We start from the raw sequence: 72089 nt of genomic DNA on the forward strand, positions 1-72089 counted from the left end.
CGTCGCTTCATAAAGCTTATTTGTTTGGGCACGAGGTGACCTGTTTCAACCCACTGCCCTTCAGCGATGACAAACACGCTTCCGAAGATGTCCCTTCGACATCGGACGCGCCTCGCCAGAAGCATCCTAAACTTTACGCCCGTCTCTTGTACAGTGTAATGGAACATTGAATTTAGCCGACTGACTTTCAATCGTAACAGCTAATTTAACCTCGTCAATTCCAATAACACCGTAATGGATTATCGGAGTTTAATTCACGAATCGCTGAACATCACATATTGTGAGCTTCGTGCTGTTTCGACCGCCGTTTTGGCTATTGTTGTTTTGACTCTTTACGTGTGCACTGAGATCCAAAATGAAAGTAGACTTTTACTCTCAATTGGCTCTCACCTGGTTGAAAAAAAAAACCGTTTATAAAAACAATCAACGTCTTCAGCCAAGGTCTACCAACTGCTGGATGAAGGCCTGCACATCACAGTCCTGCAGTAGCAAAATTAACCGAATTCCTGTGCATGAACTGATCTCATGACTCAATATTCAATGTACTCATCACCCTATGAGGTGTGTTCCCTTATTTTGTCTGCCATTCTGGAACTAGTCTTATCCATCGGCTATCATCCCATTTATAACTATCTTCTGCCCAAGGCCACTTTACTTTTATTAACAATCAATGTGATTTCTTTCTCATTTGCATTTGTCCCCTGCTTCATGGGCTAATTAGTTATACCAAGTATAAATTGCCACGTCAACTGTAATGTGCATAATAATGTGAATTGCACTGTAACACACGCTGATGTCAAATTCAACGTTTTTAAGAAATCAGATTCTCAATATTCAGTGGAAGTGGCTAAGGTTGAAATAGCCAAACTAAAGCACAACCCCCAACCCCATACGAGATCCACGCCACCGTAAAAATAGCCGCCGTAGAAGGAGAATGACACATTCTCGCAGGCGTAGAAACAACAACAACCGCCATTCGCCACTAAGTGGCGGTGACGTCACCACGACGCTTGTGCCAGGCGTAGAAACACACACATATACAAGTGTACGCTCGCTGCCAGTGTCTTCCAAACTCTGTAGTTCTTTATAAATTATAGCAGTTTGCTTCATTCAGCAAATGTCTCCAGAAAGGTCACACTGTCGACATGATCTAGTGCTAGAGATGTGCATTATGACCCTTCTCGTAATCTCTTGCATAAAACATGTGGCATTTTATAGATGAGCACAAGCTTACGAGACTCACATTGGTTTGTAGAAGAGACCCTTTGTATAGTTCTAAGGTTTACAAGGAGTCATGTTTGCATAGACCACAATACCTGCAGTCATAATGCAAACAAAAAACATATATGTTGCCAGATAGAAGGGTAAAAAACCAATTATCATATTTTTTACTGGCAAATGAGGTTCCAATGGTGTAAATGCTTAACCCGAGCTCTCATACTTTGATGGTGCATTGTCTTTAAGTTGTGCGCCTTTTGGCGTCATCTGGTCCAACCCATGTGAGACTAGGCTCTAAGGAAAGCTGTCTCGGGTGTGGACCAATCAACTTCAAGGACAGTGCATACAGAGTTATGTTTTTTGTTTGCATTTTGACTACAGGTGTTGTGGTCTATGCAAACATGACTCCTTGTTAAAAGGTGTCAGTTTTGGTTGCCAGATAGAGGGGTAAAAAAACAATTATCATAGTTCTAAGGTGTTCACCGGCAAATATGTTACAGTTCCGCAGAATGCAGACAGAATTTCCATATTGTAACGTCTGCAGTCTGTATAAAGGCTGCCGATTTGTTATGACCTTGACCTTCTATCAAAACTCAGTGCCAGAACTGTGCACAATGAGAAGTTTGTTGTTACTGCTTGGTTGCTGCCATCGATGTCTGCAATGTCTTACCCCTGGCCATACATGCTGCCAACTCCCTGCCCTTATATTTATGCAGGACAGCCTCACTTAGTCTCACAAAAAAAAATCAGGTGGGTCCTGCATTGGGATGTTTGGCCTACTTCTACGAACGAGTGGCATGTGGGAGGAAACCGAAGTATCCCAAATAAAACTCACAAATCGGACGGGTGACACTCAAAGCTATACACACAGGCAGATTCAAGAACCTGTTGCTGTGCAGGGCCTCCTGCCTGCTGCCTTGTGGTACAGCTGGATTGGGAGCTCCACACATCAACTATAAATTAAATTATTTTTAAACTAAACTATTTTCTATTTTACCATGTAAGGCCCACTGAGCTATATAGCTATTCTATTTTTTTAGAAGCGACCTGGCCACAAACGATAATTAAACGAAGTGGCTTATCACGTGTAAATATATGGATCGAAAAACCGGAGGACCCGAAGAAAAATACACGCGACCACGGGGAGAGCATACAAACTCGAAATATACAGCAGGCGTCAGGGTCGGGATCGAACCCATGACCTCCTGTATACCAGTCTGCCTCAGCAGCAGATCATGCTTTCACATCTGATGACGGACGCTTGTGTTGTGCCTGAAACATCGTGATTTATTTTATTTTATACCTACGTGACTTTACCAAAAGAACCAAAGAGTATGGATTCCTGTAGTCACGAAAGCTTCAAATCAGGATATACAAGGGAGTTAACATCTCTTAGCCACCATGGCGCCTGCCAGGTAACCTACACATAAAAGGGGTACCACTTAAAGCGCCACACAGATTAATTTAATAAGAAATGATCTGTACTACTGTGTGCTGGCCAGCTTGCAGCTCAAGCCAGTACCACCTAGTATTCCCAGGCAGTATCCCATCCAAGTATTAACCAGGTCCAAATCTGCTTAGCTTTTTTATATCAATGGTATCAGGTGCATCCAGGATGAATTTAATCGTAGAAATATAATTTACAGCAGTCCCTCGGTTAACGTTTTTTTCGGTGAACGTTTCACCTCCCGTAGGACCTCATGGCTTCGACTCACGTTGACATTCTGACGAGCGGAACGTTCACGTTACGCACGTGATGGCAATTTAGGCCAATCCGAGCGCTCGTAGGTGGAGCTGAGCGTGCCCTCAGCCAATCAACGACGCCCATAGACCTCGACTGGCTTCGATTACATTACGGATTAATTATGTTAACATGCAATTGCTACAGAGTATTCAATTAACGGTTATTTCCGTGAAGAGTAGTTTTCGCGGAACGGATTCAAAACGTTACCCGAGGGACTACTGAATCGCGATATTCCAGATATTGAGTTTTTTATACAACTCAACCCAGGAGTTTTAGTGATGAATTGTGGAGAATGATCTGGTGAGCATTTTTGATCCCCTATATTTGTTTATCCTTTGTTATGAGCTAATTCTGGCGAAGAGAATATTGCGTCGATTCAAATGCGATAGCACAGGAACTAATAGAATAAGCGATCGCAATTTGAGTAGAGAACAGCTTTTTGGCCTCGGCGAAGAAGGCTTGACACTTGTTCATCTCGCTCCAGTCCCTTGGTGTTTTGAGGATGATCTGAACGATCATCAGCTGTCTCCTCTGGGCCTTCAATGTGGCTTCCACACTTCGCCCGTTTGGACTGATTGAGATGAACGCCGTTTCTCAATCAGTGGCATCGCATCTCCGATCACGCAATTCTTTGCAACGTTTTAATGGCACGGTACCATGTGGTGGTCAGTCGACAGCTGCTTGTGTTTTTTTGAGTTTGTCGCCACAAAACGCGAGCCCGGTACAATATGCCGATCGATATTGGAGGGGAATAGAAACTCCGCGAAAACTCGAATTCGGCGTGGTAGGACTGTATGTATAAGAGGGGGGGAGGAGAGAGTTGGACTCACTGCACCAGCCAAGTGGGGACCCTGCGTAGAGGTGTGAAGATCTATATGGGGAGGGAGTCTACAGCTGCTTAAAGTTCGAGTGAGCATTGTTCACTTTGTGCATATTTTGTTTCAAGGCATCTTCGAGGCAAATTTAATCTGGCCCCCTCTCTTGCAGTTACCACATCTTACTTTGGACTCGAGGTCTGTGAGCGAACACATAACTGAAGGTAGATCGTTCATGACAGATACTCACATCCAATGAAGTGTTTAAAGTTCACGTGGCACGGAGTTGGAAGTTTTCCGAGCAGAAAACATCGCATGAGGCAATGCAAGGCCTCTCCACACATACTACTGTACCAATTAATCAGATATATTGCTGCTTACAAAAGCCAAATAAATATTTAGGTAATACATTGTGGCAGTTTTCAATGTAATCGATTTATTGGCCACAACATTCCATAGCGTTGTACTGCTAGCATGTACAATTTCTTGAGGAAAAGTGCAATCATCAGACTTCAGTATGGGAGAGATAAACTCTGCTTTTCAAGCCCAAAGGGATTGTACAAGTGTAATGACAGGGTGCCACCTGTCGGCCTGGAGGGGTAATCGCGGGTATGAGCAAGTTATATAATACTAACTAAAAAGAGGGGCATATCTGGGGAACCTGCTCGAAAGTTATGGAAGGGGGCGTGGCCGGAGGCGGGGCTTGGCCACGCCGGGAGGTATATAAGGGGAATGGAACCAGAGGTTTGCGGCTGTTGTGGGTCCTGGGTCACTGGCTGCATCGCTGCTCACCATCATCTCTCTTCGTCGTCCGGCCACGTGGCCGATCCTCTGCACGGCTCTCATTGTTGTCGTCGCTACGCTAGTCAGACAGCTGTGTAGTTAGACGCCGACAATGGGGTTGTGTAGAAGGGTCGGCTATGTGTAGCCATGTAGATATGTTCTGTATAACGCCCGGTGTTGTGCCCAGTGTGAGAATAAATAAGAAGCTCTCTACACGACGTGTCTCGGAAGTCGCTCACTACACTGGTTAGCATTGAAAGTATTTCTTATGAGATTTGTAAGTACCAGAGCAGCAAGCTTGAAAACGCTGGTAACAATCCCATTTACCTCTACAGTGCCACTGTGCTAGCGAGAAAATTAGAGAGGGTATCTCATTAACTTCAAAAGCAGAAAACTAAACGTTATATGTGAAAGTACAGGGTGGCTTAAAAGGGTATTCTATTGTTAGGAATATGACGCAAACCAATTTGTTAATGTTCCCTGGAACATTATAAATTGGAGATTTGAAATATATACCGAGAGGATATTTTTAAACACTGAAAATTTGAAACTATGGCGTTGTGCATTCTCTAATTATATTTCCTTTTTTTGTGGAGTAGTAGCAGTGGAGTGCACGAGCTGCACGATGAACCCCGCGACTTGAATTTTGGCCACAACTCGCATCAATGGTGAGTTCAACTGACCAGGGGCCCACCTCCTTTTACAAACCAATACCAATCAGTGGGGTGAAGTACGGTTGAATAACCTCCACATCTAAAAAGGCATCAGATGTCCTTCATCCAAGAGTGTATTGATAAAAGTCTGGGATTATTTATTTCACACTATGTCACACAAACCACAGATATTTATAAATGCAAGTGTGGAGCAGCAGTAGAACAGTGGTTATTGAACCGGACGATATCACTGGTGAAGTATGGTAAAACAACCTACATGATCGAAATAGCATGCTCAGACCATCATCCAGCAGTGGCTTAACAAAGGGTTGTAAATCATTATTAATGCTATTTTCGAAATTGTCACGTCAACGACACAAAGGCATAAATGCAAGTGGGGTGGAGCGGTGAGGCAGTGGTTATGGTCGCCCCCACCCTCCCTCCCACAAGCCCGAAAGGACTAAGAGGCCTTCATCCAGCAGTAGATTAACAAACGCCATTACATTATTATTTGTATCACCTTGATTATTAAAAGCAGTTTTACGCTTAAAAGATGCATGCTTCATTTTGAAATGCTCCTTTACACACAGTTTCAGTTTCATTTATTTTGTATAGCCCTGTGAGCCATTCGGCTCTTGATTCGGGTGCAACCACAACAAACAAAAAACAAAAACATGAACAAGAAAACATCTTAAAGTGACTATGCGCAAACAGAAAAAGCCAGAAAAAAAACTGCAAAGTCTTCCAGAAAAAAAAGCACCGTACACCAACGCTGTGCAAAAATCCCAGTGGGATGCAAGTCAAACAACAACAACAACAACCACAAGACAACTTAGATTAAAGCCATCATTCTAACTCCGTACTACAACAAACAAACATGGCCAAACCAAAAAACTTTTCGAAATCACCAAAATAAAGCCATAAGCAATGTAACAGTGATCATAGGAACTGTGACCGAAATTTCACAATAAACGACATAAATAACATGTACCACCAAACCCTGGTTGCATGAGTCACTCCACAACAGCAGGAGCATCAGTAGGAGTATCAACATTTTTCAAATGCACCTTTAAAGATCAGCACACTAAATCAAAACACAAGATCATATGTTGCAGCGGTCATCCGGAACGAAAACATTTGATTTTAGGCCACTGAATAGTAGTGGCAGCCAGGGGTGTACAACTCCTCTAGAGCAGTTTCTAGAGCACACACATATATATGCGTATATACTATAAATGCCTCGGTTTGAGGTCGTTGTTTCCACTTGTTTATTGGTTTATTGAATGTGTACCGATCGACTGGGCGAAAAAAAGAGAGAGGAACGCCACCGTGGAACGAGAGATTCGCCGAGCTTCTCGTGGCCCTAAAGGGGGTCATTGTGTGACGTAACAGAGCTATTCGACTGAGAGGCGATGAGGGCTGATTCCTGCTCCATAATTGATGAGACAGCTCCTCCAGGTTTTTTTTTCATGTTGGATCTTTGATGGATAGCGTCCAGCATCAGGGAATGTTTGCTCGCACAGACTCCACGAATTAAGCTCATGTGACTCTTCTTGCCATCGGACAGGCAAAGCCATTTTACTGCACACACGTTCCCAAGAGGAAAGCGATTACACAGAAAGCCACTTGGACACGAGGTGGAATTAGAATTTAGTAAAACGGAATACCATAAATAGCTCGAGTTGGGCTTATATTAGGGTTTGAGCCATTATGTTGTTCAACGCATGCCAAAGGTCGTCAACCTTTAAACCAAGGGTCACAAGGGAACCGTCTGCTCAAATTAGCAGTGCCGTGCCGCTTTAGATTTTTCAACTAATTTGAGCATTTTTAGAAGAAAGAAAAATCAGCGAGCAGACATCTCGGAGCATGGGCACCCACACGCTTACAATATTATTTGCTGCCGTGTTGTCCTGGGTCAGGAAAAGCAATGCTGGAAGAACAGGCACAAACAGTTCATGAGTCATTATGCCCAGGGATGTCATCTTTTAGGAACACATTAAGTGGAGGGAGTGAATCGTCTTACAATGTTTACTAGTAGAAAGCAAATTAATGCAAGGCATTTAGAGATGAATTATGTGACGCCTGCCATCCTGCTTCTATCTGTTCTAAATGTATAGTAACATAATAATAGATGGTAATTATGGTTTTCCTTTATCAAGCATCTCCCAATGAAAGCCTCCTCATGCCATGTCACTTATCAAGGTTGCTGCCCATACTTCGCCATGCCGGGAATTTAATTCAGGTTGTTTGTTTTTTTGAGCAGTGCACTACCCACTGTGCCACCATTCCACCCCTCCCGACTCATATAGTGACATTTATGACTAGTTTTAGTTTTTATATATTTTTTTGTTATTTTGAACCCGGACCAAAATAACTGTTGTATTTACTGAATTCTGTCCCTGCCTGTCCTACACCAATTTCTCATAGCAGCTGACATGCAGCAAAATCAATCATCTTGCATTGGCCAAAAGTGAAGGCTACTGGCCCACATTCTCGGCTTGAAGTCCTGATTCAATACAACACGATTACGTGCGTGCGCTTGTGTCTCCTGAGACTAAATATTACATCTGTTGTTTATATATATGTAAAGTCAAGCATGCAAAAGGATTTATGGTTTACACGTGATATGAAGTGGTGTCCCATAAAATCACTGTTTTGGACATTTCCATACATTTGTGAAAATGTGCTTGAAATTCCACATGTTTACAAAACATAGTGTGGCGGATACTAATTGGGTTTCACCCCTAATGTACGCTTTATTTACTGAATTCAGAGAGATGAAACAGTGAACCAAATGTATAGCGAACCTTACAAAACTCAAAAAAGCCACAGAGCAAAATTACAATCTTTTTTCGAATACAGCACTAATATTCTTTCTCTTTAGTTGCACAATACAAATATGACTGTAAGAAAGTTCCCATAATCTGAAGCAACAACAAAAGTGTGGATGCCACGTGGAAAAGCTGTGATCCGCTGACCTTACACAAGAACTGCACTGTGCTGTGTGCAACAGCGCATAGACTAAAGCACATTTATGTAAAGGAATGAATGTGGTGTGATTCCGAGTCTCATGAGTGATGGTCAGATGACCAGCAACCCCGTGCCAAGCCGAGGGGAGACTTTTTGCCGGCCCTCGGGTTTAATCTCTTCGTGACGCAACGTGCCTCCGAGCGCGCTTAACAAACTCATTCGGCCTCACAAAGAGACTTCACCGGAACGTGTTGTGGACGAGACGCGCGCGCGTGTACAAGCATGGAAAACTCCGAAGGTAATAACGTCCTCGTCGAGGAGCAACGAGCGAGGCACCCCACGAGCAGGCTGCTCATGCACAGCGTCATCATGTTTGGCCGGGAGTTCTGCTATGCGGTGGAAGCTGCGTTTGTGATGCCGGTGCTGCTCAGCGTAGGTCTCCCGCGGAGCCTGTACAGCGTCGTATGGTTCATCAGCCCCTTGCTAGGCTTCGTGCTGCAGCCGATCATCGGCTCAGCGAGCGATCACTGCCACTCAAGGTTCGGGCGCCGCAGGCCGTACATCGTGGCCTTGGCGGTGCTCATGCTAACGGGGATGACGCTGTTTCTCAACGGCGACTCCATCGTTTCGGGTCAGTTTCACTGCGATGGTGGCGGCATTTGTTTGTGAGCACACATGTTTACCCAGGATAGCCTCACTGAGTCTCACCACTATTTTGAAGGAGGTGTCCTGTTAAGTTTTCACAGTAGGGGGACATTATTGCTGTGAATATTTTAACGGGGTAATTTGACGTCACATTATATTTTCGTATCTATGTTGAGCTTCTTTCACACCTTACGTCGCCAACCTTGTAAATCGGAGGTGCGAGGAAAGGACAACAAACTAAACACAAAGCAGTTCTAAAAAATTGAGTAGATTTAAAAGTGCATAGCTCCAGTGGCTTCCTTATATCGGAAGGAAGAGCATTCCAGACGGCTGCAGAAGCGCATCTGAAAGCTTGTGATGTAGTAATCGACTTTGTTCAATGGCTCGCCAAAAGCCACTGCGAAGATGACCAGGATTTGCCTGATGGTTGATGTTTCTTGACGAGACTAGCAAGGTACTTAAGGGGGACCCCATGACGAAAGCGTGGTCGTTGTGGGGAGCCAGGGCAAGGATCGGCTGCAAGGTGTCTCTCCCTCCTCGTCGCGGAGCGGTGTTGGATGGACCCCCGCTCCGGGCAGACCAATGGGAGAGCCAAAGGGATAGCCGAGGGTAGGGTCCCGAGTATTCAGTAAGGGTCGGTAAGGAGAGGGTTCCTCTCTCCTCGTCGCCGAAGTGGTGTTGGCTGAACCTTTGATCCGGGCAGAAGAGTGAGAGAGTCCCAAAGGATAGCGGAGGGCAGGACCCAGATAGCATTCAGTGTCCGGGGTAAAGGACCAAGATAGAGAGCACTTATCCCTGGTGTGAACATATAGTGCTGAGTCTAACAGTGTTTAATAAACAGCAACAGCCCTTATAGTATTCCTCGTCTCCGCGTGGTTTTACTGCACAACATATGGTTAATACACCAATAGTATTAATCAGGATGACTGATGGATTCCAACCGTGCATCTCTGGAATAAGCCGCATGTGCGCTCATGCGAGGCCCATGTCACCACCATAATGTCAGAATGAACAACCAGAGTGAAAACTGGAAATTGTATTTTTAGCAGACATGTTAACATGGCACAATAAAATAAATAAATACTCGGTGATAATATGAAAGATATTGATATTTGAAATTTCAAGCTCAGAATTGCTATCCTGGTTAATATTAATCTTATTGCACATGAGTTGCGTTCGATGCACAACATGATATATATGTTGTGAATATGACTGGAGAAGATGTATTGAAGCGGATTATGCTAGATTGATAAGCAGGTTTGTGTCGGTGCTGTATTACATTTCATTGATTATGCATGCTGTAAAAGGAAAGGCAATATACAAAGATAATCAGAATGGGCTACATTATTCACACCTGGCAAAAGGAAATTGCAATAAAAAAACATAATTTTGATCCAAGGCCTGGACTGGGCCACTGGACAATGGGGAATTTGGCAAAGCCAGTTCTGGAGCTGGGCCACAAACATAGCCCACCGTATATGTAAACTGCAACCAGCTGGTGACTTATTTAAATTGGCAGAATGTGCAGTGGATAAACTACAAAGCTGAGTAAGCATCCGGGTTGCCTGGTGGCTCAGTGGAACCCCGTTTGACTCCCTGACCCGCTTCTTCTCTGGAGTGGCTGACGGTTTTTTGAACGCATTGGGGCAGTGAGCTAATATTGACCCATGCATTCATACTAAGGCACCGTTGTCCAATCGCTCTTGTCTTCTCGCGGCAGAAATTTCCGAGAACAATAGCCCAACTTGGGCCATCGTGATCTGCATGTTTGGAGTGGTGCTGTTTGACTTCTCCGCTGACTTTATTGATGGCCCCATTAAAGCCTATCTATTTGATGTTTGCGCTCACGCTGACAAGGAGCGTGGATTGCAGATGCAGGCTCTGCTGACAGGTACTCACGTGGAATACAAACACTGTGTCACAAGATCCAATCGCAAATGGATTTTAATCTTTCCAAATTGACTAACCCTGTGAGGCGATGAAGTGTATATTTTTTATCGAAAGATGTGGTAAAGTATTTTTTTCAATTATGTTTCAGTACAAGCAATGCACTCACTGCATGTTGTATAAATGTTTAACACGTAGGCTTTCGCGACCAGTATTATTCATAGTACGTGATTTCTCCATAAGGAATTGTAATATGTATTGTGTATCTTACCTATAAATGTTATTTTTGTCTGTCTGTGTGTATGTGTTCGCACTCTTGCGAAGGATTTGGCTCTCAAACGGTGGGGTTTTACATAAAAAAATAATAGCAAACCGTAAGCCCAGTGGTGAGCAAGCGCTATTCCTTTTTTCCGTCCGTCAACTTTAAAGTAGCTAAATGAACGAGTTAGTGCGATTTCTATTTATTTATTCATTGATACTTAGTCACGCTCGACCATACCAACTCACACGCCTTGGGTGGGGGGGGGGGCTACCAAGTCACACGCGTTCGGCGGGGGTGAGGGGGACATTTTCTTTCGCGTTAAAAATGCAATAAAAATACCCAAAACGCTGAGCTAAATTCTTCACAGTTTGATGTCCCCCCCCCACCCCGATGCGTGCAGTTACTACTGTTCAGTCGGTAGATGCTACCACTATGGGCCGTAGATATTACTGCAGAGCGGGCGGGGGGATCGTGTTTGTGTGTGTGTGTACGTCGATGTGTGTGTGTGTAAGTCCAAGTGTGTGTGTCAGTCCATGTGTGTGTGTCTGTGTGTGAGTCGCTGTGTGTGTAAGTCAATATGTCTGCATGTCAGTCGATGTGTGCGTGTGGCTCTATGTGCGTGTGTGAGTCAATGTGTGTTTGTGTGTCTATGTGTCAGTCGATGTGTGTGTGTACGTCGATGTGTGTGTGTGGGTCCATGTGTGTGTGTAAGTCGATGTGTGTGTGTGTACGTCGATGTGCGTGTGTAAATCCATTTGTGTGTGTCAGTCCATGTGGGTGTGTCAGTCTATGTGTGCGTCGCTGTGTATGTGTAATAAACCTCTTGGAGACGGCTTGTGGAATCGGTCCTTTTATTTCACTTCTTCAGTTCACAAACACTCCCCGTTGCTGGCAGGCAACGGGAAGCGGGCAGACAGCCCACAAGAGACGCACCGCCACGTGGCACGTGGAGCCCCGCTCGTGCGTGGCCCCCCTCTCTCTTCGTTCCGTGTCTGACCACGTGTCTCTGATCTCTCCCCTTATTTAACGCCTGGGTCACGTGGTACACTCCAGCCAATCCTTAATAGCCTGCGCCGAATGTTCCAGATTCCCCATCAACTCCCGGGACCACGCCCCTTACTTGTCTTCCCATTGGCTGAGGCCAGGACCAGCAGAACCAATCACCCTAGCTGACATCCCGTGATCACGCCGAGGCCATGCTCCCAGGCTCTCCCCCCATTGGCTGTAAAGCGGGACCGGCAGAGCCGATCACCACGTGAGCCGGACATAGGCTCTTATTACATATGTGTAAGTCGATATGTCTGCATGTCAGTCGATTTGTGTGTGTGGCTCTATGTTCGTGTGTGAGTTGATGTGTGTTTATGTGTCTATGTGTGTCAGTCGATGTGTGTATGTGTGAGTCCATATGTGTGTGTGAGTCAATGTGTGTGTGTGAGTCGATGTGTGTGTGTGTGTGTGTAAGTCTATGTGTGTGTGTAACTCCATGTGTGTGTATCTACAGTCGGTGTGTGCGTGAGTCGCTGTGTGTGTGTGTGCAAGTCAATGTGTGTGTGTGAGTCGATGTGTGTATGTGTCGCTGTGTGTGTGTAAGTCGATATGTCTGCATGTCAGTCGATGTGTGTGTGTAGCTCTATGTTCGTGTGTGAGTCGATGTGTGTTTGTGTGTCTATGTGTGTCAGTCGTTGTGTGTGTGTACGTCGATGTGTGTATGTGTGAGTCCATGTATGTGTGTGTTAGTCCATATGTGTGTGTAAGTCCATATGTGTGTGTGTGTGTAGGGCGTTGTGTGTGAGTCTATGTGTGTGTGTAAGTCCATGTTTGTGTGTGTCTTAGTCGATATGTGTATGTGTAAGTACATATGTGTGTGTATGTCGATGTAAGTGTGAGTCTATGTATGTCTTTGTGCGAGTCGATGTGTGTGTGTGAGTTGCTGTATGTGTGTACGTCGAATAATGTGTGTACCTCCATGTGTGTGTATCTAAAGTCGATGTCTGTGAGTCCATATGTGTGTGTGTGTAAGTCTATGTGTTTGTGTGTGTGGGTCAATGTCTGTAAGTGTGTGTAAGTCGATGTGTGTGTCCATCTTTTTCGCCCGGGCAACGCCGGGTACTTCCCGCTAGTTACTTAATAATACGCTTCCAGTCTGCGCTAAGCCTGGAGCTATCAAAGCGTATTATTAAGTAATACACAATACATATTACAATTCCTTATAGAGAAATCACATACTACTTAACTGATTACTAACCTCTTATATAATTACAGTAACTCCCCACCTCCGACTCTGATCTCGAATCCTGATGGTGTTCAACAATGATGACGTCGTCCTGCACTATTTAAGACTGGAAGCAGGTGGATGGCTTCACTATTCTGGCAAATCGCCCGAAGATGCTGGATATAATTACCAGCGAAACGTCGTACTCATATTGTAAATGTTGTGGATCCACTCTTCAACACACCAGTGGGTTGAAGAAGTAACTAATTGTCGTTTTGTTAACGTGACACATATCTTACTGATTGGCGGTGTCGGGTGGTGGAGGGTTGCGACACATTTATACTTACGCGATCTAACCCAAAAACCTCTATTATGAATCTATTAATGTTGTTTGTAAATTCAATTTTTAAAATCATCATGAAATTTGACAAGCAGTACACAGAGTTTTTATGGCTTAGATGCCTTTAACTGATAAACACTATACATTTTACTTTTTTGTTTTTCAGAACATAGTTCATACATAAGGTAAAGATGCACAGCATGTGAAGGATGCGGGAGTCAGATGCTTGCTCACCCCACTGCTGGTGTAAGGGCCTCCACTATAGGGAGCTCTAGAGAGACCCTCTAGAGTCTAGAGGGTATTTAGCAGAGGTGTGGACTCGAGTCATGTGACTTGGACTCGAGTCAGACTCGAGTCATGAATTTGATGACTTGCGACTCGACTTGGACTTGCATAACAATGACTTTGTCCCACCTATGAGATGTGGACTCGAGTCATGTGACTTGGACTCGAGTCAGACTCGAGTCATGAATTTGATGACTTGCGACTCGACTTGGACTTGCATAACAATGACTTTGTCCCACCTCTGGTATTTAGCCTACTCTTCCACGCTGGACAGACATCATGAAACAGTTGGGATCCCCGACACTTTATGGACAAACCAAAGTGGCTCCATGTTTCAACCGTAATTGTTGGACAGCGGAAGGGAATTGATGTTAGTCATTTGCCCCCCCTCCCCAAAAAAAATGCTGCTGCAAATTCCCAAACATTTGTAAATTGTGTTTCATCGTGCACTTTACAGATTGCGCGGAACGACCGTGCAATCCGAGTGCTTTTCAGCGGGCAGCATTTAGTGTTCATTGTCCGAAGCTTTCAATGCTCCATTTGAAATCACTGCCTCACTTCACCCTCCAGGACTTGGCGGAGCACTCGGGTACCTGACGGGCGCCATTGACTGGAAGAGCACTTTCCTGGGCCCTGCCTTTGGCTCGGAGTACCACATCATCTACCTGTTTGTGGCCATCGTCTTGTCTTCGGTGGTGATCATGCACCTTGTCAGCATCCCCGAGATGCCCCTCTCCAGGGAGCAAAGGCGGCACGAAGAGCCGGCAAAAACTAACGGGGTCTATGAGCGAGTAGCCACACAGTCGGCAGGCTATGTTGGTTTGTACGGAAGCACAGACGATGTGGCCAACGGAGTGCCGTATCATGCCGACACGAGGTCCCTGACTCAGGACCCGCTGAGTAATGGTGTACTATCTAAGCCTCCTGTCGGAAACTTTAAACAGGTGAGTTGTTCCTCTGGTGGTAAATCCCAAAATTGTGCTTGTTTTGTATGTATGTTGAACTTCTTTCGCACCGTACATAGCCAACCGTGCTAAAGGGAGGTGTGGGGGAAGGGCAACAAACTAAACACAGCAGTTCTAAGGAAATGAGTTTTAAATCTAGATTTAAAAGTGCATAGCTCTAGTGGCTTCCTAATATAGGAAGGAAGAGCGTTCCAGACAGCCACAGAAGCGCATATTAAAGCGCGCGATGTGATGACCGTCTTTCTTTGATGGTTACGCAAAAGCCGCTACGAGGATGACCGGAGTTTGCATTATGGTCATTGACGAGATGAGCAAAATATTGTGGTTCATTTCTGGCAAGCACTTTTTGTATAATGAGTGTGACCTTAAATAAAGAAATATGAATTGCTTCATAGAGATCAGTTATTTTTGAATAAGAAGTATGAGGGGCTTTCTTTCACGTAAATGTGATGACAAAATTACACTTAAGATACTGATTTATATGCAATTTATATAATAGCATATACGTAAACTATTTTGGCAACTAAGGGACTAAACCTGACTGAGACGACATCTACTGAGAGGTGGCGGCGGCTTGGGAAGGCCGTCATCCAGCAGTGGATTGAGCATGGCTGATGATCTCTATAATTTGTAGATTCTTTCATCTGCACGGTATAGATTAACTGCACACACGTGACACGGTTCGGAGTGGAATTAACTGCCATGTGAGGATCATTCTCCTAAAACATCAGCTGATTAACGTGGATGATTTTTCAAATGTCAAAATAAATAAGCAGCCAATGTGTCTCCTTCCGATATTCGTCTGTTCATGTAAAAAAAACAATTCTCACACAACCCATCAGTCGCACAGCCCTGTGGTAGTGCGTAAATTCAGCAGCATTGTTTCAAGACGAGCAAACTGTGGACCGATGTCGACGTGTCCGTTTTCTCATCAGCAGAGGCAGGCTTGCTGTAATTCCAGTTTGACGCAAAATTATGGAACACAGCTCAAAAAAGTCATCGGGCAGAATATAAAATGTCACCTAATTGTATTTAACTACATCTACTTTATTATTAATTGTGCTTGTGACCCCAGAAAGGCCTCACTGAGCCTCCTGGCTGTTTTTTTTAGGAAGCTCCTGCCAATTTTGGCGTGTAAATTGCAATGTGAACCATTACAAGGGGCACACAATGGCCTGCTCCAGTGAATGATGTCATGGGATGTTTAATGTCCACTGTGAAGAAGATGGCGCGTATTTTTACGGTTATTTAGTATGGCTATACACCCACAGTATAAATCAAGGCAGCTGCTGGATTCGAACCGTGAGCCTGCGAATGAATTACCTTTAGGCCGTGTTATCGTCGGATGACATGAAATGCCTTTTAATGAGATGCTAAATAGTGTTCTATAACTGGATTCAGTTTTGGTGCTGCTTAAACTGAGACTGTATAATAGCAGGATCGTATCCTGTCGGCACTATGCAATGTAAATGGATGCTTTTTTGAATGAGGGCTGTATGGTACAAAAGGAATCTATTGTTTTCCGTTTTACTGAATACAGCGTTAAAATAAATCCATGGGGGAGAAATAGGCAGGATGGGGAAGTCATGCAGAAAAAAATGTGTATTACATGTACCACAATGTTTGGTACATATTTTAATCATATGTGGCAGGATAAAAACAGTCCACAAACCTACACAATGGTATTTGGCATATGGCAGGAATTGCAGAAACTTTCAGCGCATTAAAACGAATTCAAAACTTTAACGACATCGTTATCACCAGCAGCAGCAACAGTAGCAGCCATGGCCTATCTATCCACTGCTGGATGAAGGCCTTCACACACCATTGCTGCCATGATCCTGTGATACCAATGAATAATCGCACCTTTGTACATTAATCTATCTTTGCTCCATGTAGGTTGTTTATACGACGCTTTAAATATTTATGAGAATTTTTATACACTTTTTTATATGCTTGTAATATATAAAGCGCAGAGTCAGCTGATGCAGCCCACTCGATTTCCGAGTTCAATACTTGAAGAAACTCGAAGCTGTTTGAGCAAAAAAACGTCACCGAATGTCGATTTTAAAAACAGTCACGAAAGTATTAAGCCACTGGTGAGGATACATTTTTTGTTCAGAATTTGACCAAGACATTGCCGCGTGTAAATACTATCTTTGTAAATACGACAATCTTGTCGGCTGATGGAGGGGTTAATGACTAATTCTGGCATGATAGAACTACGTGGCCCAACCCAAGGATAGTTAAGGATCAACCAATTGTGTGTTCGCAACTGTGCACCCGGTGAGCTATATCACAATAAAAATCGCTGAGCAAGTTGATTGAAAGTAGAGTCTGCCTTTAATGTGAGCAACAGGTTGTGCAACCAACCGCTCACAACTGGCAACAGAGGCATCCGCGTAGAAGCGTTGCAGTTGTATGCAACCAAGTTGTGCCACAAGTCGCTGAATATGGATGTGCCTTGAGAGATAACACCACTTTTTAAAAAACTCAGAACAAATGCAGATGGCATGCTGTGAATTTAGTGAATATCTTTGTGATTTACCTTATTTCAATGACAACGTTCCCTACAGTCGTATACATCTGTAGTGGCGTAACACGTGCAGGGTTTGCAAATAGTTGCATTATGTACGGGGTTGCAGACAGTAAGTTCAGCTAAGGATAAGCAGGTGCAGGCGGGTGGCCTGTGTGACAGCAGACAGAGAGACGCCAGCAATTAGGGAAAGAGGCAGTGATTGGCTGGCTGCAAATGCAAACGCGGAGTAGGCGCCACAGAGTCGAGAGATCAGGGGAAGAACACGTGCGAGAGGCGTCGGGAAGATGCCGGCTTAATGAGGGCCATCTGAGGGCACTTAATGAGGAGATGGATAAAAGGGGAACGTGTGAGGCAGAGGAGTTGAGTTGGTTGGAGTGAAGACACGAGTGAATTCAAGAGAAGTCCGGGACCCCGCTCGCCACACCTCGTCCTCTCCAGCGGTGTTGGCTGATCCCCCACTGGAGGCACGGGCGAGTTTGGAGGGGGTGAGGGTAGACAGGCTAGCAGTAGAGAGGCTATCGGAATCTTAAGTGGGAGTGTGATAAGGCTAGCAGCAGAGAAGCTAGAGGAGTGTAAAGTGAGAGGCTAGCAGTGGAGAAGCTGGCAGAGTGCAACATAGCAGGCTAGCGGAGCGAAAGAGAGTTGATTGGAGCGTAGCAGACGAGCAGTTCAAGAGGAACAGTTGAGACGGAGATGTGTGGGTGTTGAACGCGAGGAGTTCTGTACAAAAAAGTGACAGGAGAAAAAGAAGTTGTCCGTGTGAAATAATACCACTACACATCCAAATAAGGAGAGCTCATTACAGGATAATTCTTCCCTTACAGGATGTACTACTGTGGGCTTCATTTCACTCTCAATATGCCATTAGACAGGGCATAACTCATGTGTCTTTGTTCTCATGCCATTGAGATAGTGGGAGCTCTGTCTTTCACTACACTCTTTCACGGTCATTATCCGTGCATATTTGAGTAAAGAATGAGATGCAGTATTTTCAAACGCAGTTCAGGACCTTCATGGTAAATGCGATATCAATGCAATGCTTTTGTGCCGCATGCATTGGAATTGCCATACATATATTACGTGCCTTGTTTAAATGTTTGTCTGAACACACGCATGCACACACACAAACACGTGAATGTCACGCGCATACGCTCACACATGCACGCCCGTGTGCACACGTGCGCGCATGCACACAAACACAAGCAGCTGCCACAACGCCGGATGAGCCTCCGGAGACTCCTGAGTGCCCTTGCCAGCATGCCGTGGACACTGCGGCGCCTGTGCATCAGTCACCTCCTGGGATGGATGGCCTTTCTCTCCATCATGCTTTTCTTCACTGACTACATGGGCCAGGTACTACTCGGCCATAAAAACAACATGCCTTCTTGTCTCGTCCGCCATTTGTCTGTCTGCCTATTCACCCATCTGTCTGGTACGCCGTGGTGGCAAGATGTTAACTCCCTCACCAGGTATGCAGGAGGTTCGACCCCGACCCTGACACCTGTATATTTGGAGTTTGCACATTCTCCCCTTGGTTGTGTGGATTTTTCTCCAGGTCCTCCGGTTTTTCCCTCCATATTTAGAATCGTGTGTGTTTAAGAGTATTTGGCTGCGATAAATTTCCACATGATAAGCCCACTTCGTTGAGCTTTCATTTGTGGCCAGATCGCTTCTGAAAAAGAGCTACGTAGCTCAGTTGGCCTTACCTGGTAAAATTAAAAAAAATAGTTTAGGTAGTTTTAGTTTACATTCATTAACAAGGTAGCCAGATCGAATGACCTCAGTACTGTATTTTCTCCCACAACATACAGTGAGGGAAAAAAGTATTTGATCCCCTGCTGATTTTGTACGTTTGCCCACTGACATGCAAATCAATTCATAACATTTTTGACATGCGTTTTTCTAGATTTTGTTGTTATTCTGTCTCTCGCTGTTCAAATAAACCTACCGTTAAAATTATAGACTGATCATTTCTTTGTCAGTGGGAAAACGTACAAAATCAGCAGGGGATCAAATACTTTTTCCCCTCACTGTACGCTTAGGCTCTATGATAAGTTGCTTCAGTTTGGTAGTTGGACCCTTCGGCATTTACATCTGAATTGTAAGCATCTTAAACACTGTCTGATGGGGCTTAGGCAACTTATAATGACCCAAAGTTTTGAAATACACGAGCTTTTTAGTTATTTATTTAAATTTTTAAATTCTAATCTTTAGGAGTATTAGGATTTACTTGCGTGTATTTTAGCGTGTGCACACACGGACTTTCTGTTTGACACATCTCGCACTAATCATTTGTCACAAGCCACCGCTGTGTTATGCTGTCGCACGCCAGAATCTCCCCCTTTTTGTGATATACTTCCAGTAAACATGGATCATTGTTAGCTGTAGCATAAATTTAGAACACTTTGTTCAGACTCTCTTTATTCTCTATGCTTATGACTAACTGCCTTTGTCCGCAGGATAAATACGTGCACGTTTTCTCTGCATCATCTTTAGATACTGGTCGCATTTAGATGCGGTGTAAATCCACTGTTGCATTGTATTGTAGCTGTACATCAACAGAGTGCGTAGACAAATGATTTGGCCAGCCGTGTTGTGGCGTTTGCAGAGCCATGAATACCCAATGTAGCACATTAGCGAGATATCAGCTACCCAGAGACGAACAGTGATGAATGTAAGAATATTTGAATAAATCTATGAATAGACACTCGTATTTGTCAACCCCTTAATACATATAATCTGAGCAGCTATATGCTTGAAAGAAAACGAAATTAGCAAATCTGAATGCAGTCTAAGCTGGTTAAATAAATATCATTGATCATTTTCATATATTTACAGTAAGCTCTTGGTCAAATATAGTTGCTCAATGTACAATTCAACAATTTAATGTTGGCCTAGAGACAGCTAAAATATTGACAATGTTTTACATTAAAGTGATTTATTAGTCAAATGAACATTAAGGTAGTGCTTATCTCCTGTCTAGAGCCCTGAGCCAGCAGTGCAAAGTCCTCTTTTCTTTGTGGAGTTTCTCCATATGATAACCACTGTTGACCTCCCCACAAAGTGGTACTAATTTTATCTACCGCAGGAGGGATGATGGGCTGAGTCAACCCTCGATCAGGATTTTAATTTGCGATATTTCGATTGCGAGCCGCTCACTCTTATGGGTGCCACCGTGGCGAGATGTTAAATAACTCGCCTGGTATACGGGAGGTTGTGGGTTGGATCCCAACCATCATGCCTGTATATTTGGAGTTTGCATGTTCTCTCTGTGGTCGCGTGGATTTTTCTCAGGGTCGTCTGGCTTTCCCCTCCACATTTCGAAATGTGCGTTTAGAGTATTTGTCTGCTATACATTTCCAAATGATAAGCCACTTCGTTGAGCTATCATTTGTGGCCAGGTCGCTTCTGAAAAAGAGCTACATAGCTCAGTGGGCCTTACCTGGCAAAATAAAAAAGTATTTTATAGTTCAGTTTCACTTATTTGTTTAGTGCCAAAGTGAGCAGTGATGGAGAGCAGCAGAAGTACATGTGGGCATACTAATCACCTCCTTGAGACATAAGCTCATCTGAACAGAAAATAATAATGGGAAAAGAGATCATAATTCATGTGCTCACAAAGCCAGTGGAACCTGATAAAAATGAACGTGAAATGAGGATTAATTAAGATTATAATTAATGAGGGCTTTCATTAGGCGGGCATTTAAGTAATACTGTATATCACAAAGGCTCACACATCTGTTGCCGCGCTTGAATCACAGTCATATAAAATACATCCTTTAAAGTTTGTGGTTATTCTATTTATCTAATAAGCATTAAATACATTTCTCTTTTCTACTAAAGTGTAAGCAAGATTACATAACATTACATGTGGCTCATTGTGTAATTGAACAGTTTTAATACTAAATTTAAAAAAAGGTTTGCTGGCTGGATTTCTGGCTGCCTAGCTCGATTCCTGGTTGGCTGACATGCAGGTGCGCACGTGGTGATGTCACCGCACATGTTTGGGTAAAGACGTCACCCACATCCCACGGCGTTGAGTCTGGTTCATGCGTCGCGGCAATATCACACCTCTCCTCCTCACCCCCTATTCCGGATGTGTATCACACTCGAAGTGCGATAGAGGAGAGAGAAACAGGGGAGACGAGAGGAACGGAGTGGTGAGGGCGTGAAGAGAGTGAAATGGGGCGTGAAATGGAGAGGAAAGAAAGCGAGCAAAATGGAAAGAGGACAGCGGAGGACAGCGACAACCAATGGCAGGCAGGATTAGGAAGAGTCAAGATAGATTGAGATGGGAAAGGGGGAGATGGGAAGAAGGGGATCAATGGTGAGAGGTGAGAGAGAAACAGGTGGGAGATACTGTATAGGGAGGAGGGAATTGGGTGAGGTAGAATAGAGCAAGGGGAGGAATGTAGAGGGGGGTGAGTCGTCGAAGAGGGAACAGAGGAATTGATAAACAGAAAAATACATTTCGATTTAAAGCTTTCGTGACTGCAGGGATTCATCTTCTTGGTTCTTTCGGTAAAGTCACGTAGAAGGTGACTTTACCGAAAGAACCAAGAAGAGAAAAATACATAATGAGAAATCACGATAAATCAGAATATACATTACAGAGAAGGAAAGAGAAGAGTAGAGCCAGGACTCTGCAAGATTAAAGTTGTGTTGGATGGCTAGCTGGGACAGATGGATCGTCACATTCAAAGGATGCTAGTCTATCACAAAATTAATTCAAGACAGTAGCAATGCCAGAAATGCTAAATTCATTTAAAAATACACACATTCATTCTGTATGAGATCTGGATTAACTGCAAATCAACCATTGCTTCATTTGTTGTTGGTGTATATTTTTCTTCCCACCCCCCGCCGCCCCCCTAATGATCAACGTCATTGGGATTTTGTGCCACAGATTGTCTATAAAGGAGATCCATATGCCAAGCATACCTCCTCCGAGTACAGGCTGTACGAGGACGGGGTTGAGATTGGGTGCTGGGGGATGTGCATCAACGCTCTGTCATCTGCCATCTACTCGTGTGAGCGCCAGCTACGCACGCTTATCACCATTATTATTGCCGCATAAAATAACGATCGCTGCTGAAGTTGACCACGCAAATATTCCAACATGTTTGTTGGAGCAATTGCTGTTTGTTAATGACTGTAAACATTAAGTGTGAATCACTACAACTGTGTTGGATACCTTTCTAAAAAAAGAAAACAACTTAAAAGTAAAACAATGTGTACAGTGATTTTTTTTTACAAAGCTTGGTTATCTAAAAAACATAAAGATGTAATTGCAACAATTATGAAACATTCTTTGGATCTTTCGGTAAAGCCACGTAGATATAAAAAATAATAAAAACTAAAATAATAACAATATCACGACGTTTCGATCGCAACACAAGCAATCGTCACCAGGTGGCTTTACCGAAAGACCCAAAGATTATGTTCCTGTGGTCACGAAATCTTTAAGTCAAGATTTAATTATGACACAATTATAACCTTCAATCGCTGTCAACATTGTGCTCATAATTCTTCGGATTCTATCGCAATGATGAGTTATGGTTCCATCATTCTTGTGAAGGGTAACCAATTGTGAATTGCCAATCATCAACCGTAGTTTTTATGATTTCGTGCCTCCAATGTTTGCTGTGACATCTTCCTTCATTTTTGTCGCATGTTTTCAGACGTCTCCTCTCATGCTTTCCACCATGGCTGTTACTTAGTTCTGTGGATGAATATCATGCAAAAACAACAACAAAGTATCCCACAATTTTTCACATGCAGAGGAGAGAAATCCCCAGTGTCACACTTGGAAGAAGTAACGCACTTGCCAGTATGGAAAAGGGGAAAGGTTTAGTAAAAGATGGGATAACCGTAGGCTACAATGAAAGAAGTGATATCAGTTGTTGGAACTTAAGCAGCAGACTTGTTTTTGTGACTTAATGTTGACGGAAATTAAACGCGTAGAAAGGTACTTAGATCGTTCGTGATGAAACCGACTCAAAAAACCATGCATCCACGAATATGAATACCGTAGATTGTATGAACATTTTGAAAGAGCAACAACAAAATAATAATGCAGAGGTTAGCAATCCCCATGAACAGGCCAACCACATGTCAGCTGACCTACACTAGATTCTGGAAAGGAAGAATTTTCACAAATGACCAACATGTATAGCCTTTGTAGACTGTGAAAAAGGCAATTGGCTTGTGGTGCAAATCGATGCAGTGATCCAAGGGCTTCAAAAGCCAAGGCCTAACTGACAATGTAGAAGTTATAAAACCCATTTACAAAAAATGGAACAGCTACACGGAGATTGCATCAAGAAAGTATCACAATACATGAACCACAATACCTTGTGGATCTTGTCAAGGAGCATAAACCATCACGCAAACTCCGGTTATCCTCAGAACGACTTATAGCGAGACATCGTACAAAGATGGTCACTGCATCGTGTACTTTCAGATGGGTTTCTGCAGCAGTCTGGAACGCTCCACCTTCCAATATTAGGAAACCACTGAAGCTATGCACTTTTGAATCTATATTTAAAACTACTTTCTTTAGAACTGCTTTTTATGATAAGTGTATTGTCCTTCCCCCGCACCTCTGATAAGCGCGGTTGACTACGTATGGTGCGAAAGAGGTTCAAAATACAGGCAAATATAGACATTCTCTCTCTGTAGTTATTCACCCTGAAGTTAGAAATGTTTACAAATAAATACTTGGTAAAATAAAGGTATACACAAAAATGGGAAAAATATTCACCATTTAGGATTGAAGGTAGCCAGGGATAAAAAAATGATGAGAGGAACAGGAGGTTTTAGTGCTTTTGAAAAAGAGGAATTTAAACATGAAAAGCAGCACGCCAATGTTCTAACGAGAGCATAGTACCTGCGATGACGTATGGATTGAAATCATGGACACCGACAAAGAAAATGGAACAAAATAGAAAATTGCACATGGAAGTAGTAGAGATGCATGCTTGGCATTCCACTGTGAGACAGGCAAAAGGAATGCATGGATCAGGGAGAAGAAATCGAATTGTGGAGAAATATTTTCTAGGTTTGGGCAGGACAAATCACTCAAAGGAACGATGGTTAACGGATGAGACTGGCGACATAAAGGCAACAAAGGATCGAAAACTCACCAAGAAAACAACTTCTGTTGAGATTAAGTGATGATATCAGCTCATGTGGAGAAGTGAGATGAACTGTGGAATCATAAGATCGTGTGGGATGGCGACGGCATTAGGATACCTTCATCCAACAGTGGATGAAGATGATGACGAATGTTCGTAATGATGAGTTTGTAAAAAAAAAAATTCTAAATTAGCGAGTGAATCGCACTTAAGGTTCACTATATTCTGTATACAAATGCCACAATGTGGCATTATTCACTTGATTGCTTTCATTTAAATAGTTTTAATTCATTTAAAAGTTTGATTTTATGTAAAATGGCAATTAATAGAATAATTGCAGTTCTTTTTATGTTATTTACAAAGCAATTTTCCTCTATCACCTTGAGATACGGGTCGCATTTTGATGCTGTGCAGATCCACTCCTGTTGCTTTTCTTTAATTGGCCAATTTCGAAAATTATTCATATGGTGATAAGCTGTAAATATTTAAGCTCAGGAAAGTTTTAACTGACAATTCCAAAATTGCAAATCACAAACTTTCTAAAAAGAGCCTTATTTTTTATGTTACATGTGATTTTATTGCACATAACCACTACAATGCATGCATTGCTTAACTGTTAGTGGCTGAATACAAAATCAACTGCAGGACCCCTCGTAAATGCCAGTAACGTTCGTGCATATCATCATAATAAATCCAAAAATCCATGTATAATGATATGTCCTTGGTAGCATGACACAACAGAAGTGAAGGTTTCCTGACAAAAGAACATGAATGACTTCCAATGTTTATATATAGACATTATTGGATGCATGCGGTCCGTAGGCAGTAATTGGCTTTCAGGGTGTCGGTGGAATGAAACAGCTTTGGGTATGAGCAGTAGGGGCCTTTCACTGAGGGCAGTGGAGCAGAACACACAGTGATGACACCGCAGAGTGTCAGGTCGCTGTGTTCCCTTGAGCGGGCGAGCTCACAGCGTGACGCCGGGGAGAGTGGTTGTAGTGTAGTGGTGGTGTTGACGCGCACCGACAGTGAGAGATCACGGGGCGGCGCGGGGTGCGTGGTTGTGCGCGCTGACACAAGGTGGGAAATAGGATCGTGGGCAGCGCGCAGTGATTGGTCAACTGGGGTGGGTGCTCTCAGCGACGTCCGCATGAAGGACTATAAAGGGGGACGCGCGGGAGCACTCGGGGAGTTGTTAACCAGTTGAAGATCGAAGACGGAGTTGAAGAGGTAGGGCCCTGAGACCCCTAGTCCCGCTGTCCTTGTAAGGGCCGGGACCCTGTGTGGCTCGGAGGCGAGACTGTGGGACCCGTGGTCTGACGTCCATGTGGGACGAGGCTGTGGGACCCAGAGTCGAGACGGACACCCCAGCCGGGTGGGTTCCGAGAAGCTACGGGGCGTAAGAGCCCGTGTGGGTGTAGCCAGGGGAATCCCGTGGGTTAGGCTGCAGTTAGCCACCCGTGTAATATAAGTTGGTGTTAATAAAGAGTGTGCTACCCGTAAGGTCGTCTCCCGCCAAGTTACTACATTACAACTGGCGTCAGAAGTAAACCTGTCTTCAAAAGGATGGATACTAGGAAGACTACCCGTACCCACAAGCGAGATCGGGAAGATGACGGCGTACCGGAGCCACAAGCCTCGGAAGGCGAGGACGAAGAGTTGCCGCCGATGCAGCACTTCGCGGTGATGGCCGACGCTCCGCTCGCCTCCGACACCGGCCTACAGGATGCACACTCCTGCCTGGCGGAGTTGCTGTTCGCCGCCGCTTCAATTTTGGCAGAAATCACCGTTTCAGCAGGCGGGAGGACGACTACGAGGTTGGAGGAGGGAGCGCGGCCGGAGGGATCCCGCCAGAACGCGCTCCGCGCCGAAAGTTTTGAAATTGGCGCCATCTTTGAGGGTCCACCATCGATTGGCGGGAAGCGTGGACACCACGTGGTCGGGGACCTCCACTCTACACAGCCCGCGTCATCGGCGCGCGCCAAAACTCTCCACCATGCGCCTGTCGACGGAGCCGACATTTTCGTCAACCACAGCGGCGCGCGGGAAAAGCATTCATCGGAGGACGACGACCAGGTCTTCCAACAAAGACTGCCCGCGCTGACGGCGTTCAAGGCAGACGGGGGCGACTGGGGGGCCTTCCAACGAAGGTTCCTCGCACATCAAGAGATGTCGGGGTGGTCCGACACCACTGCCCTACGCGCGCTGCCGGCGACGCTCGACGACGACGCACTTGCGGCCTTCACATCCGCACCAAGGTCGTCCCGTTCAACGCTCCAGGCCGCGCTACATCTCATGGCTAAGGTGTTCGGACCGCCCTCGACCTGTCGCCACCAGTTCTACGAACGGCGTAAGATGGTTGGAGAAACTACGCTCGCCTATCGCACGGCGCTGCTCGCCCTGGTGGACGCCGCTTTTCCCCGCATGGACAAGGAGGGGAAGGACGCCATGGTGACAGAGCAGCTGCTGGCGTTGGCTCACGACCTGGAAGTCCCCATCAATACGGCGGATGAAATGGACATCTGCTCCTTGGGGGTTGCTACAGGTATCCACGCACACGAGGTCCTCAAGCGCAAGCGGGCGGTCGTCTGTGCATCGGCGGGGATCGCGACACCTGCCCCGACGGTCGCCGAGCCTCAGACTGCTACGGCTCGGGAGGAGGCCTTCACCGTGTCGAGACCGGGGGAGTGGAGATCGGGAGGTCGTTCGCCCATACGATCGTCCCGCAAGCTGGAGCAACCGAAACCTACGACGTCCCTCGTCATGTGTTACAACTGCAGCCTTTGGGGTCGCGTCCGGGTGCCGGGCCCCGCGTCAGCGCGCCACGGGACCACGTCCGGACGACGACCAAGGCCCCAAGTCGTCCCAGCTAACCCCGGCAAGTCGCGGCACCCCACACGCTCGGTCCACATACACGGCACACTCGGGTCGCCGCTTCGCGGTGGGGGGACCGCGTATGGGTACCGGGGATTTGGTTCGGCGAGGGGGGTTCGTACACGGCCCGGGAGCAGTTAAATGGTCCGAGTTGGCCCACAGGATAGTGGCTGCGTCGGCCGGGTCGTCCGTAGTAACGGGTTTTATTGACGGGGTTGAGGTCCGGGTGCTGGTGGACACGGGTGCGTCGGCCACTATCATTTCGGACCTTATTTATAACATCCTCCCCGTCCAATGTCGACCCCTTTTTCCGGTGGACGTACCGTTTTACGCGGCGAACGGGGGTTCTTTGGGAATCATCGGACAGATTCGGGCGACTATTTGTATTGGCGATATCAAATTGGCGGGTCCTATTTTTGTGTCATCATCTCTGGCAGTTCCTTGTTTACTGGGTACGGACTTTCTGGCTAAAATGTCCATTAAAATTCTCATCGATCAGGCCTGCATTGAGCTTCCATCGGGTCGGCGGGTTGCATTTTTAACGAGTCCTACCAAAATACGCACGGTTTGTGCTACGGTTCAGGCGCTGGCAACTCAGACTGTGCGGGTGCCCCCGGGATCGCAAATGTTGGTACCCCTTCGATTGTGAAAACCCCTCGGGGTGGATGCGGCGGAACAAGGTGTTCTGTTGGGGCCGTCAAACAGAGCTGTTGGGGGCCTCGACTTTGCGGTAGCTCAGACCATGGTGCGGGCGGACAGGGATCCGTTCGTTATGGTTCTGAATACGGGGTCGCGGCCAGCTGTAATTACACAGGGCACAGTGCTGGCTCACGCGGCGCCGCTACCCGTCGATGAACAGCTCGTTGCACATGCGGATTCTAGCCTCGATACGCATCCTCCATTGGAGGAGGGGACAGAATGGTTGGACTCGTTGTGTGCTGGGTCTAGTAACTTGTCTTGTGTGCAGTTGGGAGCGTTGAGGGGCCTGCTACTCGAATTCGCTGACGTGTTTAGCAGACACAAGTACGATATTGGCTGCACGGACCTGTTGCGCCACCACATAGCGACGGGTGACGCGGCCCCTATTCGGCAGAATCCCTTCCGGCTCAGCCCAGCCGAGAAGGAGCATGTGCAGTCGGCTGTTAATGACATGTTGGCTGCCGACATCATTTCGCCCTCTTCCAGTCCGTGGGGTGCTCCCATCGTCCTTGTTAAAAAAACAGGACGGGTCCTTGCGGTTTTGTGTGGATTTCCGCCACCTAAATAAAATCTCGATGGCCAACGCGTATCCACTCCCCAGGATGGATGAGTCGCTGGATGCCTTGGCGGGAGCACAGTTTTTTTCGACGCTTGACCTGCTTTCGGGATTTTGGCAATTGCCCCTCGATGAGGAATTGAAACCAAAGACCGCTTTCCGGACACCAGGAGGCCTATTTGAATTCAATCGATTGCCCATGGGCTTACATTCCGCTCCCGCCACGTTCCAGAGGCTCATGGAATTGGTTTTGTCAGGACTCCAGTGGGACACCTGTTTGATTTACCTCTGATATCGTTTTCAGCCGGGCTTTCGAGGAGCACCTCCAGCGATTGAGAGGGGTGTTCCTCAGGATGCGTTCCGCTAAATTAAAATTTAAACTGGCTAAATGTAACCTGCTTCGGGAATCGGTCAGGTACTTGGGGCATATCGTTGGCCGTTCAGGGATCTCTACAGACCCTGCTAAGACGCACTGCGTCAGCTCATGGCCAACGCCAACCTCAGTCACTGAAGTCCGCAGCTTCATAGGATTCGCCTCCTACTACCGCCGTTTTGTCGAACATTTTGCCACCATGGCCAGGCCCCTACACGCTCTGACGGCTAAAGGGGTAAGGTTTCACTGGGGGCCGGAAGAGGAGGCTGCGTTTTGCTCCCTTCGGGATGCCTTGGTGCGGGCTCCTCCCTTGTGTTACCCCGATTTCACGCAACCGTTCCTGCTTGACACGGATGCCAGTAACACGGGTATCGGGGGAGTGCTCTCACAGGTGGTCGGGGGGGTCGAACGGGTGGTCGCCTACGGTAGCAGAGTTTTGTCACCTGCGGAACAACGCTACTGTGTGACACGTCGTGAATTGCTAGCAATCGTTTTTTTTATACAGCAATTCAGGCCGTATCTCTACGGCCGTCATTTTACTGTTCGTACGGACCACGCGGCTCTCCAATACGCAATGCGGGTGGCGCAACCCTCCAGCCAATTGTCCCGATGGCTGGAGGTCCTCCAAGACTACCAATTCACGACGATTTACCGTAAGGGATTGCGGCACTCGAATGCGGATGCCTTGTCGCGGTTGTCGCCTCGCTCGGAATGCGCATGTCTTCTGGGATCGGCGCGGTGTAAACCCCCTGTCACCGTCCCCGCGGAAGTTTTGCTCGCCGCCACTGACGCGCCCGCCGCTCCCACGGGCGGGGACTCGTTACTCGCGTTGCCTCTTATCGAGTGGGGCCGTCTCCAAATGGCCGACAGCTCCCTACTCACGTTGCGTCGGAAGGCAGAGGCTCCCGGGGGGGGGAAGACGCGGGTCGGTTCCTGGGTGGTCAGACAGGGCCTCCTGATGAAGTGGGACAATATGTCCCGGCGTCATACGCTCGTTGTGCCATCTGCTATGCGGGGTAGGGTCGTTCTGGCTGCTCACGAACGACTCATGCATTTGGGATTTCATAAAACGCTCGCCCTACTCCAACGGGACTATTATTGGCCGGGTATGGGGAGCGACGTGGCAAACATCCTCAAGGGATGTGTGGGGTGCGCTCAAAGAAAACCGCCACCAATAGCGGCTAATCCACCGCTACAATCCATTCAGGTTTCGCGCACGAACGAACTGGTTGCGCTCAACATCTTGGGGCCCTTTCCCGCTACACCTAGGGGTAACAAGTACCTACTGGTTGGCGTAGAATACTTCACCCGATGGCCCATGGCGTGGCCACTCGCCAACCAGTCGGCTGCGGCAGTGGCGGACGCCTTTGTCCAGGGCTATGTTTTGGACAAAGGCGCCCCCGAACGCTTGCTGATGGACCAAGGAAAGAATTTTTCGAGCGTTTTGTTGCGCGAGGTGTGCGACCTGTTGGGTACGAAGAAAGTGCGTACCTCCCCGTACCACCCGCAGACTGATGGAATGGTTGAACGTCTAAACAGGACGATTACTTCTATTCTGTGCCAACAGGTCTGCAACGATCAGGTTGATTGGGACTTACAGGTACCTGGGGTACTCGCGGCCTATCGAATGGCCCCCCATGCGGCGACGGGGTTTTCCCCATTTTTTATCATGTATGGGCGGGAGGCCGATCCGGCCATGGATGTCCAACTGGGGATTTCCCAGCCACGTGCGAAATCTAAATTGGCCGACCACATCAAATTTAATATCGCCAAACTGGCTGAAGCGCGAGAGGCTGCGAGGTTGAATTTAAGGTCTCGCCAGATCGCTAACGAAAGATTGCATGCACGAAAGGTGTATACGCACGATTGGAAACCAGGCGATAAGGCCTGGCTGCACTGCCCACATGCACCGTTGGCTACGTCCCATAAATTGTTGAGACCATGGAGGGGACCTGTGGAAATCGTGCGTATTGCACGACCCCAGAGTATCCAGATTAAATGGGAAAAACGCCGTTGGTACGTACACCCCTCCCGGCTGAAACCCTTCGCGGCACCGCATGACCTCCCTTTGTGCCGTAACGACCGAGCGTGTGATGTGGCCGTCGACTTGGGGAGGGATGTGTCGCAGTCTGATCCTCACGTGTCTCCACCTGACCCACTCCCAGGTGTCTCGGACCTGACGGCTGTTGACCGTCGTGAACCGGAACCCCGAGGCACGCGCGGATCTCCGATGCCTGCCCCGTGCCTTCCTGGACTGCCGGCACCACCGGACGGTCAACCGCGTCTGGTGCCGTACGACGGACCGGCCAGGCGGACTCGTGCTAAGACACGACACTTTTCATGAAAAAAAAAAAAGAGGGGAGGGGCCGAGATTGCAGCTCGCCGCCGCGTTCCCCTTCTGCCCGGTATAATGTCCCGTTCAAGGGGCGCTCGGAAATGAAGGGACGCTGCACGAGTCATTTTTTTGCATACACATTTATTGTTGTCGCTCGCCGGGTTGTACATATTGTTCTTGTTGTTGCGGTGGCATGTTCTGATTCTTGCGGATGGCGGAGTTCTTGTTGTGTTGTGTTGTTGTGATTGTTGCTTGTGTTACGGAGCACACACGGGGGGGGGGGGGGGGGTAATAAAATTTTTTTTTATAGCAGCCGGGCCGGCTGCGAGCTATGTGGTAGGGGGTGATGTAGTGGTGGTGTTGACGCGCACCGACAGTGAGAGATCACGGGGCGGCGCGGGGTGCGTGGTTGTGCGCGCTGACACAAGGTGGGAAATAGGATCGTGGGCAGCGCGCAGTGATTGGTCAACTGGGGTGGGTGCTCTCAGCGACGTCCGCATGAAGGACTATAAAGGGGGACGTGCGGGAGCACTCGGGGAGTTGTTAACCAGTTGAAGATCGAAGACGGAGTTGAAGAGGTAGGGCCCTGAGACCCCTAGTCCCGCTGTCCTTGTAAGGGCCGGGACCCTGTGTGGCTCGGAGGCGAGACTGTGGGACCCGTGGTCTGACGTCCATGTGGGACGAGGCTGTGGGACCCAGAGTCGAGACGGACACCCCAGCCGGGTGGGTTCCGAGAAGCTACGGGGCGTAAGAGCCCGTGTGGGTGTAGCCAGGGGAATCCCGTGGGTTAGGCTGCAGTTAGCCACCCGTGTAATATAAGTTGGTGTTAATAAAGAGTGTGCTACCCGTAAGGTCGTCTCCCGCCAAGTTACTACATTACAGTAGCATAACAGCAAGTTTCTGAAACCAGCACAGCTTCTTAAAAGCTCTACAATTGTGGAGTGGAAGATATTTTCAGCGAATTAGTTTTTTAAATATATAAAACCAAACTCAATGTACAGAGTGTAATGCCAAAACTTAGATTTTTTTTAAAATGCTACGATGTCACTTTGAAATAAAGAATTCCATTTTAAAAAATAACGACTTGCTTGTTATTATGGAAGGTTTTTTTGCAAGTGATGCGACGAAGACGGAAGGCATTTACTTTATTTAGAGAAGGCATCAAAATTTCAAACATTTAACCAGCGCACACAGCAAGAACTCGATCAAAACTCAGCACTTACAATAAAACAGAGGGCTTCATGAAAATAACGTGACTCTGCACACAACTGACAGTAAACAATGGAGCGAGGAATACCGTACAACTGTGAAACAATGCTTAAATGTTGTTGGGGGTATTTGGCATTTAATGCTAACACTCATGAATTAATATCCTTGTGCCACAGATTGCCAGAAGTGGTTAACCCCGGTGCTGGGTCTGCGAGCCATGTACTTTTTGGGATATTTTACTTTCGGTGTTGGCACTGGTCTGATAGCCATCATTCCCAACATCTACTCCACGCTGGCACTGTGCACGGTGTTCGGGATCATGTCCAGCACGTTATACACCGTGCCCTACAGCCTCGTTGCAGAATATCATCTGGAGGAAGAGGTAAGTAGCTACAACCTCATCTCCCAGTAGCACGATTGCATGCAGATATGAATTTTTTTTTCTAAAAAATATATATTTAATTTTATACTTATATTCTTGGGGTCTTTCGGTATATATATTTATGTTCCTTTGAATCACAAAGAATGTACAGGATAGAGTAAAACACAAACATGCAGTGCTTACCTGGACCTTTAACACAATTAGGATATAGATTGATTGAATGCTATAATCGACATAAATGTTTGCAAGTATCCGGGAGCGGACTTTTTCCCACTTTATTTTGGCTGCAGCATCATACTGTAGAGGCAAATTATTTGGTTTACCAATAATGACAACCATATTTGAAGTGTTTAGCATGAACATTTAAACCATTTTTCACTTAATAATGATCTATGCGTATAACCAACTATATACTAGTCCATCATAAAAAATAAAATCTGAATCAGTATAAGCTTTCCAGCCCTTCTAGAACATTAGAATTTGGTTCAATCGGTCAGTCAGTAACGATAATCTATGAATTTAAGTAGTCCATATAAAGAACAAACAGCTGTAGCTCGGAATATCCCCGTGCCCCCCCCTCCACCCACCAATAATGTGAGCAACCTGCAGTAACTGCTGGGGTGGCGCCTCCCTTGCTACGGCGCTGGGAACTGATGGAGACTTCAGTTCAATATTTCCCATTAAATGCGACATGGAAAACATATACAAAGGCTGCTCATAACATTTTCAGAGATGCCCAATTATGTATATGAATATGGGCAAGCAGCGTGAATTGAAGGCAGACAAATTAAATATTCTGACATGTCCAACGGCGAAAGAGCCTATGTTACAGCATCGGATGCATGACTAAATTCATTAGCAATGCATTTGGTAGTATTGCTTCATTACAGGGTTTGGAAATATACATACCATCAGGCCCGCACATTCCATTATTAAAAATCTGAAAACGTGGTATGAGGATTGATAAACACGGCCCCACTGCAACGGTTCAGGGATGTTCAAGATTTGGAAGAAATTACAGATCGGTATCACAACTGCCTGCATGTGAGAGATAGCGCCATGGTGCCGAGATGTTAACTACCTCGCCTGGTACGCAGGACGTCGTGGGTTCGATCCTGACCCTGACGGCCTGCTGTATATTTGGAGTTTGCGTGTCTCTCTCTCCCCGTAGTCGCGTGGATTTTTCTCTGGGTCCTCCGGGTTTCCCCTCCACATTTAGAAACATGCGTTTGGTGTATTTGGCTGCTATAAAAATGTCCACACAATAAGACGACACTCCGTTGAGCTATCATTTGCGGTCAGGTTGCTTCTGAAAACTAGCTTTATAGTAGCTCAGTGGACCTTGCCTGGTAAAATAAAACGTAGTTATCAGCTTGGATACGACAGGAGACCGATTCTTAAGAGGGGAGACTTGAAGATGTAGCACCATTATTATTACTTATATTATTACGAAGATAGAAATACTAGAAGCACGTTGTTTGTGAGCAGATGGTTAGTGTGCGTAATTATGTTATTGCGTTTTTGCAAAGACCACATCAACCTAAATGCATCTCTTAGCGGACATTGGAGTCGTACGTATGTTGAACTTCTTTTGCACCGTATCTAACCAACTGTGCAAATTAGAGGTGTGTTGTGCTAATCAGAGCTGCGGTGCTCATCGAAAGGTGGAGTTGATCACCGTGGCTTTGCCAGGCCTTGGGGCTTTGAGATGGCCAGGAGATGGCAGTGCAGATTGTTTCCCCCTCTTGTTGGTTTACTTCCACATGGCAAAATTCATTAGCAATCCACAAGAAGCCAAGGTGCGCATTCATGGTATTAGGCCAACCATCGCAATACAGGTCCCTCCGAAAAAAAATAGACACTCAGTGAGGCTTCCCTGGGTACATATTTGGAATTATTATGACGAAGATGCTACAATTAATAAAAAAAACTGAATGATTTTACTGAAGCGTTCATGAATTGCAGTTAAAGTGTGAGTTTTTACTCTTGGAGATCAGTTGGTTCTGCCAGTGTTTTCAACAGCGGCCTGGCTCGATGTTGGAATAGTGTCCCAATAGCTATAAAATGTTATAACACATTCCTATTTTTCTGCAAATAATAATTACATGCTTTTGTCCATTCTAAAAGGCATACTCTTTTACAATTGAAAACATATTTAATAAAATTAGAAATCAATATATATGTGGTGAATGTAGTTGCCTCTAATGGCTGCAGGAGTCACACATTTTTAAAATCCTGAACTTGTACAATTTGTTGGCCAAGCACCCAAAGCAAAACAACTCTTTAAAAGAGTCTGGGTAAATAATACATTTTTCAACTTGGAATGCATACTCACTCGAAGAGAGAGAGGAAGAGAAAACGACTCACAAGTGTGAGGAACCACAGACAAGCAGCTAAGGCAGCCATGCGGTGCACCGGTGCCAAATTCCACCCTCCTCCGAAGCTCTGCGGTCCTCTATATATTAAGGTGTTATCAGCCAATAAATGAGTGTTTACATGAGGGAAGAAACTGGATCACTCAGAGAAAACCCATGAGTGTGAGTGGCAACACTCTATCCCCGTACAGATGGAACACCTGGAGTCCACATTTGCTGTACTGCATTATCCTGATAAGCTAGGGTATGGTACATTGACGCCCATGGGAAGGAAGATCCACAAAATGTGTCACGATCCGCTAACACTGACCTCCACAATGCTGGATTATAGACTTGTGCCAACACGGTGGCTCGGCACAGTCAATGTCAAACTTTAACCATATTTTATTACTGAATAGATGAGTAACAATACGATCTGCTTTCGCATTCCGTGCATTCTACTTTAGCTCTGACTCACTGTGTATATGGGGAAAGGCTTTGACGCCCATTGCTTTTCATAAGAAACTACTTTGACTTGACGATAGGGTTTTAGTAGTGGAGCCAATTATTCAGCAGGTGTGGCAGTTGGATAGTCTCAGGCCTCTCCAGTGTCTCCTGACGCTATGAGGCTTATGAAATAAGGTTCCAAACCCATCATGTCATAAGCTGTTGTTTTCAGTGGATCCAATATGCACTCCTGAGATTGTCTGTCCTTCCATTTGTCCAAGGACTCTTCAAATATCATCACAAATATTCCAGAATGTCTGGACCAATTTCAGTGACAGTTAAAGCTAAGCTTACCAATACCATTGCCAGTTCTTCTGTACAGTTTTTAGATAAGGCAACAAAACACGGGAAAGAAAGTATTTTAAGAGGCGCACCAGTGTGATAAAGTGCATGTGTATTACAATGTGTGACATGCTGTGGGTATACACTAGGGCTGAACGATTAATCGATTTCAAATCGAAATCGCAATTGGAAACAATGCGCTTCGCAAATCGCAAAGGCTGCGATTTTTTGCAATTTGAAAAGTCCTATTACTTATTGGAATTGTTTTATTTTGTATTATTATAAATTTATTTATTTAACTTAACAATTCTATGTTTGATTATTCTATTTCAATAAAAAAATCATAATAAATACATGTTGGAAGCAATTAATATCTTTTAAATTCTCATCCTTGCATTAGAATATATCAAGCAGTTCATATTTTGATGGTGTCATGTGGTAATGCTCCATCACATGTTTTAAATCCGTTACACAGTGAATATTGAACTGAAGCTTGACTTTAAAAAATGTAATTGTAAATCAAATCGCAATATCTGTCAGAAAAGTCGCAATTAGATATTTTCAGCAAATCGTTCAGCCCTAGTACACACACAAACAATGTGTGAGGGTCCATTCCGCATGCCACATAATAATTATCTATTTTTATACAGCGCCTCATTGAAAGATCACAAAGCGTACATGTGTAACATGTCAACACCCCGTAAAAAAACATTTCAAAATTCTAAATATCTTTACAAAATAATGCAATGAATGTGAACGTATTGCACACGTACAACCCTCTCCTCCATGCCCTCCCCCATATCCCTCCATCGGCCACTCCACGTTCGACATCGGCAAACCGGTCACGATCGTACGACGAAACAACAGCAACCGCCATTCGCCGCTTGTGCGAGGCCATGTGCACCTTGAGGCCACGTGAAGTGTCGAACGCCCGCTGGCAGGAGGTCACGGGGCAGACCCAGCAGGTGCCACGGGTCAACTGTCTGAGATGACCGAGATGACGACGAAACACACACGCACACGACTAAAAAAGCGTTCACCTGTGCCCACCCCCCGCCCGTTCCGTACTGCGTTGCGCTTTACAGATGGCGCAGCTCGACATCGTGCGCGAGTCTGACAGTGCAGTCCAAGTTGCGCACCGGGGCGCCGGCTTGGACTGCGCGGCGCTCACGTGCATGGTGCAGTTGGCGCAAATCCTGGTCGGCGCCGGCCTGGGCGCGATCGTCAACGCCGTTGGCAGCGTGGTGGTCGTAGCGATCTCGGGGTCGGCCGTCGCGCTCTTGGGCTGCGTCTTCATTGCTGTGTTCATCCGAAGCTGAGCCGTGATTTAAGATGATTCGTTTGGAATCTGTGTTCACACCAAACTCGACCACCTAACCTTTGAATGTATCCGGACAGCGAGCGGGGAAACTTTAGCCGCTTTGCTCGGCACAAACAGCACGCGTGTCAAATATTACTGAAGCGAAACGTGCCGTGACAATTATAGCAAAGTTCAGAGGCTTTGCATATTTTACACGGTTTATTCCTTGTTTCGTCAAATGGAAATGTTACTATTTTCGATTTTTTTTAATACTCCAGGTGTTATTTCATCTTTTTAATATACATACACACAAGGAATGTGTGTGAGTAAATGATTAATCCTGTAGTTTCCAAACTAGACGTGTAACATTTTAAGGGACTAGAGATACACATACTTTCAGTTGGTTGAAACAGTTTAATATTTCTAATAATATTGTAATGAAGTCCTTTGTTAATACACTGCTGGATGGAGGTACTGCCTCACCATTATCATCATGTGGGTTGTTTGTGCATACTTCACCAAACTGGGCAGCGTGAGTCAGTGAGGGGGTGGAGAAGGAGCCCAACTGGTTCAGATATCACTCTCCACTTTTGTGAAATGTAGATGGTGATCAAACTCAGGTGACGGGGTTCGTACAGTGATGCGTCAACCACTGCGCCACCACTCCACTCCAGTTGATTATATTTACACTACAATACAGATAGTGCATTGTCTTTGGGCTGTACGCCTTTTGGCGTCCTCTGGTCTAACACCGTTTGAGACGAGGCTCAAAAGAAAGCTGTCTCTGGTGTGGACCAATCGGTTTCAAGGACAATGCATATATTATCAGAGTATGTTTTTTGTTTGCATTCTGACCACAAGCATTGTGGTTAAGGCAGACATGATTCCTTGTAAAAGGTTTCAGTTTGGTGTTTTAACATCTTAACAACTGTTTTGCCAGAAAAAAGGGGAAAACCCTATGATCATATTTTGGTACTGACAAAGGAGGTCCCATGATGATAAAATACAGAATTATAGCTACATTGAAATATCACTAACTCAAAAGCGTACAAAAGGCAAAAAAATGGTTGCCACATAGTTAAAAAACGAGATGCAAACCCCACGAAAACATTTGAAATACGCTCATTATTAATTTAGAGTGTACATAAATCGTTTGTACCCAATGATGTCGTGAGAGTTCCTCTTGTCTCACATGATAAAAAATATACTAATGCAGGGCATCCTTTTAAACCCGCGTTCCCAGCGAATGAGGTGAGGGGCAAACCATTGCGCGCATATCACCGATGACTGCCCAATACAACACGTGGAACGTGCGGCCTCCCCTCAGCTACTCTAGATGTATATGAGCCAATTGCTTTGTTCAAACGCCGTACGAGAGAAGGAAGACTCGATGGCGGGTGTCTAATGTCATGTAAACCTGCTTTTTGTCCTGGTCCTGCAAGTGTCACGTGATGATTACATTTCTTTTGGATGAAGCAATCCCGATGTGATTTTTGTTGTTGTTGTAGTAAAAGTTAATTGTGTTCAACACTCACACACATGCGATGAGTGCAATGGATGAACTTCATACACTTCACTCTGTTTCCGCCAGGCAAACGTGGCTCGGCATATTCATTAACATTCGTACGCGATTGCATTACACTGAGCAAATACAAATAAAATGTTGCCCACATTATTCCCTGATAGTTTCACCATCCATTCCAAAATGTGATACGAAATGCTTTGTACGAAATACACGTCAAACAATCTTCTTTTCTTACCTATAAAAGGCATTTTGTCTGTCCGTCTGTCTGTCCGTCTGTCTGTGGACGCACACTTGTGAAGGATTTGGCTCGCAAACCGTGGGGTTTACGATTAAGAGAAGCAGCCAGGTACCATGCGTGTAAGCCCCGTGGCGAGCCAGCGCTATTCCGTTGTCCCATCTGTCAATTTTAAAGTAGTTAAATGAACAATTTAGTGCTATTATTGATGTTAAGCTTTCGTGACTGCAGGAATCCATACTCTTTGGTTCTTTCGGTAAAGTCATGTAGTTAGAAATAAATTAAAATAATAATGGTACAGATACAATGGGATGCTGATCGATGTCCGGGTGCGGTCAAGGGATGGCTCCCTATTGCTCAACCATGTTATGTATGCCGATGATCTGGTAATTGCTGCTTACTCAGAGGAGGTGTGGCCTTATCATCAGCCCCACCAAAACTAAGTACCTGCCTGGGTATTTTGTACCATCGGACACTCCACCCCCACAACTCCCAATTGGTGATAGGGCAGTTGTGGAGAGAGTGGAGAGTTTCCCATACCTTGGCAGTGTGCTCATGACCGGCTCCAGTTGAACAGCAGAGGTCTGACTCCGAATCAGTCGACCGGCATTATCATTTCAACGGTTGCATAATGCTGTGTGGAAGCTACCTGGTCTATCGCTCCACACAAAGCTTCAGTTCTACTCGGCCCCAATCATTCCCTCCCTTCTCTACGCTTGTGAAACATGGACCCCTCCTAATGGAACATCTTCGTCGGTTAGAAACATTTAGGCTGGCCTGCCTACGATCCATCCTGGGTTTAGCCAGGCTGGATTGTGAGGAGCTCAAAAATCCTTGAAAGTCGTGGACAAATCCCATCGGTGAGCTCCTCCGGCAGGCAAGGCTGCGTTGGCTGGGTCATGTAGCCTGCATACCCAGCCACCGCATGCCTAAACAACTTTTGTTCGATTTCGATTTAAAGCTTTCGTGACTGCAGGGATTCATCTTCTTGGTTCTTGTGAGAATTATTTTATTGTTTTATTTTTATTATTTTATTACTTCCCTTCTACGTGACTTTACCGAAAGAACCAAGAAGATGAAGCTTTTGTTCGGCCAGATCGAGGGGGCTAAACGGGTGTGACACGAGCTAGAGTAGATATGGAGTGGTGTGGTACAGGAGGATGTGGAGCTGAGTGGACTTGCCGATGACTGGTACCAGCGGTGTCAAGATCGGCCTCTGTGGAGGAGGAGGCTAGTGAAGGACGCTGCTACTGGGCAGTTGGAGGCAGTTGCCCTCCAACAACAACGGAAGGCGGAGGAGCGACGTTCACAACAACGAGCCGAGCGCCGGGTGGCTAAAGCACAGCAAGTTGGCACAGTAGGAGGCACAGGTGGTGCATCAGCCAGTCGTCCCAGTCATTCAACCTGTGGCATCTGGGTCTGCCCCGTGCCCTCCTGCCAGAGGGTGGTTGACACGTCACGTGGCCTCAAGGTGCACATCACCTGGCACAAGCGTCGTGGTGACGTCACCGCCACTTAATGGCGAATGGCGGTTGTTGATGTGTTAGTCCATATGTGTGTGTAAGGCCATATGTGTGTGTGTGAGTCGATGTGTGTGTGTGTGTAAGTCCATATGTGTGTGTAGGTCCATGGGTGCATGACTCTATGTATGTGTGTGTGTGATTCTATGTGTGTGTGAGTCGCTGTATGTGTGTACATCAATGTGTAACTCCACGTGTGTGTATCTAAAGTCGATGTCTGTGTGTGTGAGTCCATATGTGTGTGTGTGTAAGTCCATGTGTTTGTGTGTGTGAGTCAATATCTGTAAGTGTGTAAGTCGATGTGTGTGTCTGTCTTTTTCGCCCGGTCAACGCCGGGTGCTTCCCGCTAGTCTTTCTTACTTATAAAAGGCATTTTTTGTCTGTCTGTCTGTGGCCGAAACTTGCGAACGATTTGGCTCGCAAACCTTGGGGTTTTCATTAAAAAAAAAGTAGTCAGGTACCATGCCATAAGCTCCGTGCTGAGCCAGCGCTATTCCAATTTCGCGTCCGTCACCTTTAAAGTAGTTTCATTAGCGATATAGTGCTGTTTTTGGTTATTTCTTTATTAGCTCGCGCCTCGCAGCGCGTGCCAAAACACGCGTCTGCGAATGCTCGCCCCTACCAAGTCACACACATTCTATGGGGGGGAATTCTCATTCGTGTGAACACCGTACAAGGTAAGACACAGCTTCCTTGAAACATTTATTAACATACTCTTTGGTTCTTTCGGTAAAGTCACGTAGATAGAGAAAATAATAGATCACGCCGTTTCGATCGCAAGAACAAGCGACCGTCTTCAGGTGAGGGAATCGGACTGCTGTAGACGAGGCATTATATTGACCCGAGAGGGGGAGGGAGGGGGGGTTGCCGCATCGGGCAAGACGGTGGGACCAGCGATTGTGAGATATGGACTGCAGGGCATGTGAGCATGAGAGTGCAATCCAAAGGACATGTGAGTATGAGAGTGCAATCCAAAGGACATGTGAGAATGAGAGTGCAAATGATTGCACTCTCGTGTGTGTGTTAGTCGATGTGTGAGTGAGTCGATGTATGTGTGTGTCAGTTTATGTGTGTGTCTCACTCCATGTATGTATGTGTGAGATGATGTGTGTAAGTCGATGTGTGTATCAGTCGATGTCTGTGTGTGCGTCGATCTGTGTGTGTGGCTGAGTCGATGTGTGTAAGTCGATATGTGTGTGTGTAAGTCGATGCGTGTATGTCAGTCGATGTGTGTGTGTGAGTCGATATGTGTGTGAGTCCACATGTGTGTGTGGGTCCATCTGTGTGTACGTCGATGTGTGTGTAAGTCCATGTGTGTTAGTCCATGTGTGAGTGAGTCGATGTATGTTTGTGTGTGTGAGTTGATGTGTGTGTTTGTGAGTCCGTGTGTGTGTGTGTGAGTCGATGTAAGTCCATGTGTGTGTGCAAGTCGATGTGTGTGTAAGTCGATGTGTGTGTGTACGTCCATATGTGTGTGCGAGTCGCTGTATGTGTGTGTGCAAGACGATGTGTCTGTGTGTAGGTCGATGTATGTGTGTGTGGCGATGTGTATGTGTGACAGTCGCTGTGTTTGTGTAAGTCCATATGTGTGTGTGAGTCAATGTGCGTGTGTGTAAGTCCATGTATGTGTGTGTAAGTGCATGTGTATGTGTGTGTAACTCCATGTGTATGTGTGTGTAAGTCGCTGTGTGTGTGTAAGTCCACGTGTGTGCATTAGTGAATGTGTGTATATAAGTCAATGTGTGTGTAAGTCGATATATGTGTGTCTAAGTCGATGTGTGTGCGTAAGTCGATGTGTGTGTATCAGTCGATGTGTGTATGTGAGTCGATATATGTGTGAGTCCATGTGTGTGTGTGTGGGTCCATCTGTGTGTAAGTCGGTGTGTGTGTGTGTGTAAGTCCATGTGTGTTAGTCCATGTGTGAGTGAGTCGATGTATGTGTGTGAGTCGATGTGTGTGTTTGTGAGTCCATGTATGTATGTGTGTGAGTCAATGTGTGTGTGTCTAAGTCCGTGTGTGTGTGAGTCGATGTGTGTGTGAGTTGATGTGTGTGTGAGTCACTGTGTGTGTGTGTGCAAGTCGATGTGTGTGTGTCGATGTTTTTTGTGTGTGTAAATCGATGTGTGTGTGTGAGTCGATGTGTGTGTGTGCAAGTCGATATGTCTGTGTGTGGGTCGATGTGTATGTGTGTGTGTTAGTCGAAGTGTGTGTGTAAGTCCATGTATGTGTGCGTCAATGTGTGTGTGTCAGAGTCAATGTGTTTGTGTGTGTAAGTCCATGTGTTTGTGTGTTTAAGTCCATGTGTGCGTGTAAGTCGATGTGTATGTGTTTGTAAGTCGATGTGTGTGTGTGAATCGATGTGTGTGTATGTGAGTTAATTTGTGTGTGTAAGTCTATATGTGTGTGCAAGTCGATGTGTGTGTGTAAGTCCATGTGTGTGTGTCTGAGTCGATGGGTGTGAGTCGATGTGTGTGTATACGTCGATGTATGTGTGAGTGAGTCTGTGTGTGTGAGTCGATGTGTGTGTGTGAATCGATGTGTGTGTGTGAGTCGATGTGTGTGAGTGAGTCGATGTGTGTGTACGTCCATATGTGTGTGTGTAAGTCCATGTGTGTGAGTCGATGTGTGTGTGTGAGTCGATGTGTGTGTGTACGTCCATATGTGTGTGTGTAAGTCCATGTGTGTGTGAGTCGATGTGTGTGTGTGAGTCGATGTGTGTGTGTGTGTTTTTTTTTTCGCCTAGGCAACGCCGGATACTTCCCGCTAGAATTTTTTTATACGCGGCTGCTCCTGCATATGTAAACAAAATCATCTGAGGAAACGTATTCTTTGATTTATAATGGAAATGTTCCATGCGTATAAATAGTAACTGTTCAAAGCATGTCTCGAGGCTTTGAACAATAGCGTTAACATCATTTCTCCAAACCTATACAAACTAGTGGTCACCTGCAAAGTAAGAAAAGTAAAAAGCCATTATTATTATCATCGTCATAATTTTCTTCCGTAGTGATCTTTAGTGTAAACATTACTGCATTGTATCACAAACTAGACTCAAAGCAACCCTTTATAGATTAATGGGACAATTGTTGATTGCAGAGTCCTCCAGCAAATTCGCCTGTGTGTGTCTGCCCGTACCGCAAACATGAAACTGAATGCAATATTTAACATGTCATGATGAAAGCGATGGAGCCCTACTACTCAAGTCTATCACACATTGATTTTTCTGAGTCAACAGCTCAGAAATAAAGTGATCGATCCACACCCCTAATTTACAATTGTAAAACTGGAACTACAGGATGATTGGTTTTTGTGTGTTTCAGATATAACTGCCAGTATTTGTCAATTGTGGATGTCTTATAAAATATGTATACATTTCAAAGAGTAGCATGAAAATATGTTTCCTGGAACATAAAGAATAATCAATTGACAAGTTGCAAACCACTGGCCAATATAATGTGTTACCTTTGCAAAAACAAAGGGCATAATGGCATACAGACATGTCTGCATTTACAAATCAAAAAATGTTCAGTAGAAACTTATCCACACGATAATAAAGTACATTTGTTTCTACTGTGACATGCTGGGCCATGCCTGAACCAGCCTGGCAGAGCTCTACAAGGATCCCAGTTTTGTCGCTGCGGAAGCTAAGCCGTGCCACAGACATCATATGCAGTAATACGCGTGGCCCTAACATCACACGTTCAAGTGTACTGACGAAAAATAGGATGCAAATTATGAACCCCACTCTGGTCCTGGCTTGGCCCCAAGTCAGATTCACATGTCCTGTGAGGCCAGAGCTGCGTGGTTTGGTCCTGGCTCAACTCAGAAAATGACCAGTGGAAAACCACTCGTACCGCATGGGCCTCGCATGTGCCAATAGAAAAAGGGTATCCGACTACAGAGATAATTAGCCATGAAAACTTTCAAAAGAGATTACAATTTTATTTCATTTATATTTCAATTCTACTCGTGTATTGAACTAATTTTGGTGAATTTGAATACACGAGTGATTTTAACATTAGTAATGAAACAAACATCTCTCGTCTGTTTAACAATCCATTATCTATATTCTTGGTTCTTTCGGTAAAATCACGTAGATAGAAAATAAAAATAAACTAAAAATAATAAAATAAAATACAATAATTTTTTTTAATAATAACTTTCAATCGTCATCTTCCTAGCCGATAAGGACAATGCCACGGTCATCATGGACAAGAACGTGTACAATAACAACATTCAGGACCTACTTAATAATGGTAGCAACACAAAATTTTAAAGAGATCCCACCATACTCTTTGGTTCTTTCGGTAAAGTCACGTAGGTAGAAATGATTCATAGATCACGACGTTTCGATCGCACACAAGCAACTGTCTTCAGGTGTGAGAGAGAAAGCTATTGAAACAAGGTCTTATGTAGGCTTGAGATCCCACCAACTGCCTCGTTACAAAAACGAACAGTATAATCACTGATTCAGTTTCATTAATTGAACAGACCAAACGGTTTTCCTTAAAACCTTCTGCTGCTAGACCACCCAGACTATATGGCTTACCAAAAATCCATAAAGAAGGTACAGCGCTTCGTCCCATCGTCTCCACCATTGGCTCACCCACATACAAACTGGCCCGAGATCTGTCTGAGACCTTGCACCCATTCACTGGTAAGACCATCTCTTCTGTACTTTACTCAGCTCACCTGGTATCGTCAATTAAAGACATCTCACTGTCCCCAGGTGATTTGCTCGTTAGTTTCGATGTCGCTTCTTTGTTCCCCAAAGTTCATGTGCCTGATACCATTGCAATAATTGAAGATTTGGTCCAACAAGGACTGAATGCTGATGTACCAGCCCTGGCGAGACACTGCCTCACCAATACAGACTTCACCTGGAATGGAACATTCTACAAAAAACTGAAGGCACCCCAATGGGTTATCCTTTATCTCTGGTTGGGGCCAACAGTTTCATGGAAAATTTGAGATGGATGCCATCCAGGCATCCACTCTACGCCCGTCCTTGTGGAAGAAATACGTGGATGACACGTTGGTCATCTGGCCACATGGCCGGCTCTGAAACGATTCCTCAATCACATCAATTCCATACACCCAACAATCAAATTCACCATGGAGGTAGAAAGGGATGGCATGCTACCTTTCTTGGATGTCTTAATCAAAAAGAGGCCAGATGGCTCATGGAGTTACTCTGTCTACAGGAAAGTAACCCATACTGACGCCTACCTAAAACCTGATTGCCACCACCATCCATCCCAAGGAATTCCCTCATCAAAACGCTACATCATAGAGCTCAATGTATATCTGACCACGAACACCTAATCAGTGAACTCAAATACGTACACCAGGCTCTCAAGGTGAATGGATATTCTGACTACACAATCCGCAAAGCCATCACCACAACCGTGAGGAAGTTGCCATCTGAAGATCCAATCAAAACCATCACCTTACCTTACATAGCAGGGATAAGCAAAAATATTTCCAAAATCTTGAACAAACACAAGATCCAGGTCCGATTTAACACAGTGCATAAAATTCGTGCTCTGATCCCATCTTTGAAGGACAAGATTCCTGACATGCAATATCCCGGCGTCTACAAACTAAGCTGTACGTGCGGCAGCAGTTACATTGGGGAAACTAAACGATATCTCGGACCGTGTTCGTGAACACAAGATCTGAAACACGACAAGACCAATACTTCTGCCGTGGCTGATCATTACTTGAATGCGGCTGGCTCACGTGAAATTAATTAATTTAAGACGATGGTACTTTGCAAGCCGACTGGCTATCAACAAAGATTCGTTCACGAAGCCATCCATTTATACAGACACAGACACAATTTCAACCGAGACGACGGTTTTAACCTCATCAATAATTGGAAAGATGTCGTCAACCACTTTGGGTCATCAATAATTGGAAAGATGTCATCAACCACTTTGGGTCATGATTTGATTTGTGTTTTCTTGTCATCCTCTACTGTCAACAGTGTGGATGTGTGTAGCGAGGTGCAATGCCCCCCCCCCCCCATCTCTACCCCCCCCTCTCTCCCCCTATCTCTAACCCCCCCCTCTCTCCCCCTATCTCTAACTGGCTGCCCGGCCCATGCTGTTTGTGCCGTGCAGCTCTCCTGCTCCCAGCTCTCGTCCTCCGCCCATTCACTTTGGAAACCCTTACAGTATAAGCAGTTGCATTTGGAGGCTTGCCCCCTCTTTTCTCTCTGACTGATGAAGACCGCTTGTGTTGCGATCGAAACGTCGTGGGTTTTTTGCTTTTATTATTTTCAATTTATTATTTTTAATTGAAATGTATTTTATTATATTATTTTTATTTTCTATCTACGTGACTATACCGAAAGAACTAAGAATATGAATTCCTGCAGTCACAAAGTTTTAAGTCAAAATTTAATCCATTATTTATATCCCTCCAATCACTAATAACAACCTCAACTGCAGCTCACACCAAAATAATTATTTCATCTCAAAAACTAATTTTGACACGAAAGTCACAGCCTGCCAAAGCGTGTACCAGGCCTCTCAGCTTTTGCTCGGCAGGTAAACTTCCAGCAGAGCATGAAGTCCCAAGCATCGCATAAACCTTTAAGTACGGTGAGATTTACAAAGGCTCACAGACCCCAGGCATTGACTCACATTGTCAAAACGTGAAAAGGGCACAGTTTGACATACCATATGAGTCAATTGAGAAGTAACAACAACAAAAGATGGAGGGTTATTTTCGCTCCTCCAACTGTGATCAGTTTGTCTCAATTCTCTTTTTAGTGTCGCTCAAAAATAGCATCAATGAGAAGCAAAGTGGTGTGCGTAGATCTTTGACCTATGGATCTGCTCTTCGTCTTGAAGGGTCTGCCCAAGGCCTGAGCAGTCTGCCGTAAATCATGATGACCCATGCAACTGCAGTTTGAAAACCACTAATATAATAAATCAGGGTTGGCAAGAGCCTTTGTAGAGACTTCGTAGAGTTATTGCACAGGAAAATATGTCCCTTAAACAGTTTTGTTCATTACTTTCAACGGAGCATGTGATCAACAGAAACGCAATAAAGGAATAACTCTGGTTCTTTCGGTAAAGTCACGTATAAAGATAAAATAATAAATTAAATACTAGCATACGACGTTTCGATTGCAACACAAGCAATCATCATCAGGTATAAATGAAATAGAAACACAAATCTAGTATACTTAGAAATGTAATGTAATACAACAGAGAGTCGGATAACATAACAGTCAAAACCCTAACTGGTTGATTACGTTCTTCCTGAGAATGCTAAATTTGAGAGATACAACACAGAAACAGAGACATATAGACAGACATATAAGTGGAGACAGATATCACAGAGATACATAGGCACACAGAGAAACCACGCCTCTGTGTCAAGGCCTTAAATAGAGAGAGGGGGCGGGGGCAGAGAGAGAGGGAGGGGTTAGAGAAATTAGCATGTCAATGAGTGGCACGCTGAAAATGTTGTACAAATGAGGAGACAGGGAGAGAGGCACACTGAATTAAATAACCTAGCAAAATTTCGAAATGTAATGTAATGCAACACAGAAAGTCGGTCAACACACAATTAACGCATAGACTGGTTGATTACGTTTTTCAAAGATTGCTAAGTTAGAAGTTTACACTATGAGATCTCTTTTACCAGTGGCAAAATATAATGGTAGGTTTTTACCCTTTTAACTGGTACAAAACTGACACCTTTATTCAAGGCATCATGTTTGCAATGACCACAACACAAGTAGTCAATAAAGCAAACAAAAAGAAGCAACTCTGATAAGGATAATAATATGCACTGTCCTTGAAGTTGATTGGCCCACACCCGAGACGGCTTTCTTTAGAGCCTAGTCCCCATTGGTGTAGGGCCAGATGACACCAGAAGGCGTACAACTCAAAAACAGTGCAATATCAGAGTATTGAGAGTTCGGGGTAAACATTTACACTATGAGATCTCTTTTACCAGTGGCAAAATATAATGGTAGGTTTTTACCCTTTTAACTGGTACAAAACTGACACCTTTATTCAAGGCATCAACTTCAAGGACAGTGCATATTATTATCCTTATCAGAGTTGCTTCTTTTTGTTTGCTTTATTGACTACTTGTGTTGTGGTCATTGCAAACATGATGCCTTGAATAAAGGTGTCAGTTTTGTACCAGTTAAAAGGGTAAAAACCTACCATTATATTTTGCCACTGGTAAAAGAGATCTCATAGTGTAAATGTTTACCCCGAACTCTCAGTACTCTGATATTGCACTGTTTTTGAGTTGTACGCCTTCTGGTGTCATCTGGCCCTACACCAATGGGGACTAGGCTCTAAAGAAAGCCGTCTCGGGTGTGGGCCAATCAACTTCAAGGACAGTGCATATTATTATCCTTATCAGAGTTGCTTCTTTTTGTTTGCTTTATTGACTACTTGTGTTGTGGTCATTGCAAACATGATGCCTTGAATAAAGGTGTCAGTTTTGTACCAGTTAAAAGGGTAAAAACCTACCATTAAGTTAGAAGTTAAGTGTGAATTTTTTTTTAAAGAGAGACAAGACGCAAACAAGAAGAACAGACAAGCAGAGAGAGAGAGAGGGACAACAGCCGAGACAACAGAGAGAGCAGAGCATAAAAACAAAAATCACACTTAGCTTCTAACTTAGCAATCTTTGAAAAACGTAATCAACCAGTCTATGCGTTAATTGTGTGTTGACCGACTTTCTGTGTTGCATTACATTACATTTCGAAATTTTGCTAGGTTATTTAATTCAGTGTGCCTCTCTCCCTGTCTCCTCATTTTTACAACCTTTTCAGCGTGCCACTCATTGACATGCTAATTTCTCTAACCCCTCCCTCTCTCTCCGCCCCCGCCCCCTCTCTCTATTTAAGGCCTTGACACAGAGGCGTGGTTTCTCTGTGTGCCTATGTATCTCTGTGATATCTGTCTCCACTTATATGTCTGTCTATATGTCTCTGTTTCTGTGTTTTATCTCTCAAATTTAGCATTCTCAGGAAGAACGTAATCAACCAGGTAGGGTGTTGACTGTTATGTTAACCGACTCTTTGTTGTATTACATTATATTTCTAAGTATACTAGATTTGTGTTTCTATTTCATTTATACCTGATGATGACTGCTTGTGTTGCAATCGAAACGTCGTATGCTAGTATTTAATTTATTATTTTCTCTTTATACATGACTTTACTGAAAGAACCAAAGAGTAATTCCTGCAGTCACGAAAGCTCCAAATGAATTATAATAAAGGCATAGTTTAACACGCAGGCTTTCACAACCAATACTATCCGTAATAGAGGTTTTTGGGTTAGATTGTGTAAATATAAATTCGTCGTTAAACCTGCCAACAGCCAATTAGTAAGGTTTGTCGCCTGATGATGCTTGTTCTAATTACTGGTGAAACGTCGTACTCGTATTGTAAATGTTGTGGGTGTACGCTCCAACATAACGGTGTGCTGTACTAGTGTAGTGAATTCAACTGAGTCACAGACATACACTTGGAGGCAACACATTTATTTAACACCAACACACGGGGTAACTACAGTGGTACCTCGGTATACGTCGTTAATTCGTTCCAAAAGGTAGGACCGAAAATGACATATACCAAACGAATTTTTTCCCATAAGAAATAAAGGGAAAGGAAATAATCCGTTCCAGAGTATAAGAAATGATATTTTATATGGCATATTATACATTAATGGGGTTGTATAAAATACTTTAGACACTACTTATTACTAAAATGCATACATTAATTAAAATAAATGCATAAATAAATTAAAATAAATTGGAACAAAAATAAAATTTTACGTTACTTTACCTTGCTGAGAGGAGTTAGAATTACAGCAAGGGTTGTGCACTGAACGAGATCTACTGTACAGGCAGACTGAGGAGCGGCGCTTTGTTACAGTCGTGAACGGGGTATACGCGGGTACTGTACGCGGTGACTCATCCCGACCCACACAAGTTCTAGCAAGCGCGTCGTATCCCAAGCAAGATGTCGTATCCCAAGACATTTTTTTCTCGTCAAAACACGACATATACCAAATTCCACGTATTCCAAAGTGGTCGTATACCGAGGTATGACTGTATCCTTAACAGAATAACGACCTATGGTGGTGACCACTAGGCTAACTACACTAATTACACTGTAACTAGTTACTACGGACCAGGACCACAGCTTGGGTCCCAGTCCACGTGTTGGAGACTCTGTAGGACGTAGAACGTAGACGAAGGTTTCTTCAGGATGAACAACAACGCCAGTCCCTCTGGGGGACCCGGCTTATATTCTCTACGGTGTGGCTGGCTCTGCCCTTAACCACGACCACCTTCCAGAATCCTCGAGCAGGATCTGGACCACGACCACGTGACCACCCCGAGCCCCCACTTGGGGCCCCTTTGTTGACTTAACTGGTCACGTGTCCTCTCGGGTTAACCAGAGTGCCCACATTCCCATGGCCGGCACTCCCACACTCTATCCTGTAGGGCTGACACTGCACGCCAAGCGTGGTGCCACCCAGCACTATCAATCAGCGCTCACCGCTGATTGATAGTGCTGGGTACTACACCCATATCATCGTCGTGTCCGCGATGTCGTTATACTGCACGCCGTTCCTCTCTAGGGCCGGCACTCCAGTGACATCCGGCGATGTCACTACACTAGTAACGAATTGGCATGTTTGTTTACGTGACAAAAAACCTTACTAATTGGCTGTGTCGGGTGGTGGCGGGTTTAACGACACATTTATATATTTACGCAATCTAACCCAAAGACCTATATTATGAATTAAGGAATAGCTTAACTATTCTCGTACTAGTTTCCCGGGCAGCGAAATGTTTGAAAAATGTCACCAATTTGCAAAGGCACAATGTGCATTCACGCTCACAATCACTCACCTCTTCACCGCTGATAATTAATTAGCCGGGGTGATGTAACACAAAGCGTGCACCACGCGTAGCGAACGGCAAGGACAGCACTTGGAGACCCGGATCGTTTGGGTTGACAGGCAAAGCATCTGTACAGGTACGGCCCGTTTGCTAATTCCACTGCTGGATGAGGTCCTCCCAACCCCATGCTAATGGTTGTATTCCTCCTTAATCATCTTAAAGCAGCATGACTACTCGTGAAATCTCCCTGCAGGCTATGCACACAAGTCTTTAGCCCAAAGTGTGCTCTATGACCGTATGCAGCAGTAACGCCTTTTAAAACACCGCAAATCCATAGTGCCAATCTACTGCTAGATGACGGCCTCCCAAAGCTATTATTCGACCATACTTCACGACGGCTGGTCATCGTGAGTTGGTAAAGCCAGGGATAATAGACGTGCGAGCATATATATACAGCATTTGGAGATTATGCTGAACCGCCTTTTTGAATGATCACTAGTCTATCCCATCACCTGCTTGTGCCAAATTTTTGCCGGATCTCGGAAACTACGGAGGGTCAAGCCTGGCTCAAGTTGCTTGGATGGGTGAGAAGCGATGTGCACGCCACGGGGTGCTGTGAGCGTTTGATTGCGAGGGGTGCAAGGTGCCAGGAGATGGCAGTACGATAATGGGTGTGATCCACAGTTGGTTTGGTTCTATTTACCGTGGCTGAGTGTGTCTGTTGGTTGAATCAGTATATGGCTGCACAGAGAATTGAGTGCTATCCCGTTGTATGCGTGGCTTTTTATCCACGATATTACAGTTTTCACCCACACGCCACACTTGAATGGTCTTGCGACTCAGTGAGGCTTTCAATAATTATCGGTAAATAATTGGCTTCATAATTACGACTAGCACATACCATCATGGCCGGCATAGAGGAGCATGCCACGTGCATGCCACGTGCTATCTCGAGTCGAGAAGTTCCCTCTCGTCTAAGCCCTTCCGATAGCTGTGGTGGCAAGAGAAAGTGAATGCACGGGGCTGTGCTTACTGTGACTTGCGTGGCTTGGAGCACTGACAGCCGTGTGATCGTCTCTTATCAAACATGGAGAAGTGAATTGCCGTTGCCATCAGTGGCGCGCGCACACATCCGTCTTGCGCCACAGTGGCACGGTCTGTCATGTGTGAAGTAAATGGCAAGGTGCCGCATGTCAGAGGGTGAAGGAATACGAGGCATGTAAACGGTTTGCGACAACCGAGGTTGCTCAACACATCAGCGCGTTCACCGGTTGTGATTTGTGGCTCGGTAATTGGACACCCCTAGGTTGCATTCACAGCGGTGTGGATGTGATGAGAAATACAACACCCCTCTCCATTTATCCCCCGATAATTAAATTTAATTATTGGGATTGAAGATTGAATTTTCTTTTTTGTTTGTTTAAACACCGCTGTGAATGGTCGCGCCTTTTAGCGGCTGTGAATGTGAGAGCCACGTGATCCAATTCCGTACAACATACAAATAAACGTAGTCGAGTCTTAAGGATGAGATTTGATTATTGTATCGTAAACCTAACATGTATTCAGTACATGGAGACCGTGTGGCAGACATGCATCACCTGTTGGTGTGTGCTTGAACCTATGCAGGTTACAAGCATATGCCAAACACATATGCTATGTAGTGTCACGGATGTGATGCATATCTTAATGCCACATACACTATTTTCTGATGCTGTTATGACAGTGTGTATGTTACACTTCTTTCTCACCGTACGTAACCAACCAAGCGAATCGGAGGTGTACAGTGATACACAAGCGCAATTGTTGCATATGTGCTATAAAGAAGGGCTATTGCTCGAAATATCACCTAATATATATATTCCCGTGAAGGCCACAGTATTATTGAGGAAATGTGTTGAGCTTTTTGTGGATGCAAATAGATATTCACATGCACAAAATAATTCAGCAAAAAAACAGGTGCGGACATTAAATCATAAGTGTGCTGAACAGAAGTCACACAAGCAACAAGTGCCTCCATAATGATCATAAATACAGCACAGAAATGAAGTGCTTGAACCTGAAAGGATCAAAACTAAACACACATTCAGAAAACACAATTATCATACATTTTGCACCCTGAAAAGGCACACTCTCAAACGTGCCTACAGCTGTGAAAGCAATACGGGACATTTGGTGAAATGCAGTTTTGTGAAATGATGGCTTTTTATGCAAACTGTTTCATGTAATCACGAGACTATCAGCCCCAGAGGGTTAGGGTTGAGTGGTGGAACACGTACGATGGGACAGCTTGTCCCAAAAATTACTCTTCAATCTAAATTGCAAATCATCTACCATTGCCTTCGGTGTACTTGTACACATGCCACACAGCAGCGCGTGCTATTTTGTTCACGTCAATTTTTGTTAAGTTAATGATTTGCAATGAAAACATATAAAACGTATTGCAGTCGTTGTACATTACATATTTATTCATTTCGTTCTGCAATATTATATTTCACATGAACAACAACTTGAATGCAGAGGATTTTACTGCGACTGTATTAATAATCACTTTCACAAGCTGAACACCAACACACACTAGCCATGTACGCGGGGGTTACATTTAGAAGAAGAAGAAACGGCCCGGCATGAAACGGACATCGATTAAATACCGTAGACGACAAATCAAGACGTGTTCCAGTGGAACCTCCATGTTCGTTTCGTGCATTTCCCCGCGCTTAAATTCTGCATCTACTCATCGCGACGGTGGTTCACAAAAACAACAACAAAAAACACACTTCCGTATGATCCGTACCTTTCATGACATCTTATCACAAGAGTAGCGGTCTTTCATTAGTTGGAGCAGCCAGGCGGTAGGATGTGGAAAATAGATTCAGCACCCCCCTCCCAACCACCCAAACTTCTAATGAAGACCTCGGTGAAGACTGGCGAACACGTGCAGGTGGAGTGTGTGATTGCGGCTGTTTGTAGGGGCTGGCCTACCGCCTATCTCACTCAAGGAGACAATGATCTTCAACAAGAGTCCACTTCATGGCAACGTGGTGCCAATGTCCGCCATCTGCATGTATTAGCGCGGAGGACATGTTACGCATGCACGAGGGTAATATTATCACGAGTGAAACTAAAACTATTGAACTAAACTATGTTTATTCTACCAGGTAGGGCTCACTGAGCTTTATAGCTCTTTTTTCAAAAGCGACGAAGTGGCTTATCATGTGGAAATGTATACCAACCGCATACTCTCGATGCATGTTGATTCTAAATGTGGAGAGAAAACCCGGAGGTCCCGGAGAAAAATCCACGCGACCACAGAGAGAACATACAGACTCCAAATATACAGGTGTCAGGGTCGGGATGGAAGCCACGCACATCCCACATACCAGGCGAGGGAGTTAACATCTCGCTACCGCGGGGGCCCGAGTTGTTGACTGTTCCACCCATCTCCCAGGCCCTTGATTCAGTTATTCACACGCTCTGCCTTACATGCGCATGGTAGCCATATAATATTAATTATGTATCAGTTACAGGGCTGTACTTCAAACACGAGTGTTACATAATTGGGGCTGAGGTCTAAAGTACAGATGGTTGGATGATTTGGGGACCATGTCAAACATTCCATGAGAAATCTAAGCTCTAAAATTAAATACGTAAAAAACGAAGCTGGCAAGCCACACAATGGCTTCAATTATAGCATTGTACACACTGAACTATGATAATGTCAATGAAATTCATGAAGAAAGAAAGTGCACAACACAAGCGAAACTAACTTTGCAGGTTTTAGGTTTGAAAATACATTAATAATGTTTAACCAGTTATCACTAACCCAGGACAAATGCACAATGGATTACACGATCACAGAACCACAATTCAGAGAGTGATGGCCAAGGGATATTTAAGTAACAGGTATATAAAGTGCAGTGATTTTTACGAGGAAATTAGGAAATGCTCGTATTATTCTGCAGTGACTTATAATGTCACGGCAATGAATTGCTCATCCATCTACTTTATTATAACACTGCTCGTTGTTGTGTTCATCGACTGTATCAATGATTGAGTGGTAGCACATTTAATTGATATTATAATATGCTGAAGCACTCTAGGATAACATGGTTTGCCTCTAAGTGTTTATATATAAAGTGCAAAATTTGCAAATATTAGCATGTGTATATATTTCTTTTTTATATAAAATGATCACTGAATAAATCACAATACTTTAGTATATAAAAATGTAATCAATGGTCTAATGCTATGTCAACTTGGCCATTCCTTATTCCAAAGGCACAAGATTACACTCATTTATGATATATAATGTATGCACATTTTTTTGTTTGTTGTTGTCCACAATCTACGTTCAAATACAAAATATACACCACTAAGTTCATGTTCTCTCCTTCGCTTTCTTTTTTGCATTCTGTGTATCTCTATATAATTGGTTTCCATTACATTATGGGAATATAGCAGCACATTCCAAATAAGAATATTCCTGACCCGCAGGTAATAGCACTGTCAACACCTTAAATGAGCCGGCTTCATTGCCAAGAGAGAGCTTCTTCCTCCTTCATTCTACGTGAGAAACGAAGCACGTGCTCCTGATTTTTTCTCTCACAACATCCTACATAATAGACAGTATTCATTCCATAGAGTTTCTTTGGGATGTGAGTCTTATACCGGTATACCTTTAAACTGCGTTATAGGATTCGTGCACATTACTAATTTGTTGAAGAATTATTGTTGACTTAAAAAAATGCAAATTATTTACCCATGAAAGCCTCACCAAGTGTCAAAACTCATCTTAAGGATTGTCCTGCATTTTAATGTATTTTTTTGCCAAATGTAAGGAAGCCAGAATTACCGAGAGAGATCTCACATAAGAGCAGGTGACACTCCACACGACCATGCTCTTGGCCACCACACGGCCCTGTATCTACATCGGTGGGGAAAATTTGATGGCTGGCTACCCCTGCAACAAATCCTCATTAGGCTCAAACCTACATGGCTTCTGAGATGGGACGAAATTACCATATCTTCAACAAACTTGGATAATCACTCTGTTAACCGCAGTTTTATAATACCATTAATGCTGTACTGTGGATAGGTTCACAATGCAATGTTTACTTGAGCCCCCCCCCCCAACAAAATAGTCGCGAGTCAGTGTCAAAGTTCCACTCTCGTAACGTTTGTGCTCGAACATTATCGATCTCGCCAGGAGAGTCCTCACTGTAAACCACCACAACGAGCGGTTGTGCTGCCCAGCCCTCTAATTGTGCCGCGTGCTGTTAGGCACGGTGTCTGACGTTTCGCTCCGCGTGCGATGAATTCACCGAAGAAACTCCCAGCACATGACGCAAAACGTCAAACAACATGTCCAACAGCACAGCGCAATAACCCGAAATCACACCACAGAGGCATTGCCCTTCCCCCGCACATCTGATTAGCATGGTTGGCTACGTACGGTGCGAAAGAAGTTCAATATGCATACATCCTGAATTGATGTTGCGAGAATTCACACGTTACCTGAACATCAGAGGTTAAGCCCCATCCCGAAGCAAACAGTTAATGAAATAATGTAACAGTGGTACATAATTCCGATTGTACACTGATGTATCTGAGATGCAATGGCTCAATCTACTCTTGCCAACTGCGGAATAGTACGATCGATACCCAGAGGAAACCTTGGGCGTGTTTTTCCCCCATTGAAATATTTCCTAACGATTCCATCACTTGTCATAATTCAGTGTCACGGTTAACTTCAGGGGGTCAGGCGAACCTATTACGTTCAGCGTATTTATTGAAAGAACAATAATTTACATACATGCGATTGACGTGCCTGCGTTGTGAGCTCAATAATCAATATTAAATCGATGTCGTGACGCGTTGTGACACCGCTGCTTCTTAATAACCAGCCGAAGGGAGTTCGAGGGCATCAAAACATTACAACACAAATGTTCACGAGTGTGTGTTGCTCAGCATACAGCAGCTACGTATAAAGTACATATCGTTTATATATAACACATAGTGAAGTATATATATATTTACATGTATTTTTGTATGTTGTGACACACTTTCAAATAGCCCCTTAGTCCCAGTTAAAGAGTACTGTCGACAAAATTACGGTATTCTCTCTTTCCATAGACAACTTCACTGTTTTCTAAAAGTGCTTTAAGAACTCGAGTGAATGCGCAGGGTGTCCACAAAGGTGTGATCTATTATTCAAGAATTACGAGACAGCGGTTTATTCTAGATCAATAATTCAGATTCCCCCGAATAGCCTGTTGCCTGTCGCTGCAAGTACAATTAGCGAAGATCTATGAAGGCCAGCATGGTACACCACGCCAGGTACTCATTTAAGGCTGAATCTACCTCGGGGAGTCTCAGGACTGCCACTGTTATTGGTTGTGAGCGGGCATCGAACTCAGCTCGCCCAGGGTCATAGCGTAATGCGCTAACCACTGCGCCGCCGCTCCCCATAAAACTATACACGCACACGCGGTAGTGTGAAGATTTTTTTATCACGAGGGTTTCATCCCATCTTATCCTTCGCCTGTCCACCATGGCGTGTGGCGATACACATCGCATCTAGATTGGAGAGAGGGTCCCAGGTGTTCGCCCACCGTGATTGCATCGGCTGTGATTGTCTCTATTGATTGAGTTTAATGAATTCCTTTGCCAAAATTTTCAAACCACACCTATCAAACCTTAAAACGCACCTCCAACCCAATTATAATTATTTCATAAATAGATGATGACATCTTCGTGGACAACCTGTACTTTGTCAATTATCACAGAGATGCCCTGTGTTGATTGACAAAGTAGCAGTCAAGGTGTTTAAGACAATGCCACAGGCACTTTATGGAACAGCCCTGAAGACAACCTCATGTAATAATTCTGGGTCGCATGAGATTGTTTTTTAACCAAATTACATATTACTTTTGGCTTTTAAACTGGTGTGCACTCTGTTATTACGTATTTATCAAATCCATGCGAGCAGGAATATTGGCATGCGGCTGGCTTGTATGACGCATTCCAGAAAGGTCCAGGATTTGGCCTTCAGAGAACACTAACGCAATTGTTGTACAACAGTGTAAGTATTTCATCGATAAAAAAAATACAATGAGGCAATACAAATTGATAAATATCAATGGTATTTTTAAACCATATCTCTCACGATGTAATATTCACATTTTAGATTTTTCTTTTTTACATTTTCAACCGATACACAAGGACGAGTCTTGTAGTGATCTATAACCAGCCATGTGATGGATTTGTATTCACTCCCCACCATTTATGAGGCCAAAAAGTTACCCATATATGACCTCTGTAAGTCTGCTGACCATGTTTGCTCTCAGAAATATATAAAAACAACACCACCTGTGTGTATGCTTACTATTTGCGGCTAGCGATGCTTGGAATAGATAATACCAGGGCTTAATTTCATCTGGAGCTTTCTGGGGCTGAGCTCCAGAAAATAATCCCTCCCAAGCCTTCTCCTGCCCCGCTTGGGCAGGTCGATGGCTCCTGGAAATATTTAATGAGAAAGTCATCTCTGGATATATATACGAACGAAACGTTTCAATATACACACATGTTAAACAATAGATAAGACACCGTGAACCCCACAGTGAAATTGAGAAAAGTTATCGACATGCAGTTATTTTCAAAGTGTTCATTACTTTAGCTTGCAGCCTTAGCTCTTTATTGAGTTGCTACAGTCAATGGCATGCTTAACCGCTCATCGGGTTGCTCACCTCGCTTTCACGCTTCATAAATAGTTCTCCAAATGTCGAAAACAAATTTGTTGCGAACGACGTGGTGGCGAGTGCTGTCAGCGAGCACCTCAGTGAAAAACGAGCCACGCGTGATTGGAGCTCAAACAGATCTACGATTGACAGTGCGCGCCTGTGGAAAGAGAACAACACGCTTTGTCATCCCACCGGCTTGTAACTTTTTACCATTTGGGTGACTCAATGTGACATGCGGAGCCACAGGCATTTCCTCTGAACTTTTGAGGGGGAAGAATCATTCCATCGCATTAGGGGTCTGAGACAACCGCTGTGACGGTGTTGTGGCTATATTAACGCTTGTGTGCTGAAAGTCCGATTAGAATTCTTCGTAAATGTTATCCATCTTCGGTACAATGCCTGTCGTTGTCATTACTGGGCACATTTAATACATTGACCTAATTATCTCCAAAAGGTAGTTTGGCGGGACGATGGCTGGCAAGAAAACAACAAATATTACGTTTAATTGAAGCATACAAACATTCACAACATTCTTTCGTGATCAAATTACGTCTCACCATCAATGTTACGTTAAAAATATTTATCCATTATTAATTTGAACCGACAATGCGTATAACCACAAGGTGTATAATTGCGAAGCTAATGTGACAAGCAAGCATTTTATGAAGCTGACTTTTTTCGAAGATTTCGGGAACATGCGTTCACCATTTCCCATGGTCTTGTGATGTCACAATTAATTTCACTCTGTTCGTGTCCACGAGGGAAATGAATTGCGATGAGATTTTTGCACATGAACTGATTTCACCACATGCATCGTTAGGCGCTTTTGCAGTTTTACAAAAGCACTCCATCCTGCTTTCATTCACTATTTGTTTGATGTATTTTTTTTTATATCAATCCACGTTCAATAATTGCCATACGTTTATATATTCTGCTGTGTTTTTCCAGTTGTGTGCTTCCAATTCTTTAAAATTTTGTTTAGCAACTTGTACATTACTTATTTTGCTCATATGAATCTTGAACCAAACTTTACGGCTTTCTTTCGTATCGTTCATTGACATTGGTTGTTTTAATGACCACGTGGTTATAAAATCTGAGATGCCTAATCATTTCCCATTGACTTTTTCTCAAAATCCAATTTCAGAAAATATCTTCTCATTCTAATTTGTATTGTCGTCACGTTCATCTGCATTCTGAGTTGTAAAAGTTAAATCTTTAACAAATAGTCTCGATGAATTCTATGTATATATTGATCAGATGAATGCTATCAACTACTGTATATTGATTTGAATTAGGAGAAACTGATGCAGGCATTACGAGCTCTTACAAATCAAGGCCAAACGGTTTTAAATATATATAAACCATAATTATAATGATCCTTGATGGCTTCGCAATTTCAATTCCACAGAGAGTATCACACAGCCACACACACTCACATGTTGCAATACTAGAGTGTGCAATACAACGTACACAAACACATAGCACAAAAACACTATATTAACATTATTACAGATGTAATCATATGTGTAATGCTTCCAAATAAGCCGAAAAATCAATACATTAACATTACGTCTAGTTATGATAATCAGAACGTCTGAATTTCCACTCAAGTATGCACAAAATCTACACGAATTTGTAAAACTCTTCTTGAATCAATATTTCAAAATTGGAAATTATCATGGAGTGTGTTCAATGTTCCGAATGAACCCAGGTTAAGAGTATAATCATATAAATTGGTTTTTACTTTCATAACCAATATTATGACGACCAATAATTGATTTATTTTGGGCTAATGCTCAAAGTATAATGTAATTTTGAGCTATGAGGGTTAGTTATAAATATTAGTAGGGTGGGGGATGGAGAGTTATTGTTTGTTACATTATAGTTGGGTAAATCTACCTCATTGAAGATATAACAATTTACATGTATTTGTAAGGCACCTCTCACTAATATCTCAAGTTGTTTACATTATTGTCATTTACTCACGATTTACTTCGACTTTTTTTTACCATTCTCAATTTGAACGAACGCAATAACACCGTAATAGAGTTAACCCATAGCCTGTGTTCGCCAATAATTAAATACATTCACTTAGCTACACTATTTGAACTTTGTAAATTACAACCAAGCAGCAATCTGCTCTATCAAACGGGTTCACCTGCATAACTCTTCCCCATGGCGTCGTGGCGCCTACATCAGGTACCTTGAGCTCTTGCGAGCGCCTGGTGATGCTTGACCAAAGATTTTCGTTTGCGTTTCAACGTAACCGGTTTTTGCTGAAAAGGAAAACAATCATTTGGCAACACATGCCCACGTGACAACCCGATTTGATTTGGTCCTTGCCTTCGTCTCGCTCGTGGTGATGATTGCACACCACACCAGGTATTCATTTGAGGCTGAGTCTACCTAGAGGAGGCCCTGAACTAGTCAGATAATCGTCACCGGTTTTTGCATAGACCTCGGCTCGCCGGGTTTGTAGCAGACCGTGTTAACCACTGTGCAACCGCCCCAACAAGAAATATTCATGGGTTCACAGAAATTCCCAATATGCATTACACTTAATTCTTGCTACACCAATTAGCAATGCGCACTTCAATTTCAAGCACTGTGGACATACTGTAGCGACATATATGGCATCAATTGGATTGGGTTGCTTAAAACACAACAAGCAAATGGCTCCAATGTTAAATTACTGGTGTTAAGCAAGCCCATTGCATCATACAATTTGGCACCACCATATAAATGTTTATGTAAGTAGATTTTGTTGGCCAAGTATGTATACACCACTTTAACGAAGTATGCACACAAAACACGAACTATTAAGCAAACCCTGTGATCTACATCGACGAACAGACCCACCCACAGTGCACTCAATTATAACGATTTGACTGCCCGTTGTACAAGCAGAACAGATGGAATAATGTTTGCCAATGAGTTTACTCGTCCTCAATGTCCCCAAACAGTAGGACTCCGTGTTTTTTTCTACGATGTTGTGCGGACCTTCCCCTCCCTGCAGTTTCAACACGCAGGCGTCAACCCCCAGCGCGTGCTCTCTTGATCGCACGCATCAGTAGTAACGTGTTTTTAATTATACTGGCGCATGCCCATGTTACAGCCCTTTTGTCAATCCGCCGCTGGATTAGGGCCGTGCGGTTAAATGTGGTTAGGTATTTGAGCGCACTTCACCACGCTGGTCAGCACGGGTTCGTGAAGGCGGTGAGCTTAGAAGGTTGAACGATAGTAGAATACAACATTGGCCTCTTGCTGCACTGCCCGCTGCTGACGATGCAGTCCCGCGGCATTCTACGACGCCTGCTTTACGCATTGGTGGTCGACCATCCGAACGCTGTGCAGGTTCACACCTGCTGAGCTTCCGAGATCTGACGAGAGCGGGCGCATTTCGGCGTGGGGGGGGGGGTCATAGCCTCATGGGCTTCGTGCTTAAGTACAGTACAGTACTTGTCCGTGCATTTGCACAACAAGCAGAATACGCGCGCGCTCCCACCTCGTATGCGCCATCTGTGTGCGTAATGCGTTCAGTTCAGTGAGGTTAAATACAACCGTAATTACGTTTTACGCACACCCAGGATGTACAAGCGTAATAAATCGTGGCAGTATCTCAACCGAGCGTATGGATCACTACCACCATCAAAATGAATAGACTACCACGGTACCCTACAAAGCCCATTGCGAGGGCAAGACTATAAATAAAATATTTTTTTTTCCGATGAAATGCATCTCAGCGGGTCGAACCGCCTCGTGGCATCTTGAACAAGCAACACGCGTGGTGCAGAGTGTGCGCGAGGAACACTGTGGCCTCGTGAGCTCCGATGCTCAGCACAGCCGCTGCACGGCCGTGGTGCTGGGCAGGGTGTCGTCTCTCCGGTGGCACAGGTTCGAGCCCCGGTTGCGGGCCTGCTCGCTGCTATCCAGGGGCTGCAGGGGTATGGCCACGATGTCGTTGGCGACCCTAGCCTCGCAGCGCTCGCGGGTGCGAGCCCCGGTGTGCAGAAAGGGACCGATCTGGCAATTGCGCGTCAGCGCGGCGGGGGATATTCTCCAGAACATCTCGTTGAGCACCTCGCGGAACTCGGTGCGCATGAGGCAGTAGATGATCGGGTTGAGGCAGCTGTTGGTGTGGGCCAGGCACACGCTGGCCGGGAACACGTACGTCTGTGCGGCGTAGAACGCCGAGCTGAAGGGCACCCTGTTGAACTTGACCAGCACTCCCCAGAGCGTGATGGCCTGGTTGGGGAGCCAGCAGATGAAGAACGAGAGCACGATGACCGTCACCGACTTGGTGACGCGTGACCGCTTCTTGGGGTTGTTGTTGTTGAGCGTGTGCACTTTGAGGTAGCGCAGCAGCAGCAGGTAGCACACGCTGATGGTGAGCAGGGGCAACGCGAAGCCGAGCACAATCTTCTGGAGATGGTACAGCCCGAGCCAGAACTGCGCGCTGCTGACGGGACCGTGGAAGCGGACGAGGCACAGCTCCTCGCTGGACACGACCGCCGTCGTGGAGTAGATGGCGTGCGGCAGCGTGGCGAGTCCAGCCGCGAGCCAGATGACCAGGTTGAGCCACATGGCCGTGCAAGCCGCGGGCCTTCTCCGCGCTTTCAGGGCCGAAGCGATGGACCAGTAGCGCGTGATGCAGATGACCGTCAGGAAGAAGACGCTCGCGTACATGTTCATGACGGTCAGCGACAGGATGAGCTTGCACATGACGAGCCCGAATGGCCAGGTCATATCCAGCGCCACCTCCACGGCCCAGAACGGCAGAGTGAGCACGAACTGGAAGTCCGTGACTGCCAGCCCGAACACCAGAGTGTTTATCGCCGATTTCTGCCACCGCTGCTTGCTCCTCATGAGGAAAATAACCAAGAAGTTGCCCACGAGTCCCAGGGCGCACACCAGCGAGTAGACTATGGAGATGATGATCCGAAGGCCGGCTGAGCCGTCAGCCGGTACGTCGATGTCGTACAGAGTCACGTATCGCGGCGCTGTGAAGTTGATATTATACTTGGAGACGTTCGCGCCCGCAGAGGTCTTCACGCCGGTTAGCGACACTGGCTCCATTTGGATCCCTTTGTCCGTTGCTCTGTGATTGCTTTGAGACCTACAACAACAATACCAATAGAGCGTGAATTGCCGCGTGTAGCGGGGCAGCCACTCACCGACGCATATCGCCTTGCGAATGAGCAAAATACCTGCGACTTGACTGACACCTGCAACGGGTCTTCGTCTGCCGAAAGCGCGGGTGCTGGAGAGCTTGACGCGAAGTTCGTTTCCCACCTGAGCAGACTGCCGATCGACAATTGTAAGTCGCGCGTAAACAAAACAAAATCACATCGGTTGGGTCCTTAACCCACCGCGCTCGACTGGCTAACACCGTGCACGATAACACAATGCAGCTGACCAGTGCTCGGTAATCAATCAGCACGCAGCGCGGTCGCGTGCGCTGTCCCAGGTGCTGAAAGTAGCGAACAGGTTTCTCGGAAAAAAAGGCTTCTGTGATACACGGAATCAAACGATGTCAATTGGTCGTAACGTAATTCGTCAAATGTATATTTGTCTTCCGCACGAATAGCACACCAATTCACAAAGAGAAACAAATCAATTCGGAACGCAGCTTCCCACCGTCAACACGCTGCAACTTACATCGCCGCGTGAAAGCAAGCGCACGAGCCGAGACTGAAAGTCCAACTGCAGGAGCAGCCCTTGCGAGCTGTGTTTATAAATCGCGCCTGCTCCCCTCCTCTCCCGCCCCGACCTTCCCCCTCCTCCTCCGCCTTTCCCCCCACTCGGAAGTGACCGATTATCAGCAAGAAGCTCTGCAAGTTTTGGCTTTTACATATAGACTGTGTGAGAGCGAGTGATGTTAATGGTGAGTCAAGCGCAGTAATGCGGTGAGTTATGTTGACAACACACTTCAACTAGAACCTCTTAAAATATGTTTTGTTTAGCTACATGTTAACCACGGTTGACCGCTCATGGTGAGAGTCAAATGTAAATCTTTACTGTTGTGGAGTGTGTGTTTCCAGCAGCACTAGTAGCAGCGGGGGTTTTCCCGATTTGTATTGGCTTAAGCGATACACCCCACCGGAGATTGTCGTGGTTCTGGGGGGCTGCAATGGAGATTTGTATGGTGTTCTTTCCCTACGAGATGACCCTCTTGTCTGTAAGTTTTGGGTGCCAAAATTGGAAAAATGTCGGCTTTCAAACATGTATCGCTGCTAAAATAAACTCGACCTTGTTCGTGTTAAATTCTTGTTTTTGTATCTCTTCTACGACATCATAATTATTTACGTCAATTATTCAGTCGCAATCTTCTACGATCACTGTGTGCGTCATGCGCGAGTGTGTGCACAGATTGAAGAATAGGTTTCGGGGCAATTTGCTCGCCTGTCAGCTCGCTCTTCCGCCCCCCCCCCAAATATGCCCTGTGGGTGGCAACTTTGTATCATTATATCCACTGCACCTGTAAGATGGATTGTTGACTTAATTGTAGATAATTTGTAATCTGGCCATTGCTAAACAAAATCAAAATTAAATACCCTCGTTACACTCTTTCATGGCAAAACATTATTAGCAATTAAACGTGATTACACTACAAATTGGTATTTGAATGTAAATCGTTTCATACAAATGACAGCTAACAATAGTCCTAACGTGAGTACCTGACTCTATGCCAAGCTCAAATGTAATGGCAAAATCTTAAAATAGAATTCAAATCGTGTTGTGTTTTTTTTGCAGCAACCAGTGTTTTATTTTTTTCTAACAATTGGCTCGAAATATAAAACGTACACGCGAAGCATGTTAAATCCATACAATAGATGACACCTTTACGTTTTAACTGTATCCTATTCATCTGTTTTGAGCGAATGTAACACGAAACTGCAAAGCTGGCCATTGAGTGACCTTGTTTTTTCTCGTTTGGTTGTTGTTTTAAAAAAGAAATCACTAAATTAACCCCCGCGGAATGTTCCAAGCACCGTCGTGTTGGGTTGTCTTGGGACAACCCAACTGGCGTTTGTCTTCAACTTGTGAAGCCAGAGCGAATGGTCGAGAATAGCATCATTCCATTTGGGATTATGATGGAGAATTTTTTTGTCAAATTTGATGGCATTTTTTTCTAGACAGTGAAAAGTATAAGAATGTATACATATGATAAATGTGACCTTTGCTGTTCAATTGATCCACTATAGAGGTTAACTTTTGGTAACAACATATAAAGATTTAACACCCGTGAAAAAAATTGGGGTGCAAAGACCGATTAAAGCAAACTGATTTCCTTTCCAAATGCATATCCAGTTTAATGTCAGCCTATTGATTAGCCTAGTGTAATTTTCCTCTGGCATGGCATAAACAAAAACACACGTTCTTTATGAAGGGAACATTCACAGGGAGTTTATTCTCTTTGTGTTCTGAACAAGGGCAATGACTGCGAATGTCAGTCTGCTGTATATTTTTTTCCTGTTAGAAAGTAGTGTAAATAACACGCATGTGTTTTTTGTATTTGCTCAATGCATTATCACATTTACATAAACTATCCAGATTACTTCCATCGTAAATTGTAGGATGAGTGGAAAAATAATAGAACTCGGCATGAAGACACCTAATTGGACATTGCCGTGAGCTTCGATAATTGCGTAATAATGTGCCTATTTGTGATAGGTAAAGTGTAGCCAGATAACACTTGAATATTTTGTTGTGTGGGATGAATGGATATAACATATTTTTTAAGTTACTAGAAATTGCACAAATGCATTGATTTGTTTCCACGAAGACACTTAAAACTATTACATATCGACCATTAATGACCTCGAAATAGAACAGAGCCAGGGTATGCCGACGCGCTGACTCTCCCAGCGCACAATCGTGTGACTGTATTATGGATGCATACATCTTGTCAACATTTATTTAGTTTTGCCTAGGCAGTGCAACAAGCCATACCAAAATTAGCAAACCCAACCACGTTTAACAATGCACTTACAATCTACCTGTAGTCTTCGCAAAAACATATCACCAAGTAAATGAAAAGCTTTGTATCAATCTTGATTTGAAACTTTCGTGACTGCAGGAATCCATAGTCTTTGGTTCTTTCGGTAAAGTCACGTTGGTATAAAATGAAATAAATCACAACGTTTCGGGCGCAACACAAGCGTCCGTAATCCTGTGAGAAAGAGTAAGCTTTGTATCGTAGAATTCCATAGACGTAACCTACGAGTCAGGGTGTGCCTCTTTGTACAGAACCTGGATAATACGAAATTGCACATGTTTAACCACTGGCTTAAAGTGAGTTAGTAGACACAAACAAAGATCCCCGTATAGCCTTTAACAGACTGTTGAGGCAAGTGCTGTTAGTGAGTACCTATGGAGGCCGGCACGACACGCTTACGGCCAACACTAGTGACGATTATCTGAATCAGTCCTGAGCCTCCCAACCTCGAATGAGTTAGTAGAGTCCGCTGATCATCACTCATTCAGTGTAAATGGTCAGTGAATATCTCAATAATGATAGACTGTTAAAACTTCATGTTGATGTGCTGACGCATTTAACAGTGACACAACACAATATTACGTCTGTATGTAATGCCAATGCATTGGTTAGTAAATCATTGTGGCCAGCAGACGGCGCAATGACCGCATTACTGAGCAAAGCGATGCTTGGAGATCATTCAATTCCTGTGGATGTGACAACACCACAGCACGTTGGAGTGTAAACGCATCGCAAATTACATGGTTTCATCGGCAATGAATGTTCTATGAACACATGAATGCATCGTATAGTAAAATATAGAGCGTTTACCCTGGAATGTAAAAACAATATATCATAAAAATGCGATGTTCGGGATAGCTGGTAAAAAAAATGCATTGATATTGCATTGATGGCGTTTTGAGCACATAGACTGGTCACATTTGCATATCTTATCAGTTAATATATTTATATCTCAAGGTGGCATATCTCTCACATGCCAATATATTCCCTATTGTGTCGAATTATCCTCCGACATTTATGAATATTCATTGTGAATTTGCATGATCCAGGGTTTGTGAAACACCACGAGTGCCACCCTCTCTATTTAGCATCGATATGGATTGAGTAGCAACGGCGAATCGATGTCTAGGTTGTAATCCAACTGCCAGCATCAGACGACAATGAGTGTAAACCACTTGTGTGCTTGTCCCACTGTTTGTTGCGGTGCGCCAGTCACACTTGGGTGAATTTTTATTTTCCCTTTGTGCAAAAGGTGATTGCACCTTCCGTGGCCGGTTCGGATACAATGTGGATTAGGCAGCCCACTGCTGGTGGGGCAGTGAGTCTCCTAATGGCTTTCTGATGGTCTCACTCTCAATGAGCTGCAAATTCGGAATGACGTTTACTTTCTCTCAATTGTTCTTCCAACAGTCTAGAATGATGTGTTCCAGAATGTCTGACTTGATTCTAGGCGTATTAGTAGGAGATTGTTCACGTCTGTACGGGTGGGTAGAGGAAGTATTCCCAGAGTGGTGTTGCTTAGCGGCAGAGGTGCGCTGGTCGGATAATTCCACCGAAGGAGATACCAACCCACTATACACCGTCTTGCCCGTGGCACTCCGAAAGTATACCCTGAAGGCGTATCACACCATTAGTGCAGTACACTTGTAATTCAGAATAAGTCAAGGGAATTCGCTTCTGAACTTCATGAATTCAGCAGAGGCATTGAAGACATCCATTCAGTTCACCCAGAGGCTGCCCTTTGGCTATTAGACCTGAAAATGAGTGGCTATACAATTCCGCACATAGGAAGCATCTGGGAAATCCATACTGAGGCAAAGTACTTTTTTTTTCATTGGGATATTTTAGAAAATTCCATGGATGAATGTTTGACATGTGAGAAGAACACAATGTTTCTGAAGAAACTGCACAGAAGGGGATGACATTCAAAGTTCCGCAAAACGCTGCTTGATAAACTTTCCATACTGCTGGTCACCGTTATAGAGAGCGGATTTGGGATATTCACAGATGTACATGATACACAAACCCTTGTCTCCAAGGTGCTAGCTTGGAGGCATGGACCATTACACTATGATCGTAAACTGTTCTGATTTATACAGAACGCCCCTTCTCGACAGAGATATGGGGGGGCATTATCGTGGATTATATTATCTGTGAGTTTTTCTCAAATTTCGTCCTGTTATACAGGGGGTAAAAAATATGGATGATGCACTGATACCAGGATGACATTTCCACACGACTTTTCTTATCTGCAAAAATATCGTGGATAATAAGATTAATGACGTGATGACCATTACCCATTGATAACATCATGGGTAATAGGATGAAATGTCCACGTGACAGCTCTTACAGTACCTGCGAACAAAAGTGGGACGTAATGAGTGTTTACAGCACAGCGGGGTCACTGAAGTTTATGCTGCTCACACAGAATTACGGAGAGACACGTGTCTTTGTGTGTCTCCGTGTGTGTCTGTATGTGCGTTTATCTTCGTATGTGGGAAGCGGTAGTGCAGCGGTTAGCACGCTGCGTTACGTTCGATTCCCGCTCACGGCCAACACCAGTGACGATTATCTGAACCGGTCCTGGGGCTCCCCTAAGTCGACTCAGTCTCAAATGAGTACCTGGTCCAGTGTGTAAGCATCGCCACTTGGGAGACAAAGGCGGAAAGGCGTGGTGTTGGCCACCCACCCCCTCGTGTGCTGTGCCGGCTTTCATAGGTGCTCGCTAACAGCACTGGCATCAGCCGTCTGTTCAGGGATATATGGGGGATCTTTGTATTTGTATCTTCGTATAAGCCACTGAACAGTTTCGCGTGGCCTCAAAATTCGCCTAGTATGGCACAAGCGCCGCAGTCACCACGACATGAGAAGCATCTGGAAAATCCACACCGTGGCTGTTGTTGCGTCTCCATGTTTGCCTTCGTCTCTGGCACCGTGAATTTGTCTCATGGGCTCTCCGTGAGTGTATTCATGTCTGTGCCTCCGTGTCCGAGTGTATTCGTGCCTGTGCCTCCGTGTCTCTGTGAGTGTATTCATGTCCGTTTCTCTCTGTCACACGATTATAGCAAAGTACTGTTCTCACCCGTGTGCAGGTTTCGATTACGGGATTTTTGTTTTATTGCAGACAATCGTGGTGGGTATTTGGGGGATACAGCAATTGCTGCAGGACTTCTCATACGCTATTATGGGTAAAATCGTGGACAACTGCGGAAATAGGAATGAAGAGGGCCGCAGAGAAATGTCGTTCTGCATGAGCGACATTACCTCTCCCTGCTCATTTCACTCTGTACTCTCCACAAGTGGCCAGCCGCACACGCAACCATCGTTGACTGGCAACCTCATCCCCTGCTCGGTGGGAGGGGATCGTGTGCCTTCCGCCTGTGTAGTAGTATTCAGGAGGCTTGACGACGGGATCGAAGGCACACTTATTTATTGACACCAACTTGTGTACACAGTACTTAAGGGGTTAACGTCCCCTTTACTCAACTAACAGGGAGACACGACATCTAACCCCGCTAACCTAAACCCGAGTCCTCCACTACGGAGCTAAGGGAGGCTACCTATCCCAGCCCTGGTCAAGCTGGGATCTCGGCACCCTGAGTCTGGGCTCTCGGGGCCACGCCACCGGCTTGCCCTGGTCGGCCCTGACAAGGACAGCGAGCCAGGGGAGCTCCGGGGCCTATGCTAGCTGGTCTTCGGTCTTCGCTGGTTAAAGCTGATACTCCGACCTCGAGCACTCCGGCTCACCACCTTTTATAGTACTCGGCCCCCGGGAGGGGCCCGTGGGGGATCCAGGTGCGGACGTCGGTGTGAGCACCTCCTCTGTGTACGGCCCTAACCACGCCCCTTGTGTTTGTTAGCCATCCGCGCCCATACACAATTACACCTCTACATCACCCCCCCTGTACAGCTCGCAGCCGTCCCCGGCTGCAACAAAATCAGAATAAAGGTGCATCCCTCCCCAAAACCGTGTGTGCCTCCCGTAATTTGAACAAGAACAATGACAACCATAACAACAACAACAGGAAACAGGTAGAAGAAGAAAGAGAAAGAAAAAAAATAACCCGGCGCACCCTCCCGAATAAATACCCCATTCCGCAAACCCAACATATATACACGCTCACCGGACGCCTCCCCCCCTCGTCCGCAAAGGCCCCCCAACGGCCGACCTCACAATTGTGTGCGCGTTTTGGCGCGCGTTCTCGCGGCGGGCCCGTCACAAGGGCCCGTCCCGGCATGCTCAGTGGCGGTTGTTGACGGTCCGGGTGCGAGAGAGTCTGGTTTCGCTGCCGAGTGACCCCCGACCCCCCGGGGGGGGGGTTGGCGGTCGTGGACCCGTCACTCCAGTTGCACCTGGAGATGGAACAGGTGATGTCAGGTTAGGCGAGAGCAGCGACGTCGGGGAGTCGGCGGACCCCTCACACGTTTGGCCATGCGTGTGTGTGTGTGAACCACGGGGCGGCGCAATGAACGGTTTCAACCTTGAGGGGTGCACGTACCACCGACGCCTCCCCCACTTGATGAGTACACATTGCGGCCGCAAGACCTGTACGACCTCCACGGGCCCCCGCCACGGCCGTACCAACTTTGACGAGGTCGCCAGCGGCACCTGGGGACAGTGCAACCATGCCCTGTCCCCTGGTTTCCATTTGAACACATGTACCCGCCCCAGCCGAAGCCTCTCGTTCGCCTTCTGGCGGAGTTCAAAATTTTGCACAGCCGCTTCCCGCGCCTCAGATAATTTGCCGATGTTAAACTTAACGTGTTCGGACAATGTAGACTTCGCCTGAGGCGCCGAGAGCTTCACCTGGGTCGTCACAGGGGGGTTAGCCTCGCGGCCATACATTAAAAAG

General features: G+C 45.1%; 2 protein-coding genes across 2 annotated transcripts; one reads left to right on the plus strand and one right to left on the minus strand.

Moving 5' to 3' along the window:
• The first annotated feature begins 8418 nt into the window (after window positions 1–8418).
• On the plus strand, window positions 8419–39108 carry SLC45A2 (solute carrier family 45 member 2). Its single transcript, XM_078599969.1, has 7 exons — window positions 8419–8814; window positions 10549–10719; window positions 14385–14758; window positions 18525–18671; window positions 22225–22348; window positions 32677–32882; window positions 37111–39108. The coding sequence occupies exons 1-7, from the start codon at window positions 8466–8468 to the stop codon at window positions 37342–37344; spliced, it is 1605 nt and encodes a 534-aa protein (XP_078456095.1). The 5' UTR covers window positions 8419–8465; the 3' UTR covers window positions 37345–39108.
• Window positions 39109–54007: 14899 nt separating this feature from the next.
• RXFP3 (relaxin family peptide receptor 3) lies at window positions 54008–64376 on the minus strand. Its single transcript, XM_078599970.1, has one exon. The coding sequence runs from the start codon at window positions 64311–64313 to the stop codon at window positions 63072–63074; it is 1242 nt and encodes a 413-aa protein (XP_078456096.1). The 5' UTR covers window positions 64314–64376; the 3' UTR covers window positions 54008–63071.
• Between the last annotated feature and the right edge of the window lie 7713 nt (window positions 64377–72089).

The sequence above is a fragment of the Lampetra planeri genome, chromosome 13, assembly GCF_965212315.1.
Source record: "Lampetra planeri chromosome 13, kcLamPlan1.2.h2, whole genome shotgun sequence".
Lineage (NCBI taxonomy): Eukaryota > Metazoa > Chordata > Hyperoartia > Petromyzontiformes > Petromyzontidae > Lampetra > Lampetra planeri.

Excerpts from the sequence above, each read along its gene's own strand:
- SLC45A2 (XM_078599969.1), top strand. The coding sequence starts at position 8,466 with ATGGAAAACTCCGAAGGTAATAACGTCCTCGTCGAGGAGCAACGAGCG. Across the intron at positions 14,759-18,524 it reads CTGTCGGAAACTTTAAACAG|CTGCCACAACGCCGGATGAG; the intron begins GTGAGTTGTTCC and ends AAACACAAGCAG. Across the intron at positions 18,672-22,224 it reads TCACTGACTACATGGGCCAG|ATTGTCTATAAAGGAGATCC; the intron begins GTACTACTCGGC and ends TTTGTGCCACAG.
- RXFP3 (XM_078599970.1), bottom strand. The coding sequence starts at position 64,313 with ATGGAGCCAGTGTCGCTAACCGGCGTGAAGACCTCTGCGGGCGCGAAC.